General features: G+C 36.7%; 5 protein-coding genes and 1 long non-coding RNA gene across 9 annotated transcripts; 2 read left to right on the top strand and 4 right to left on the bottom strand.

Annotated features, from left to right (window-relative positions):
* Window positions 1–8156: 8156 nt before the first annotated feature.
* On the bottom strand, window positions 8157–10718 carry LOC125659523 (uncharacterized). Its single transcript, XM_048891208.2, has 2 exons — window positions 10544–10718; window positions 8157–8973 (listed from the first exon to the last, which is right to left on the bottom strand). Exons 1-2 carry the CDS (start codon window positions 10587–10589, stop codon window positions 8210–8212), a joined length of 810 nt encoding a protein of 269 aa, XP_048747165.2. The 5' UTR covers window positions 10590–10718; the 3' UTR covers window positions 8157–8209.
* Window positions 10719–30184: 19466 nt separating this feature from the next.
* LOC125660341 (uncharacterized) lies at window positions 30185–33930 on the bottom strand. Its single transcript, XM_056148983.1, has 2 exons — window positions 33717–33930; window positions 30185–32492 (listed from the first exon to the last, which is right to left on the bottom strand). The coding sequence occupies exons 1-2, from the start codon at window positions 33754–33756 to the stop codon at window positions 30304–30306; spliced, it is 2229 nt and encodes a 742-aa protein (XP_056004958.1). The 5' UTR covers window positions 33757–33930; the 3' UTR covers window positions 30185–30303.
* A 1709-nt stretch (window positions 33931–35639) lies between these two features.
* Window positions 35640–37301, top strand: LOC125659524 (uncharacterized). Its single transcript, XM_048891209.2, has 2 exons — window positions 35640–35956; window positions 36123–37301. Exon 2 carries the CDS (start codon window positions 36338–36340, stop codon window positions 36869–36871), a length of 534 nt encoding a protein of 177 aa, XP_048747166.2. The 5' UTR covers window positions 35640–35956; window positions 36123–36337; the 3' UTR covers window positions 36872–37301.
* Window positions 37302–41969: 4668 nt separating this feature from the next.
* On the bottom strand, window positions 41970–55615 carry LOC125659518 (uncharacterized). 3 transcript variants are annotated; one of them, XM_048891201.2, is made up of 3 exons: window positions 55508–55615; window positions 44753–44814; window positions 41970–44544 (listed from the first exon to the last, which is right to left on the bottom strand). In XM_048891201.2, the coding sequence occupies exons 2-3, from the start codon at window positions 44805–44807 to the stop codon at window positions 42461–42463; spliced, it is 2139 nt and encodes a 712-aa protein (XP_048747158.1). In that variant the 5' UTR covers window positions 44808–44814; window positions 55508–55615; the 3' UTR covers window positions 41970–42460. The 3 variants fall into 3 exon arrangements, with proteins under 3 accessions (XP_048747158.1, XP_056004956.1, XP_056004957.1); XM_056148981.1 differs by lacking the exon at window positions 55508–55615 and adding an exon at window positions 51695–51963; XM_056148982.1 differs by lacking the exon at window positions 55508–55615 and adding an exon at window positions 45234–45828.
* Window positions 55616–55711: 96 nt separating this feature from the next.
* LOC125659525 (myosin essential light chain, striated adductor muscle-like) lies at window positions 55712–62084 on the top strand. 2 transcript variants are annotated; one of them, XM_048891210.2, is made up of 7 exons: window positions 55783–55922; window positions 56049–56246; window positions 56616–56643; window positions 60224–60370; window positions 60776–60943; window positions 61190–61276; window positions 61496–62084. In XM_048891210.2, the coding sequence occupies exons 2-7, from the start codon at window positions 56244–56246 to the stop codon at window positions 61534–61536; spliced, it is 474 nt and encodes a 157-aa protein (XP_048747167.1). In that variant the 5' UTR covers window positions 55783–55922; window positions 56049–56243; the 3' UTR covers window positions 61537–62084. The 2 variants fall into 2 exon arrangements, with proteins under 2 accessions (XP_056004982.1, XP_048747167.1); XM_056149007.1 differs by having other exon boundaries at window positions 55712–55922; window positions 61190–62084.
* On the bottom strand, window positions 56176–60228 carry LOC130050111 (uncharacterized). The gene is made up of 2 exons (XR_008798511.1): window positions 58662–60228; window positions 56176–58626 (listed from the first exon to the last, which is right to left on the bottom strand). It is a non-coding gene; the product is annotated as an uncharacterized LOC130050111 (long non-coding RNA).
* Window positions 62085–68828: the final 6744 nt, after the last annotated feature.

Raw genomic sequence — 68828 nt, 5'->3', positions numbered from 1 at the left:
GGAGCCATACATAAGCACACTTCTGACACATGAGGAGTAGACACGCCCTCTAGTAGCTGTTGGTAGGTGTTTGTTGGTTAGGATTAGTAGCAGCTCTCTAAACTGTTTCCAGGCATTCTTGCAACGTGTAGCTGCTGCGAGTTCACAGCCTCCACCTGATGACAGCATGTCGTCCAGGTAGCAAAAGTCTGTCACTACTTCAAGCGTGTTGTCACCAATAACAACCTCTGTCATTGGTCTGCCATCTATTGGTCTTGCCGCACCAGCGCAGCGCAAACACTTATAGTGAGGATCTGCTTTGAGAGGGCCCTCTATGCCACTGCACTTTTTGTGCACCCATTCTTAACAGTGTGTGCAGAGGATTGAGTTGCTGCCTGTTCCACTCAGACATACAGAACAGGGGTGTTTGCCTGTTTTCCTCAATAAGTCGAGGTTGGGACCAGTGATCATGACCTTGGTCTTACCCATGTTCACTCTGAGACCCTTCTCCTCCATGCTACTCTTCAATCTGTCCAGACGTTCCTCGAGTGATTCAAGCGAGGTGTCAATTATTGCCAGGTCGTCAGCATATAGGAGCTCCCACGGGCAGCTGATACGAAATTCTAGTGATAGAGCCTCGAGGACAATGGTGATTAGAAGGGGACTTAAGACCGATCCTTGATGGACGCCCACTTTAACTTCAAATTCATCGCTGTAGCTGTTACCGACTCGCACCCTACTACAAAGATTGGTGTACATAGACGTCACCACTTGAACCAGCCATTCCGTAACTCCCAACTTTCGCAGGGCCCACCAGATGACCTTTCTTGGGACACGGTCGAAAGCTTTTTCCAAGTCTACAAATGCCATGTACAATGGTTTGTTTGCTGCCTGGTGTTTCTCCTTGACTTGGCGTATGATTAAAATTGCGTCTGTGGTGCTTCTACCGGGCATGAAGCCAAATTGCATGTCATCAATCTGTACTTGTTGTCTGATCAGTTGCTCAACAACTCTTTCCCAGACTTTCATGACCTGATCAATAAGTTTGAGTCCACGGTAGTTACCTCTGTTTAGCGCATCCCCTTTACCTTTGTACAGGCTGACTATAAAGCTCTCTTCCCATTCCGAAGGTATGCACCCCTCTCTGATGATGGCTACAATCAGTTCCTGCACCAGAATTGCCCCCAGTTCACCTGTTGGTTTCAGCATCTCAGCAACTATACCAGATGGTCCTGCTGCTTTGCCAACACCCATTTTACTGATTGCTTTTGTGATCATCTCCCGGGAAATAGGGTTACTAGGTCCTTGCACAGGAGGTTCATCTGACAGCTCATCAGGGTTCCATGGAAATTCAACGTTCAGTAGGCGCTCATAGTGCTGCTTTCACGACTGTTTCTTCGCTTCATCATCCAAAGAGAGTTCACCAGAGTCGTTCCTTATTGGTTTCTCACCCAAGACATTTTGATTGTCACGGCGCATCTGTTTTGCGAGCTTGTAGATGTCACTTGACTTGCGGTTTATTTTAAGAAAAACCTCTTTATCGGCCTCTGACTTAGCGTGGTGTACAGCAACTTTAGCAGCGCGCTTGGCTCCGTTGTATGTCTCTCTGCTACCACCTGTTTTCCATGCTCTGTAGCATCGCCTCTTCTCTCCAACAGCTTGGTCGACTGTCTCGTTCCACCACCAAGTCTGTTTCTTCCAGTTGTGCTTGGGTGACACTCCACATACCTCAGTCGCAGGATAAGAAATAAAGGATCTCATGATGGCGAGGTTACAGAAACGCCTATCTGGTTTGACGTCCAACTGGTCTGTGCGATTTGTAAATACAAAGTATTTATGCTGGTAATACATGCATTTCAAATATTGTTCATTATTCTGATATTTGTGTGTTTACATTGTCATGACCTACATAATGTATATTAAACTGTCATTATACACAACTACCACCGTCGTTATTGTGAACAGAAAAAAAAATGGCATATTTCTACGAACTTTTTGGACAGCCCTGATATATTGAAAACTAATTCAAAAGTGAATTTTTTAAAATCTAAAATCATAAAGGTACAAATTAGAATTTCTGTGTGATCTACAGTTCTGCAGCATTACGTGTTAACCCACCGCACCAGATAAGTCACAAAGTTTATGTCAAAGGACAAAGTGCTATGCATACACGACTGCTTAAATATCATTACGACAGGAAGTCAACCATGACGTCGATATATTACTTCACCTTAAATTCAATAAATAGAAACAGTCAACTTGTGAAGCTGAAATTCTACATCTCTTGGTTAATTCAATCAGCCACCAGCTCCTAGTTTTTCTTGTGTTCAAGAGATCACGTGTTGAATAAAAAAATTTGAAGATAACGAACAGTAATCAATCTCATAAATCCCACAAAGAATACGAGTTAATCACCCAAGATGTAATAAATGAAACAAAACCGGCATAATTTGTCTTCAGGAAATCTCAGTTTCCAGTTTCAACTCCCTGATATACCCGGTGACATGAAACATGTTGACACCCCCGAAAATCCTTGAGATTTATCAAAATAAGTAACTGTAGGTTTGACTTAAAAGAATCCTAATCTGCTTGTTTAATTCTTGGCTCTTTGAAAAATTGATCTCAATGTGCCGTTACCAATTTTAAAAAGGCGGAGTTCTTGCACGAAAAAGAAAACTGAAATATTCAATCATTTTGTTATGAGTTAGGATGCGGAACCATACGGTATTCTTTTAATAAGCTTTTAGGAAACTACGTAAATTATGCAAGGACAACGGGCTCAGCGCCTGTGTCCTCGGTATATTATAAACACATCTACCTTTTTTTTTTTTTTTTTTTTTTTTTTTAGAATTCCAGCTATAAAATCCTTGGTATATTCATGTCTTCTGGAAAATTACAGGGGATGGAATCCACTACCTTGGGATCTTTTTACCGTGTTTGTACCATTAAATGTTTTTGCGACCTCCGCAATACTATCCTAAAGCATACTGGCAGCTCTGTCAGGAAAAGAGATTTGGAGTAAGAAAGATAACTCTTCTCAATAGAAAATACGTAAAATCAACGTATTTTGCAATGCGTAATATGTAATATACATGTGTCTATCCTGTCATCCATCTTTGTTATCTATCTATCTATCTATCTATCTATCTATACATCCACCCATCTATCTACTTATCTAGATCCAGCTATATCTATCTATCTATCTATCTATCTATCTATCTATCTATCTATCTATATATATATATATATATATATATTCATACAAGGCACAAGAATAATCAACAGCAGCAGGGGTTTTTCGGGACATTATAGGTATAAAACAACACTCTACGCGGCAGTTTCGAAAAGAAAAAAATACCCGCAAACAAGACTATCCTAAAATCCACGTGTTTTTCACATACATGTGTGTAAACAGACAGAGTGCACCCCAGGAAGTAGCCTCAGCTACCAACAGCAATCAGTTCCTTTGTATATACTTGGTGATTTCTACAAATTACACAAAATTTCCTAATCAGGGGTACAAAAATTAAGAGGAAAGAAGAAGTGGAAATGAGAAAAATCGCGCAAGAAAAAAAAAAGATATTCTTTTAAATATATGAAACTACAATCTAGACAATTATCGGTGTGATAACACCGTCATTCACCACAGGGGATGATGAGAATGAAAGTATAAATAATACAATGAAGAAAGAAAAAATACAACTACCATAAAATATTACACTACTAATCAAATGGAATAACAAGATAAGCAACGTACATCTAGTGGTAATTAAATCTAATTCGTGAGGATATCGTAATTAAGGGCAGAGTTTGTACTACATGTAACCCAGTCCAGATAATGTGAACGAATCTTAAATCTGTAATTGTTAGAAAAATTAGGGAAAAACATTCAGCTGAAGCATGGTCAGAAACTTTAAACAGCGCGTTGACGTTGTTATTTCGCGGAAAGGATGCCATTTGGAACACTTCATCTTTTTTGTTTCCATTTACATAATTTGTTTATTCGCTGACGAATCTATATCTTTTATGATAAAACTTGAAAAGTAGTATTGTTTTCGTTCTTTAAAAAATGATTTACGCTAGAAATAGTATAAGCTATTAGGGCACATCCTGCAAGTAGTTTAAAAAATGTTTCATGCTCAACATAAAACGATGAAAAAGTCGCCATTCACAATTCAACGTATGCTGTACACTGCGTGGCTAAAATAAAACTTTTCATTTTTATATCATGTAGACCAAAAACCGGCAAATGGGACGTTCCGAATTCGAGTCGAGGTGGTCACTTCAAACCTACATGTACTGAAGACACTTGAAATAGGTAGTCGCCATGTTCCCAGCAAAGAAATTTATAATACCTTATTTAAATAATAATTAGTGAAAGAGAATCTGATTGGTCGAGAAAGTCAGGTGACCATTGTGTTTTACCCTGCAATAAATCGTCGTAAGCGTCAATCTCTACCCAGAATTATCGTTCCTTACACCCACATTTACGTGTATGTGAGAGCAAGGAACAACAACTCTGGGTAGAGATTGCGTAAGCGTGTTACCAGCACTTAGGACAAACACCACCAAATGTTTTCCCATAGACTTCCATACAAATTCCAATCACTGTCAATTATTTATTAAGCCAATTTTCAAAAAATCAGTCACCATTCAGCAAAGTTCATCATCTCCCCTTCAAAATTCCACCAAAAAATATATGGCTTGCCGTTGCGTTTTTCCTTCAAATTTTGGCCTGTTAACAACTAGTGTAGATCCGCACTGAATGAAATTGTCCATCCAAATATCACCTCTCCACTCAGATCTTCCCTTATAACTTCTGTATCTTTCTACATATTCTGTTATGTCACCTGTCATTTTTATCACTTATATTTCACTATTAAATTCCATCACAAAGATTTTCTGTTAATGACCAATCAGATCTCCTGTCAACTTTTCTTCTCCGCACAACTTTGGGTGTCCACAATGGCGGCGCCCTGTAGCTAGGCAATTCTGGTGTTTTTCCCTTAGGATCTCTCTTGTTTCACTTTCATTTCAATTTATAGGAACAATCTGAGTGTTCCGAATGACGCAGATAACAACAAATTGAACAAATAAAGCTTTTTAAAAAAGCTTGCCGTCTTTAGCAGCAACTCTATAGACAACTTCATTATTGAATTGAGCTAAAATAAATAATCTCACGGACATCATGCCTACAAAGCTGTGTCATGACTCCCATTGTAAAAGTTTGTATTTATGAAGGGTATATGTAGTGGAAATCAAAATCACTGTTCCCTGTATTAGCACTGATTAAAGCCTCTATATCAAATGAAACTGAGATTTTCAGTGTGTATATCAAAATATTTATTTTTTAACATAGTTATGAAACAAAACAAACTAAAAAGATTTAAAATTGCTCAAATTTGCATAAAAATTATTCTTGCATATTGTACAGTACAACTGCTTTAGAAATTAACCAGGATAAAGATCTGAGAATATTGTAATAGTTTTGCCAAAAATTATATCATAAAATACATAGAGTTTGATGGAAAAGATTAATAATTGTTATTCAAATATGAGCAATTGTAAGGGGAAAAAATATTCTGAAGGAATAGGATAGTTTTAGAACAGATGTGTTGAAAAAAACCCTTTAAGTTTACCTGATACAGACAGTCTAAACTTACAGCAGGGGTGATTTTAAGCAACATAATATGTAATGAAATGTTACTATCCTATTCCTTCTTAAGATTAGCAAAGTTCTCAAATGCCACTGATAATACAAACAAAAATGGTTGCATTGGAATCACTGATTGTCAATTAAAATTATCCCAAAACACAAGCAATCAAAACAAAAACCGGCGAGTGTTTCTGTTTGTATGCAAAAATGAAAACATTGCTGTAAATGAAGTAACCATAGAAATGCTTTGTATTAGTTGCTTTTAAAAAAAGTAATGTGTCAATTTCATGAATTGCATTTTTCTTTTGTTCGTTTTGTCGATTTTTTTAAGATTGAAAATCTTGAAAAATTGTTAAGTCGTACGAAAATTAGAACACCAGAAAATTATCTCCCTTGCCTTGAAGAGCATTTCAATCAATGAAATAATTGAAAATTTTCACTTCATGCACTTTCTACCAATGAAAAAAGAGAGGAAGTGCAAAGTTCGAAGACTGTAAAACACTTCAACTCTGTATACCGTCTTCCAAGGAAGACGGTAACAATACTTGAATACACTGCCATGAAAGTTTGGTTTCAGCAGCCATCAGAAGAAGATCACTCGTTGCTTTTAAACGAAAAGGATAAAGAAAGTGGCGTTGAAATGTTCTCAAGTACCTATGGGGAGTAAGCATCCCCTGTCGACCGGTCACACTCGCCGTGAGCCCCAATCTTGATCAGTTAAACGGTGTAATGCGTAGTAAAAATCAGTGTGCAAAGAACGGCTTCATGAAACACGTCTGATTTATTCATAGTTACATTATGACATAGTCCGCTCGGCAACACTCAACAAAGGAAGTAATATATATTGTCGAATCAGGTAAGTGGATTAACTTGAAGGTGTGTTGTTTCCAGATTTATATCATTGCATTAAGGTATGGAACTCAAACGTCATTATTTACACCAAATTATTTTCTCTGTTGAATTTTAACTTAAGGTCAAGGTACTATGCAAGGATGACTCTTATTCTTAAGTTAAAAGTCAAGTCCCGTGGGGATCCGGTTGAATAGGTCCTCAGTACCCCTTGTTTGTAGTATGACAGGCGACTAAATGGGGTGGTCCTTCGGGTGAAACCGTAAAATCCGAGGCCACATGTCACATCAGGTGTTGCACGGCCGTAAGCGCCGAGCATAGGCCTAAATTTTGCAGCCCTTCATCGGCAATAGTGCTGTCTTCATATGAGTGAAAGATTCTCGAGCGGGACGTTAAACACCAATGAATTAAAGCTACAAATATTTCATATGTAACATTATAGCTCTAGAAATGATATTTTATTCACATTTTGGCATGTTTCCACATTTAAAATCTGTTTTAAAACGTTGTCTTATTTCAACCTAAACTATTAACGGTTTCGGTTAGAAACACCTGATTATGGTTCACGTATTACAATCTTTTTATATCTCTCAAGTGATTCGATACATAAGAGCTTGTTCTGCGTATAGTCAGTTTTTAAATCGAGGCAAGCTACTGGCAAACAAGTTGATGGTACAAGGGTTTCAACACTCTCGATTGAAGTCAGCATTTCGCAAATTCTATGGTCGGTATAACGATCTAGTTCATCAATACAACCTATCATTGGGTCAAATGCTGTCTGACATGTTTCATACCGATTGTTAGGTCGTTCTTGGCACACTGATTTTGACAACGGATAACTCCGTTTACCTGATCAGGATATAGGGCTCACGGCGGGTGTGGCCGGTCGACAGGGCATGCTTACTCCTCCTAGGCACCTGATCCCACCTCTGGTGTATCCAGGGGTCCATGTTTGCCCAACTATCTATTTTGTATTGCTTATAGAAGCTATAAGATTGATCACTGTTCGTTATCTTCACCTTTCATAAAGGAGAGTAACTTGTTCTTTCTCATTTTCGAAGACCCAAAGACTCTATCTGGTTTTGGAAATTAATTTTCCCCATACATAGCGTTCTACGTTTAACCCCCATCCCCATATAATCCCCCTAAAATGTATCCCAACCCCCTTCAATCTGAAACAAAAACAAACTTGCACAACTAGATACATTAACCTATCTTATCCTTAATTAAGTATCCAATACGTTCATCAACAGGTTACGAAGAACGACTGCGGAACCGAAAAAGAAAAAACAAGCCACGGAAGAATAATAAGAACCAAGCCAATCTCCAAACGTCGTATGGGAAACTTACAAATAGATGGTCCATGTTGAAATTACTAAGATAGAGAGTTGAGTGTGCGATTAATGGGTAATAAGTTACATAATTCTAGACTTTTGGAATGTATTAGCATAGTACCCATTTTGTAACTAAACTCTTTTACATTAGTGACACTGAATCTCGTGAGACCCCAGTATTGTATTTAAGGATTGAGACTCTGACTTTGATGTTGAAATTAAATCGCAAATAGAATTAAAACACGGTGAAAGGAACATAATCAAGTATACCTATTTACAGCTTTTTTAGAAGATCATACACTGCACAGTATAGTTCCCTCTCAATATTGAATGTAGCGCAATGTAACGGTTCTTTATTTGAAATCATACAGTAAGGAACATTTAATAGTGCTTAACCCAGTCTTTCCTTCACTTTGTTTATCACCCTTCTGTTGGAGTCGATCCAACAACCAATCAAACCTTTACACCGTCTCTTGGGCTTCGAGGGTTTTTTCCTGCGAGGAGGAGCTGGTGTTGACGCACGTTGAGGTTTCTTGCGTTGAATAGGTTGTGGCTTTTGAGGTTGATGTCCTCTGTTGCGTCCCCTCCTGAGATGGGCAAAAGAAGGATAGCCATGACGTGGACGCTTAAAACCCAAGATTCTCTTTCTTGATTTTCGTGATTTCTTTTTCTTGTTCCGATTTTTTTTCTTGTTTCGAGCCTTTTCATTTGCCAGGCGGCGCTCTAGCTGTTTAATCCTCTTTTCCTGTTCTAGCTGTTCTTTTCTTAATCTTTCCAACTCTAGCCGTCTTTTCTGTTCTTCAAACGACCTCTCAACCCACGGGTCCAACGTGTCTGGTAAGATTTCCCCGGGTCTCAATCTTCCCCTCCCCGTGTCTGGTATAATTTCACCGGGTCTCCGTACGCCATCCCCCCTGGGTTTTCTTGTGTTCACGCGTACTATCCCATAAGCATCTTTATATATATTTCCAGTTATGCCCCGGGCTTCTGCATCTCGGATACGGCGTTCGACCTCGGCCCGAGTCAATTGAACCTCACGTGCCACTCCATCTGGTCCTATCTCTGTAAACCATTGCAGGTCTTGTGTTCCAGCTCCGTGATCATGGTCATGGTTGTGACTGTCACGAAAATGACTGACCTCGAAACTCTGGATTTCTATAAATAGAAATATGTACTTGAAAACATCCTGAAATTGATATCAACATAAACATGTACACTTTTTATCAGGTTTATAAGAAACACCGAGTACATACATGTACAATAAATCTACAATCACCCCATGTGCATTGAATATAAGATATGGATTTTAAAGGAATTAACATTTTATCTATGATTATCTTGTGAAATCAATAAACATAATCATGTTACATGTAGAAGAATTGGAATCTATAATTTTACAACAAATACATGTAGTTCATTTCAATTTTCCGGATTAAACCTGATGCAGATGTATAAAACTTAATGAAGCATCAGAAGAAAGGTTTATACAATTTTGATTTTCTTGATTAATTGCAACTGCAATGGGATATTTATCTTCACGTCACTGGAGACAAAACGTAACTCGCAGTTACTTTAAACAAATCTTTATTCAAAAGAATAAGTTACGTTAAGGGCACCATAAGCCCCTAATTTAGCTTAAATTCTAAAATAGCTTTAAAACAGTGAATCCTAGTTATGCCTAATTAAGATTATGTGATTACATTCATGAATGTATTTGACTTAAGCAAATAACACGAAAGATTGTTACAAATTCTTAAACAACTAGTTGCAACTATTACTTGCTTTGGAAAACACAACACACATTTGCTTATGTACAATTTTTTGAATACCTAAATATGAATGTCTCATGAAACTTTGAAAAGAAGTAAGTAAGTTGATTCCCTTACCCTACATTAATTGTCACTCCCCCCCCCCCCCCCCTAAAATCAAAATACCGCACCACCCTGGTGTTTAGATACGCAGTAGTGTACAATGTATATTTCAAAGTTGATGAATTATATTTCTATTTACTGAAGAGACATTATTTGTCGAAATGTGCATCTGGTGAATCAAAATTGGTACCGTATAAGTTTTACATTATGACCCCTGGGTCAAGGCCTCTGCTGATGGACTGTTAGTCCCCGAGGGTCTCTACAGCCCAGTAGCTAAGTACTTCGTTACTAGCTTGTAAATACGGATGTATATTTAATTGCTGTTATAAGATTTAGAAATTCATTTCAAAATTAAGGATTATCTCCCTCAGTCATAGCTCTTATCCTTAGACGAATTTGACTCCACTTTTTTGGCACAGTTTTTCCCTATAATAGCTCTAAAACTTCATTGTTATTTCGGATTTCAAACATTTCGGTTGAGCATCACTGAAGAGACATTATTTGTCAAAATGCGAATCTGGTGCATCAAAATTGATACCGTATAAGTTTTAGATCATTTAATCGACGGAAACCCTTTGAGCTCATCTCCCTAAATTCTAAGGAAAATTTATTTTCTACGATTACTTATGTAAATGTTCCATGAAGTTTTTGAAAGAGTTGATTACGTTTCTATATCTTATATTGTAAATTATTCTGACTTCCTCTGTGAAACATATTCCGTAAGTTGTATAAAAAGTTGATTTCATTTCTACCTTACAAAATAACATTAAAACAATCCTAACCTTTAAACTCACCTGCAGGAATTTTAGTTTAATATTAGATGCTATCAGACTTAAAAAATAAAACACACTCACCTGTAAGAAAGTTTAAAAGAAGGATTAAAAAAGTCGTTCTAAGCATTGTTCAGAATAGTCACAATTACCGTGCCATTTGATCGTATTTATTACTTTAAACCTCACAGGCGTGTGTCGCCAGGAAAACAATCGATTTCTTCCATCCATTCATCTTAAGTCGACATCAATCACCAGGGGGACCTGTCATCAAATAAACAACAAATGATAAGGCACAGTTGTATGTTTTGTTGTGACGTCACTTGGGCTTATTTTGACGATTAGTCGTCATTTGTCAAGGTGTATTCACGTCGGAAGAGCCCACTTGCCCGAAAACGCATTGATATTTACAAAGAGTGTATTTGATATTACAATACACGCACCAGTATTCTTCTTCAGATAAACACATACACATATGTACATGCAATTTTACAACAGCAAGGATCACAAATTTATGTGAGAATTCTATATACATGTACATTATTTCATTTTCAGTGAAGTTTTCAATCACTTCCAAAATGCATAGCTTTTAGTAGATGTTACTGCAATCTCTCATCGCAAAATATCCCAAAACTCTCTCCCGATTGATGCATCTTTATAAGAACAATCTTATTGGTTTATCTGTCCCCTAATTAATACAGTAACGTCTGCGTAACATACTTTTATATTGCCCTGAGTGATAGATACGTTCATGAATATTCATAGGGAAAGCCTTTTTCCTCATGACCATTATTCAAAACATGAAATAGTTTACAGGTTTTTTCAAAGATCGGTGAAGCATCAAAGAAACCACAAAGCGTTGAATTCTTCGCTGTACTCTATTCCTGGGTCACATCTATACATTTCTGCATGTTTGTGCACGTGTCAAACACTCTCAAAATGTTTGTTTTGCAACTCTCTTTCCAGGAAACTAAATATCCTTTATCATTATCTTTGGTGGGTTCAACAGGCGTAGAACTGGGTGCGTTAAAGCCTTCCTTAATTTGAAATTATATCAACGTCACATCTGCTGAGGACAGTCATAGATAATTGATGGAGTGTAAGACTTGATTTAATGTAATGAAATTGTTTGAGTGTATTTGATTTGACCTTGGATTGGAGAAAATTTCTCAAATGTGTCCAACTATTATTTAAATTTGAACAAGGATGTTTTCAAGAAATATCATAAATCTTTATATGACTGAACACGAAACAAGACCGACCTTGTAACTTATAACTTTTATAAGATATCTTTAAAGAGGAATACCTGTAACAACTTCGTGTCATATGCACGTGACTTGTATATTGTGTTCATGTTTCTCAACTTATTTGATACTACAGAGCATGGTCTGCGTATGAGCAATTCTTTAAACCGAGGCAGAATACTGAGAAATAAGTCTTTGTTACAGGGGTTTCAACACTCTCTTTTAAAGTCAGTATTTCGCGAATTTTACGGTCTTTACAATGGTTTTATTTGTAAATACAACCTTTCGATAGGTCAAATGGTGTCTGAAGAGTTTTAAACCAATTTTTATAGACCATTCTTTACATACTGATTTTGGCTACCTACATGCATTACTCAGTCATTTAATCAAGACGCGGTGGGTGTGACCGGTTAATAGGGAACGCGTACTCCTCCTAAGTACCTGACCCCACCCTTGGGATTTCTCTCATCTCGTGTCTAATATCCAATACCTGCATGTTGTACACAAGTACGAGATATGTGTTCTGTTGATGATATACAGAATTATATGATTAGGAAGTTGAAATTCAAAGAAAATTGAAAATTAGAATATTTCTGAAAAAGCTAGGATGTTTTTTTTTTTTTTTTTTTTTTTTTTTTTTTTAGAACGAAACGTTCTTTTAAAAATTCTGAAGAATTTTAGCGTGTAATATCTGGGTCTTAATTGAACGCCATCTTTTCATGAAATAATTGCATTTATACCGAAACATAATTATATTTGCAGAATATTGAACTTAGATTGGTGAATATTAGCACTCGTTGCCTGCGCAGATACAGGATATTTTCGGGGGTTGGGGGGTGGTGGTGGTTAGATATTGGCAAGACAATAAAACACTCCGTTTTTAAAAAAAAAGTAAAATGTTTGGTTCGACAAAAAGCTCAAAATCTTAAAAGGGGGCACAGAGATTTCATATGAATAATCTTCAGTTTCCCTGCCTTATAAATGCATGACTGCACAATTTCTTTCTGCCAATTTCTAATGATGAGAGAAGTAATGATAGCCTAAACAGTACCAAAGTCAATGACTTCATGACAGTGTTGCAGCATACACTACCATCAGTCAATGGTTCACATTGTCCAGAAGTTCGTTGTTGTTAATACCGTGCGCGGTGTAAATAACGTTACGTTGAATCCTAATCTTTAGTTCAACATCGAGTAGAAATAAATTGCTACATTCATCACTGGTATCGGTGTAAATTGTAAATGACTGAAAGATATAAAACAAATTGTTCCAGCCTACATTCCTAGGAGAACACTTTCTACATATGATCATTTCATGATTTTGTGTTTTGTAATAACTCATTTTTTTCATAACACATGCTGGTATATACATTTCAAATACCAGGGGACGGAGTGTGGTGAAATTCGTACCTCTCTTTAGATCCGCGCATACGTTGGTGTGACAATTCGCTCACCAATATAAATCCAATATCCTTGTAATATTGAGAAAGGGTACAGCTGTATATGCATTAGATATTTTATTTCTTTTCATAAGATTAATTCCATCAATGCGTTATGCAGAAGTGTCGGTATTTTGCAGTAATTCAAGTTTTGTACAAAGATAGCAATGTCTATACATCTCCTATAACCTTTATAATTAAGACATCAATTAAAAGAAAATACTAATTCTAATTAGATGGATATTGACAACCTGTCTGTTGAGTGAGCTGATGTATTATAAAGGTATAGGTCTGTTAAACCAGCTATAGATTATCGGAAATGTTGGCCTCATTGTTTGTTTTTTATCCTTGAGCGAATAAGCGATCTGTCAGCGTAATTCAAAAAATCTTCCTTCAGGAAAACTTTTATGTTAATCATTAATATTTCATATTCTTCATGTTGATTTTTTTTAGTATATTCATTTATATATATATATATATATCAAAGTTAATTCGGATTGGATTTTTATGCATTTGTTTGTAAGCGTAATTCATCCTTTATCGGGCACGTAGAATCAGGGGGCGGGGTCCTCCCTTTTTTGACAACGTTCATTTTTTACAAGCAAAATGAGTTATATTCACGCACAAAGTAAGATATATATCTGATGTAAGTTTGGGACAAATTCGTTTTATGGGGGAAGGTTGTTCTCGTCTCTCTGTTGTTTGCTTGTCAAGAATTTTAGATAATTATTGGTGTAGTAGAACCCCCCTCCCCCTTAAAAAACAACAGCAATGCTACGTGTGGTTTATATATTTCAAATATTGATTAACCGTTATTACACTATAGTACCATGCATTTTCTATTTTATTGTGTAGTAGGCAGCCCCGCCCCCCCCCCCCCCCCCCCAAAAGAAAAACCCACCCACCCCCCCAAAAAAAACCAATGCTACGTGTTGCTGTATATTTTTCAAATTTTGACCAACCGTTCTTGCACTACAGTAGCATGCATTTTCTATTTCCCCCAAACGTATCTACTGGTATATAAACAGATTCAGGACACGTCCATCTTAAGTGGTCAATAGTACATGTAAGAAACCTACATCCTGGTTCTATGTGAGTGTGAGTGTGTGTGTGTGTGTGTGGGGGGGGGGGTCTTTCGATGTTCAAAGCATTGACCGTAATTTGAACTTGACATGAAAACCGATATATCTACACGACGAAACAGGTGTAATCATACACAGATGTCTAAGTTACATTGCTAGCTTCGCTAATTATAAAGTCAAATTAGCAAATGTGTCCATTGTTTCATGTATATACATACATATACATACAATCTAAACTTCCATTCCTTGAAACTCTTGATTCCGTGATTTGAATTTTGTATTCTAAAACCTTCTCCGTTCGTCAATCTATCATGAAAGGAAAATCACATGGACCTGAACACTGACGTCAGATCGAATGACATAAATATTTCTCTTGACAAATAAAATGTGAACTCATGAATTCGCTGAATTTGCTTGATACAGTTTTGACATGGCATATATATAAGACAGCATGCATGGTCATTGGTAATCTATAATATTTGATTCATGAACCTGTTGGGGTAATTTGGTGACATATCGCAACTTTTGTAACCTAGTGCGGGTGGAACGCATTTCAGTATTTAAAAGTTCAAGAAATGAGTGAATCTTTAGCCAGACATGAAACTCAACACAAGTTAGAATTGGGTTCCTTTTAAAAATCAAATCGTCTAGCTGTGTAAGCTCAGTGGGTAAATTACGCGTTCGATTCTAGCTCGATTCGATTCTAAAACTGCATTTTGTTCACAAAATGAGTTAAATTTAGAACTTTTCAATTTCCAAATATTATTGTACATATTCTCCACTTTCCATCCATATCAGATTTCTCTGGTGTGGTACTCCTTAAATCACGTAAAAATCCCCCTTCTCTCTCCTTCTGTCTAAGCTATATTCGTTGCATTTGCACTCTCTTCGTACATTTAACCCAACTAACAGAGCCATTTAACTAACTTGGGGGGGGGGGGGGGGGAGGGGGAGGGGGGGGGGGGGCAAGGCAGGTTATTCAAAGGGAGGGGGATGGTGAAAAATAAGGAGGAGGCTGGGAAGACTGAGGAAGATATTTAAAATTTTACATGTACTACAATGTTTTCAGCTATATGTGCAAGACCTGCCAGCTTTCTATACCCAATGTTTAATTCATTAACTAATGCATATATATCGAAATTGATCAAGGTAAAGTATTTCTAAAAAGGATATAATGGTAATAACCAGTTTGGTTTTAAAACACAGGTGTATTCATTTGATAAAGAAATAAAACTGAGGATTTCTGTGTCACCTGGACACTGTTTTATTTGACTAGGAAAGTAATAATCACCCCATGACTACTGACTGGTAGTAGCGTCATTAGTAGAATAACAAAAAGAGGCGGTTAATCAATACTTCTCTGCACAGATAGTAAAGTTTTATGTACCATGAACCATGTGCTTATGCTACATACGTCAAATGTTTCATACCGATTGTTAGACCGTTCTTGACACACTGATTTGACTACGGATAACTCCGTTTACCTGATTAAAGTATAGGGCTTACGGCGGGTATGACCGGTCGACAGGGGATGTGTACTCCTCCTAGGCACTGGTATATTCAGGGGTTCGTATTTGTTCAACTCTCTATTTTGTATTCCTTATAAGAGTTATGAGATTGATTACTGTTTGTTTTCTCCACCTTTCATACGTATAATTTGATCTGTAATTTAGCTGTTTTTACCAAGGTTTTTTTTTTAAATTCACATCAATCTAAATAGTAATAATTTTCAAACAATTAAACAACAAGAAGTAATTTATATGTAACAGACCCCGCTTGTCATAAAGCACTTGAATTCCTGATGTCAAAATTTGTACATTGGGCTTATCAGTGAAACGAGCACTTCATACAACGTCTACTAATAAAATATGTGTCACTACATGTAAAGACGTGTAGAGATGATTGATTTGACGAATCAATAATGTCAAAAACAAAAAATAATGAAATCTATAAAAATATTAATAGCATTGAATCTGAACTATTTCTTTTATATTTAGTTTTATAGACGGAAATAATTCAAAGAACTACGAACGTTAACTCTGGATTCCCGCCTACATTTTCAATTCGTTTGAAAAGCTTTGCAATTTTGTTAATGAAATTGTTTTTTTTTAATGCAAAGTAGAATTCATTGGTAATTGATTACTAACTTTAATACCAGTGTTGATGAATTAATTGCTCATAATTACAACTCCTTTTGATTAGGGGGTAGAAAAATATGTTCCTTGAAATCAATAACAATTTAATATAACATATTGTACTTTATATCATTGAGTAAAAATATGGTTAATCTTTATTATTATTATTATTTTGGAAAGAGGGTGTTGCACCGAAGCGGGAACTTTCCCTAATCGGAGCTCCGTCCATCACTCTTGACGTAGAATGACCTTCGTCCATATCTATGCTCTTATTGTGTATTTGCCATGCATTTGAATACCCGTAGGATTCCCCAGTACTAAGGGCAAGCCTAATACATTTCATGTGTCAATACATTATCTTCTGAGTATCAGATACAATGTATACGGTTACATGTTACGAGTGTATCAAATATTTAATATTCTATACTACTACAGTCTAAAAGCTCTTATATTCGTATGTATTATTTTATCTACAACCATCTGTACATGCCTCTGACCACAAAACAAATATGGGAAGTTTGATTCGCATTAATAAAGTTTGGCATAACTGCGTGTCTATGATCAAATATCAGGACAACGCTTTGTTTCATCGTCACTTTTATGTGACCAATCTGTACAAGTTTATGCATATACTGTCAGTGAAGCCAATCATATTCAAAGATACTGACAAAAAATTAATGCTGTGCATGGGGTGTGTGCTACATGTTGTGCACGGGGTGTATTCTACCAGATTTCATTTACACTTGAGTGCGGAATGTCATTCAATATTCAAGGCTATACTGATTGTAGTAGAACTTATATTTGTTGTTTTAAATGCCGGTAAGTAAAGTAGTTTATTGCCGTCTTCTTTGGAAGACGGTATCATATACATGTAGTTGAAGTATTTTACAGTCTTCGGACAATGCACTTCCTCTCCTTTGTGATTGGTAGAAAATGTATGATGTGAAAATTCTAAATTACATGTATTTCATTGGTGAAAAATTTAACACAGTGAACATCTGCTTTTCACTGGGTTTTTATTATTATTATTTTTATTATTATTTTGAGAATGAAAAGAAACAATGGTTTCTATTTCTAATACAAATATTATGTCTACTTCAAGCTCATACTAAACAAATTATTGTACAGTAGTTTCTAGTAGTTGTTTTTTTTTAAACTTGATTTTATATAAGATTTACCATTTTAGAAAAGTTTTATTATGTGGTCATTTAACAAAAATATCACCCTGTAGGGATCCGGGCTAGAATAGGTCCTCAGTACCCCTTACTTGTCGTGAGAGACGATTAGATGGGCAGTCCTTTGGATGAGACGGAAAAAAGCGAGGTCCCGTGTCACAGCAGGTGTAGTACGATAAAGATCCCTCCCTGCTCAAAGGCCGTAGGTACCGAGCATAGGTCTGAATTTTGCAGCCCTTCACCGGCAATGATGACGTCTCCATATGAGTGAAATATTTTCGAGAGGGACGTAAACAATATTTAATCAATCAATGAAAATATCATACATTTATATCAGTTTACTATATAAGGTTGTTCCTAAAGACAGCAAGCTTTGTTATAAAGCTATACTTGTATAGTTGAAGTATCTTATAGTCCTCGGACAATGCACTTCCTCTCCTTAGTGATTGGTAGAAAATGTATGATGTGAAAATTCTAATTTATTTCATTGATTTATTCTGTTCAACGTAAGGGAGATAATTTCGTGATGATTTAAGTTACGCACAACTTAACAGTTTTACAGGATTTTCAATCTTAAAAGAGAGAGATAAAATGAAGAGAAAAAAGAAGAAAAATTGCAACATAATGAAACTGACATTTTAATCATTTAATTTTACATGTTTACACGACTTTACATTGGTTGAATTATCATATGAATATCGTATACCCCCAAAAATAAAATAATAAATGACCGGAACTACTTTCTATTGGAATGGTGATGATTCCCCTGAATGGTCTATTTATAGATCTATTTATAGATTGGGAATCCTGAAAAGAACTTAACAACTCTATCGATCCAAATAAATTCATTCAATAAAAACATTAACACGTTAAAAATATATGATAAATAAACAATTCATTATACAAAATAAAATAAATATGACTCCCATGAAACCAAGTAAAAGAATTGGCTGGGTGGTCTCGACACATCTGATGCTCCACAGGATAATCGAATGTACTCAACCGGGGATGACAGTTGTCCAGTTCGCACCCTACGACAACTTCTTCATGTCACAGACCCGAATGCCACATCATTATTCAATCACTGTTCCAAAGCTGCAATGGCGTCTCCACAATCAGAGAAAGTGTGGTTCACAGCAAAGCTTGTCAAAGCGTACCAGTTTTCGAAATTCATGTCTGACATATCTAGAAATTCTGGATGCTCTCAAAATTACACCGCACACTGTCCCAGAGCGACTGTAATTCAAACCTTTAACGACGACGGTTTTGAACTCCGACATAGTATGTTCATGAGTGGGCACCGAAACGAGGCGTCCGTACGCAGTTATAACAAGGATTGCAGTGACCATCAAAAGCAATGCCTTAGTAATTCACTAGCAAAACTTGCAAGACCCTCTGCAACACTCACTCGTCCCCCTGGAAACCGTAGAAACCCTCAAGAGAACCCTACTTCCCTGGTCTCTGATCGCATGACACATCATGCACATGTCCCACGCTTACCGTTCGTACCGACATCGAACATTGAGGTGAATGCCAGTTCCACTCACCAAAGTTCCAGCAATTTTCTATCCACAGGATTCATCTCTAACTCATCCTTTCAAAGCTGCACCTTTCAGTTCACAGGGAACCTGTTTGTGAGTCAAAAGTAAACAGTTCGTGGAAGCCGCCATTACCGATTTTCAGTTGATGTTTTCATAAATTACTACGCCAATTTCGAAGCGTCATATAATGTAGTTCAAGAATAAATCTTTAATTGAACTAAAATCATATTAATTAAAGAATCCGCCTGATAGATAAAACCAAATAACTGGCTGTAATAACAGTCCATGACTCATTGCAGTGAATAACAGACACAAGCAACATTTACCAATTTATTCATATAACAGCAATGACACATCCGGGATATACTGAAATGGACAATATCGGCCGCATGTGAAACTTTTGTGGGGTAACTGGGGAGTCGCCCAGTGAGCCAGTTTAACTTAACTTGTAAGGGGTACGCTGGGTGGCCCGAGTAAAACATTCAGTGCCCAGACCTGAACGGACGCCAGCGTTCTAAGGAGGTAAGCGAGACCCGCCCTTCTCACCCTGTCTCCTGCAGTGCTACCTGGTATGTACATTATCATGTTGGACATAAGCCCCAAACATGCATCAGACTGTAGCATCCCCTCACTGAAGTGAGGTGGATGTGGGCCCAACCGTCCCCGGTGGTGGCCCCACTATTAGTTTACTTGTTTTAACTTGTACGACTTTTAGTACTGTAAATTGCCCCCTGCTTTAGAAGCAGGTGGGGGAAACAACCAGGTTTTGGAGCAGAAACAGTCATCACATACCATTACCGACTCCCCAGTTCGGCCACAGACATTGGAACAATGTCCCCCACAAAAAACTTGTAGGATTAAAAACTGAGTGAAACTCAAAATACAACAAGAGATGTTTGTAAAACACATATGCCCCCCCATGGTGCAAAATTGAAAAGGGTTATACACACACACATCATTTAATTGATAGTACATGTAGTATCATCAATTCAAAATATTGAGCAGACAATATCTTCCTATGTCAAGAGTGAATTGACCATGTGACCCAAATAACAATATGGGTTCATCTACTCCTTATGTTGTACCAGTGTACCAAGTTTGGTGTCAATCAAGCAAACAATTCTTAAAATATAGGAAACAAGATATTACTATGTCCAGTTCAACAATTGACTTCTGACCTCAAAATCAATATGGGTCGTCTTCTCCTGAAAATATACCAGTGTACTAAGTTTGATGTCCGTCAAGCAAAAAGGTTATCAAGATATTGAGTGGACAGTATATTACTATGTTCAGTTTGACCTTTGACCACGTGACCTCAAAATCAATAGGAGTCATCTCCTCCTGAATATACACCACTGTACTTAGTTTGATGTCTGTCAAGCAAAGGGTTCTCAAGATATTGAGCGGACAGTATATTCCTATGTCCAGTTTGACCCTTGACCTTTGACCATGTGACCTCAAAATCAATAGGGGTTCTCTATTCCTTAGGATGTACCAGTGTGCCAAGTTTGATGTCTTTCAAGCAAAGGGTTCTCAAGATATTGAGCGGACATTATATTCCTATGTCCAGAGTAGATTGACCCTTGACCTTTGACCTGAAAAACAATAGGGATCCTCTTCTACTCATAACTAACCCACATATGAAATATCATTATCATCAAGTGAATGGTTCTCAAGATATTGAGCGGACAACACGTGGTCTACAGACCGACCGACAGACAGACCGACCGACCGACTGACAGGTGCAAAACAATATGCCCCCTCTTTTTCAAAGGGGGGCAGAATAAAGAATTACATGGATAAGAATAAGTCATTTGATCAAACCACAGTACTTGAAACTGGAGTTGCACAAAAATTACAGTAAACGCACAATTGGCAAACAGCAACAAGCACGAAATGATAAATTACTTGTGCGGCGGGTAAGAAAAACCTTGACATTTGAAGAAAAAGAAAGAAAAAAAAAAAAAAACAGAAAAAATTCCAAGGCCGCTTGATATTGTTAAGAAATAATTGATTTCCCAGGACCGACATACAGACGAGTGCCATCTGTTCGGAACAACTCAATCTCAGTAGCCTTGATGACATGGTTGTGTCCAATGTACAAACCTCTAACTTGGTTAGCCATGAATTTTTATCATGCAACTATGGGCATCATGCCAATATGTTCTAGGTACTGAAAACGTGTCGTAGGAGTGCCATCCGCATGAAAAGAGCAATATATAAGTAATGGGAGGGGGGGGGGGGCTATAAATATGCCTTAATTAGTAGTGTTGGGCAGATAATTTGACAAACTAGGGGTTTGCCGGTTTGGTTGGTCTTGGACCTATGTGAAAATACCACGCTTGACCTAGCTGGTTTTGAGAAACTTGTGGAATCGACGATGACAAAACTTACTGACTGCGCAAACCGTAAAAATGCCAATGAAAAGGCTGCTGAAAATAATAAGATATAGGAAGTCTTGATATATTGAGACACCTATAAACCGCTTGACACCTTCTAGGGGTGAGAGAAATTTGATTGGTTGTTTATGTACATCAACCAGAATTCGCTGTGAATTTTGCCCCAAGACATAGCAGGGTTGGAGGCCTTACGGAGTCGGAATTGGTCGTCATACTTTTGCCAATTTTGTGAACGATTAGCTGCAAGCCTTATATCTCGCATGTACTTAAGCATTTCTTGGGCCGTTTGACTATGTTGAAGTACAATGCTCATGTAAATCATGAAGGCTGATGTCCATTTTTCAATGCTCAAAAAGGAGTTAAGTTGGCGCTTGACTACGCATAGCTTGTCATTGACAAGTTGTAAATCCCCGTGGGACTCAAACTGCTCCAATTCCGTAGCAGATTTGAGTAGGACAGACAGATCAATAAATCCCCCCTCCCATATTTTTTGCTTGAGTTTAAGCGAGACATGACTGCCGATATCATCGCATGCAGATGTAATTTGACAAGGTAAAGCCAAGAGTAAATATGCCGCTTGGTTCAACAAAAAATTGCAAGACTCACCCGGGTTATCCGGTGTACATGTATTATCGATTGGGAATCGAGGGACCTCCTCAGGGGGCTGTGGCTGCCCCTTTACAGGGGCTAGTCGATCCGTCCAAGGTGTGGCCGTGTGATTTGGACTTCGTTCCCGGAGTTGAGCTGTTGTCCGACGATTACGTTTCATCCCGACCCCCCTGGCCGGGGATCTCTGGGTCGCTGCTCGTTTTATAAGTGGCATTCCTAATGCAGGAAAAAATTGTCAAAAAGCTATGTGTAGGGAATAAATCCAAAAAGGGGAGAGAAAAACTTCGGCCACGTGCTTGGTTTCCGCCTCTAATACAAGAACCACGTTGCTGCTTCGGTTGGAAAAAGTGTAATGAATGGGTTCGATCACAGGGAGTACCGAGTGTGACGTAGTGCATACAAATTAACTTGTACCATCTAACCGCTAAAGTCACGTAGCCCGACCTACAGGGTGTATCAAAATTAATACGGACTATTTGATATAAACTCAAATAATCTCGATTATGTTTTCTCATTCAAACTCAATGCTTTACATATTTAAATGATAAGGAATGAATATATTATCTTTTCGGTGGATGGAGGGATTCCACGAAAAAAAAAAAGACGGAAAACTTTGCATCATGCGCTACGCGCAATAATGCAGTTTTCCGTCTTTTTGGTTCGTGGATCCCTCCATCCACCGAAAAGATAATATATTCATTCCTTAAATCTTATTCATGACAACTATCAAAAACGTTTCTATAATTCAACAAATAACAGAAATGGTCTTTTCTGCACGCAAACCTTCTAAAAAAAAATTGATAAAATTTTGACAATTTTCAGCTTTTTAGTATGTAGTCTTTGTTTCTTGTGTGAAAAATTAAACACGCTAAACATCTGCTTTACACTGTTTTTTTTGTTTGTTTGTTTGTTTTTTTTTTTGAGATTGAAAAGAAACAATGCTTTCTATATTTTAGTACAAACTTGATTTCATATAAGATTTAGCATTTTAGAAAAGTTTGATTATGTGGTCATTTAATAAGAATATAAATATTTAAAACATATCATACACTTATATCAGTTTACTGTATAAGGTTGTTCCTAAAGACGGCAAATTTTGTTAAAAAGCTATACTTGTTGAATGAAACTTTGAAAGAAAGACTTTGGTTACATATACAATCCATTAACACCTGGTAAATGTTTGCCTACTATTATGTACAGAACCCATCAGTGCCCAATTGCTTTTGTTTCACGTTACTAACCCAATCAGCACACAACACACACGAAATGGCCATACACCCTTAGAGGTCAGCTTTGTCGTCATCATGGCTATGCATATCACACCTTAAGCTTAATTGTGTTCTTTGTCTAACCATATTAGGGTAAGGGCACTGAATGTAGCCTAAGTGGAAGTGGTCCGGACAAAACGACACAAGTCGCAACACAATGCTATAAGTCTCACGTCGGACGTGTCCCAAACATAACAAAAACTAAAAAAAAAATGTTCACAAACATTTAACATTTGCAGTATCAATCAAAATTTATCCAATGGATAGATCTAGATCTATTCTACTTCAAAAAGAGACCCATTTTCACTCTATTCTTCCTTTCGCATATCGAAAAAAAAATAGTGGTTTGAAAGATGCATGGGGGAAGGGGGAGGGGAGGTAATGTGTACCATTGATATTATCAAAAAGTTCTGGAGCATCGTAGTTGAATTAAAAAGACCATTATCTAAAAAAAAAAAAAAAAAAATGATGAGTAATGACATGGGATAAGTTTACATGTTTAAGCGTTACATTGTGTCCGTACTTCCGATGAAGTGAGACATTTGATATGATTTTATTTTTCACTTTCAAATATAGTTCTGGTTATTTCCATGGAGGAATGGAAAATTTACGATTTTGAAACTAACTGATAAATTATAATCTTTTTAAGAATGTTACTAAATCAATGCGAGCCACAAAAGATATTAAATTAATCTGAGAAAATATTCAACGATGCATCCACATACCTCTTTGATATATGAATACTGCAGTTGGTTTCAATATATACAATATACTACATGTAGCTAGTCGTACATGTATGATGCAAGGTGAAGATAACGAACAGTGATCAATCTCATAACTCCTATAAGCAATACAAAATAGATAGTTGGGCAAACACGGACCCCTGGACATACCAGAGGTGGGATCAGGTGCCTAGGAGGAGTAAGCATCCCCTGTTGACTGGTCACACCCGATGTGAGCCCTATATCTTGATCAGGTAAACGGAGTTATCCGCAGTCAAAATCAGTGAGCCAAGAACGGCTGAACAATCGGTATGAAACACGTCAGACAGCATTTGACCCAATGCGAGGTTGTATTGACGAACTATCTAACGACCATAGAATTTGCGAAATGCTGAAATACTAAAAGTTCTTTGGAATTTTTTAGAATCCACATTTGATTAACACCACTTCTGGCATATGTAGTCGCACAGTAAGTTTGAAGTTTCTCCTTCACACCTGTTGATATTTTCGTGAGGAGCAAAGATGGGTGCTTGGTAGAGCACTTACTGGATCCAGCAATGTATCTTAGTTTGTAAGGGGTTTTATACAGTTTAGGAATCCAGTATTGGTAAGGTAACTCATATTCATTCGACTCATTGACTGGGATATTAAATGTGTCTAAAACTGAAGCATGGTTTTGAAGAATTTCATCTTTTGAAAGGGCAGTTGGAGTATAAGTATGATTACCAAAAGTGGAATTAATGCCAAGTTCATTTAAAATACAGTTGTAATAATGAGCCTTACAAACAAAGACAATGTTGTTACTAGCTTTGTCAGCTGGAACCAAAACATATTCCTCATGTAACCTATTTAATTCTTTTATCACTTCTGGTTTACTAAACACAGAAGGATAGATGGTACGTACTTTTGTTTTCATGTGTCTAATGCGGGATTTTAATATCCCTCTTATGCTTTTAACCCATTCTGACAATGTATCAAGTTCTTCTTTTTCATAGTTAGTCCATCGTCTGGCATAATCTTCGACAGAATTCATAATAGAGATGAAGTTCTGCCGCCAATTAAAAGACCGAGCTCGAGGTTTCCTGTATTTAGGACCTTTTAGAATTAGTGATTTGAGGTCCTCATTTTTAACTATATCAACATCACCAGTAATGACATGTCCAGCTGGACTATAGTTGAAAGAAGATGAAGAACAAGAACATGTTGGTGGATTACGTATAAGATGGTCTCTATAAGTATATTTAGGTATAATGGAATCAAACGTATCCCCATATACTAGCTTACAATGTTCGCTTTCCGTCTTTCGTCACTCATTTGTAGAAAACATCTCTCTCTCTCTCTCTCTCTCTCTCTCTCTCTCTCTCTCTCTCTCTCTCTATATATATATATATATATATATATATATATATTCATTTAGTATATTTTCATTATAGCGAGCGAAGCTCACGTCGCGAAGCTCGCGTCACGACGAGCTCGCTCCAATGATTACGCAATTGAGTCACGTGGTTTGCTCTTCATCAGCTGAAAAATGATGGGGACTACCCATAATGCCTCCGGAAAAATGTCGCCGTCACTGCGGTATACTTCATTGACAATCCCGTAATTAAAATGATTAGATTGTTTAGAAAGTACAATTAACGTTTTTAAATTCCAGACAAGCTTTCTCATAGCTTCAAACGTTTTGTTTTTGCTTGGTTTGAGAGAAGAAAAAACATTGCAGCTAATTTAAGGTCACAATTTGTAACTGTTTACACCAAGCGCGTTATATTTCCCGCGTTAAATGAAGAGGCGGATAAAAGTCGTGTTGCAAGATGTTAATGGGCTTCGCTCGTCTCAACGGTCACACTGTACAACATATTAGTTAGAATGAAGAGGTGTAAGACAACATGATTATATAGTTGTTGCTTATACATGTAATTTGCGTTTTTCTGCCAAATTTACTACGGAACCATATTAGTGCCACGTTTTAAATATTTGGTTTTTTAAAAAATATTTTACACTTTAATCTGTTTACTTTTTAATCAGTAAAATTTACAATTTAATCTGTAAAAATAAAAATCTGGTACTAATACGCTTCCATAGTTTAGACAATTCATTTAGAAGAACATTTGCAAAGCAACGGTGGATAAAAATTTAATACGTATTTATAAATAACACTCAGGACATATACCACGTGTAAATGGATTGTATACATGTACATGTATGTAATGTTGTTTCATTCAATAAACTAGGCTAGTACAAATGCATGTACTTTTCTATAAAACAACAAATATATAAGTACTATACTACAATCAGTATGCTTAAAAATTGAGTATTCCGTACTAATTATCTGTAAAAGAAATCTGGTAGCATACACCCCATGCATAACATTAGGTTTTCGTTGATATCTTTGAATACTATTAGTTTCATTCACTGGCAGCATATGCATAAACATTTACAGATAATACGTAATTATTGCTGACAAAACAAAGCGTTGTCCTGGTATTTGATCATAGACACCCGGTTGTGCCAAACTTGCCCCGATCGTCGGAATTGTGTTGAGGTGTTTGATAAAAATATAAAGTGTACAGTGGATATATTTGTTTCCATATATTCCTGAATTAATGTTTCCTTCCGTAACCATATGCGTTTCTGCGATATATATCCATAAATTGAGATACATGTATTAGGCAAAAACGAATCGGCAGCCTACACCCCGATCACAACATAGCCTACACCCCGCATTTTGGAGTATACTCGGTGATTCATGAAACGACGTAATATTTTAAAACAAACGACACGTGTAGTTACTCACGTCAGTTTCCGGTGGAAATCCTCATTCTCACCATGTATACGACGCAATGGCAGTTCATACGAAATGATCATTGTAGGTATGCTCTCAAACTATATTCCCATGTTAATTTTTCTTCAGATCTTGGGGATAATATCAGTTATACCGATAATGTTATTTGTTACATACTTGGATATTATTCTCTTTAGAGAAGTCGAGAGACATAACCTACATCGACTTCTCTTCGCAAGCATTCATGATTAGATTCTGGAAAACGTGTAAATGCCGGAGTCGGTGACGATTTATGCTTCAACCGACGTTTGGCTCGGATGTGCCTGGATTTAAGCAATAGACAAGTTGTTTCAAACATTTAACAGCAATGCACAAAACCGTCACAAGGAAATCAAAACTTACTGCTTTTAATCCATTTTCAACATGCCCCTGTCCCGGGTTTAAATCACAACTCTGATTACGTCAGCCTTCTTTTCTCTTAACTGGCCCCCTATTGTGACAGCTCCCAAGACCAGTTAACGTAAATCCGGGACAAGGGACATGTTGAAAATGGATTAAAAGCAAGTAAGTGTTGATTTCCTTGTGACAGTTTTGTGCATTACTGTTAAATGTTTGAAAACAATTTTCGATGAAGGCTATGCCTCTCGACTTCTCTAACGAGAATGAATTGGATAGTTGAATAAATACTGTTATACAACTGGTACTGCTTTAAACTGTATACAGTCAATGAATTTGTTGATGAAAATCACGACTCGAGAGTTTGAGGAAACTGGACAGCGCAGGTTCACTTCTTTAAATGCGGTTTTAGGAGGGCAAAGGTCATAATGTTGGACGCTGGTTTGAAGCAGGAATAAAAACATACGACTAGAGAGTATGTTGCAGAATTCAAAAGTAAATTAGGATGGAAAACTATATAGCTCATTATATCTGCTGTAAGAAATCCACAGCAACACGTGTTCCCTGTTCGAATTTCCTCTACGCTCAACTTAGATTTAATTTGAAATATTAACCTCACTCGGATCAATTTCAGATGTAGGTGTACAAAGCCAAACATTTAGTTTCACTCATTTTAAAAATGTGACAATGACATAGAAATTATCACAATGCATGGGGGGGGGGGGGGGGGGGGGAGAAAACAGTTAGATAACGCTGTCTTACATTTATATATCTCGAGATAAATACTTGATATGTTGAAGCCAAAAAACTGCCTAGTGTTCAAATTGATCAATCACTTCATTATAACATGTAGATTAAGTATGTAAATCTATTTATGAATTATTTACCTTATGTAAATTAAGGTATTTCGATTTTACCATTGAATACAAGAAAGGTCTTTTATACCATGCATACATTTCACCAACTATGAATTGCTTTCTCACCGGGAATACACACCAAGAGAGAAACGAGCTACCAAAAACTGGATTTGCAAAGTTCCAGATGAATCCTCAAAACCTCTGTTTGACAAATTAGGTGGTTAACCGTATTTATCTTATCGTGCAATTACATATTATGGCATCAGATCTTATTTTTTAACAGTTATAATATTCATGTACCGTTATTAGCAACTATCCTGGTTTTTTGTCTCCTCTTAGAGGCTTTCCTTTTTGTCATTGTTAAGTATGTGTGGTTGTGTTTATCAATTTTGGGGTATGAAGGACACCAGTTTTGTCGGATAGTTGCTGGCGATCACCATCCTCCTCCTGCAATATGGTCATTAAAAACAACAAAAACATGTTTCATTGTTTATATTTACATTAACATCGACTGATCCGATTATAGAAGGCTATTTTAGATATATAATCCATGCATTTACAGCCAAATCAAAACCAAGATATCCACGTGATGAAAGAAAATCTTTTCAAAAATATCTTCTCAAGAAGAAATGGACCAGAAAAAAATAAATTGAATTAAATCCACATACTTATTGAGTGGAGGTTCCAAGTTGTTCAAATCATGATCCCTGGGAGTGGGGCGGGGCCACATCAGGTGGGTCAAACTTTTATATTAGGATATATAGGGAAAATATCAAATAACCTCTTCTCAAGCAACGTAGCCGTGATTATTTGTTCACGGCGGGTGTGACCGGTCAACAGGGGATGTTTACTCCTCCTAGGCACCTGATTCCACCTCTGGTATATCCAGGGTTCCGTGTTTGCCCAACTCCCTACATACACGATACGATAGGATACATGCACGTTACGGTAGGATACACGCATGGTAGAAATTCAAGAATAACGTTGCGGGTTCTGTACAGTATTTTTACCAAGCATCACAACGCATGAAAACAATATAGCAACATCAAAGTGCATGTTTGTAAAATAAGAATTTGTCAGTTTAATAATTATTTTTATCCCAATTTTGATATATTTTCTTGCTACTAATTAATAATCTGCTTTCATTGTGAAGGCATTGAAAGGCTTTGGAATTATTTCAAACAATTATGGATTTAAATCTCCAGAGACACGGGTCCGCTTTTGGGTCATAGACACAGGAAATGTTATGATTTTCTTCTTCCTGGTTTCTGGCACAGCATATTCCTAGTTTGCAATCCTCGTTAAATAAATGAAGCATTGGAAATTAAAAAATATATTCTATTATAATATGTAATTGAAATACCAGGATTGGGCTGCAGGCTGAGTGGGATTATATAAACCTTTACCGGAAGGTAGAAGGCAATGTATTAAATACAAAGTAATCAAAACAAACATAAGCTAATAATGTCACACTGTACCCAATGTAAACAACTAAAGGAAATACACATGAGCATTTCATGATTGAATATTTAGTATTATTTGAACCTAGATTAGAATGTACTGTAGTGGAGATGCTAGAAAAACGATGTCAACCAATGATTTGACACAAAAACTTCTTTTTTATCAAAATGTTTTACGTTCAGTTCTAACTTGTGGTTGATTTGAACTTTACCTCTCAGAGCATGGGACTCATCAGCGCGAGAAAAATGTGTGTCATTTGACAAGACAATCAATATTCTATCAATCAATTGTGTTATCGATCAATAGATCGATTTGTGTCGGATTTGTGTAATTTAGTTATGGTTATGCCATTTTGACACATTGGTTTAACCTGAAAACGTGATTGTTTTTTTTTTTTAAAATTAATTCTTTTGATTATAGAACGACCTGTTTCGTGTATTGCGAAACGATTATTAAACCATGTGATAATAAACCGCATCTACAAATGGATTTATAATTTCCAGAGACGTGCATCCGCTTTTGGGTAAAGACACAATAAATGTCTTAAGTTTGTTTTCTGTTTCAAAATCTGTCTCAGACCTTTTTGCAAATTTTATGTTTAAAGAATAATCATAGATATATTTCAAATATATTTAATATAAAAAAGTAACACATACAATAACAAAAAATATTAGAATATGAGAACCCATCCACACACATACACCAATCACACCAATTGTCTTCTGCTATACAGAACTATGACCACCATAACCGGAAGTTCTGTCTCCGAGCGGAAGGAGAACTGCGTCCTCTCTGTCTTCTCCGATGTCTGTCTCGATCTGATGGACGATGTTGTCTGATCGTCACGCCATTCAATCGTAATCTCCTTCTCCCACGTGAATCAGTCGATCGTCTTCTTGAACTATCAGAAGAATGTCTCGTGAGACGGAAGTCGAATGGATTTCTATCACGTGATCTCTGTTCTCTTACCGAGTTAAGTATACTATTGACATCTCTGTTAAGAGACCTGTTCCCGCCTTGCCTTTCACGAGGTGGATTTCGTGGGCGTTGCTGTCTGTTGCCTGGAACTCTTCCTCGCAGAATACGGTTATCTGGCGATAAATCGCGTCCTCTAGTTTGACCAAACTGGAATTCTCGTTCGTTAAATCCTCGATTGCTTCTTTCTACAGAACCAGTATTTGGCACATTGAATATCCGGCCAGGTAAGCCTGACCTTAAGGGCCCCCTTGGTAATCTTCCTCCCGGGATATCTAACCGATTTGGATTGATAAAGTTAGGTGGGAGATTCGTTTGAACACCACCTGGAAGTCCTCGGTTCTGTATAAAGCTAGGGGTCAGCGGATTCTGGAACCCCCCACCTCGTCCGGGGATTGGAACACCCTGACCGATAAATTGATTGCCGAAATTTCCCGGAAATCTTTGTATCGCGGGGGGTACTCCAAGCGGTATTCCTTCTCCCACACTCTGAATAGCATTCAAGGGGTCAATCTGAGGAGAAACCCCTGAAACGAACTGTTGTCCTTCTGGTCCACGAGGGTCCTGCGCCGCTGATTCTGCAGATGGTGTCGAACCTGCCAAACCAACAGGGGAGGGGGATCTTGACTGTGGTAATTCAAAAGCATTCGTAAATGATGTATCTGCTCCTGTTCTTCCGGTAAACCGCTGGGCGATTGAACCTAATTCGAGTCCACCCTGCGACCTAGAACTCCTCATCCGTGCTGGTTCATTCGGTGTTCCGGGATTTTGTCTGTTCTGCAGAGGAGCGGAAAGTTTGTCTATTTCTTTATTTACTTCCGCAAGCGCACGACGAAGCTCAGAAGGTGACAAATTTTGCAATTTCTTGGTTTGAGAAGGTGGCGTCTGTTGTTCAGAATTATCAGGTAAAACAAAACTGTTTCTGCTGTCAAAATCTGGAATTTGAGAGGGTACGGGCGGTCTGCTTTGAGCAAAAATGTCTCGTCCAGCTCCGCGATTATCCGGCTGTATGAGATTGTTATTGGCGTCCGGACTGAAGTTAAGATCAGGAAGCTGTGCCGTGAAGGGTGACCTGCTCTGTTCGAAGGTGGCGGCAGGAAAGGGAGTGTTTTTGGTTTGGCTGTCTGATCTAGCAGAGCCGGTGTTAGCTGTCTGTGGAGATGCCGGCTGGGAGTTCACTGTTTGGGTAAAAAGGTCATGCGGAAAGGAATTGGTGAGTTCATTTGTATCCGCCGCCGATCCGGAGGAACGTGAGGACAGTTCACTGATGCTCGGAAATGACATTTCTTGAATACTTCCTTTGTTTTGCTCAACTATGCTATTTTCACTTCTTCCAACAGAGTTTTGAGAAGGGGCAGATTGAGATCCTCCAATGTTGGTCAGTGCGTCTGTTAAGGATTTGGGAATATCACCACCGAAATTACTAGTATCTTGACCCAGAATATTCGCCATTGTCATGCCTTCCGTTCCACTGTTTGGAGTCGAGAACGATTGGCCACCAGGTAGGGCATTATTTCCCGAACTAAACCCCAGTAGGTCAGAAGAAATACCAGATGGTGTTGCACCTCCCCCCGTCTTTCCAAGAGCATTGGCGTTGGCGGTTCCCGTGGCTTCGCTTCCGAACGTTTTGAAAAGAGCATCAAAATTACTGAAATCTCCAGAATTGCCAGTCATGAGTCCCTGTAAACTAGGATCCGCTGCGAAGTTTTGTTCGAGCTCTTTGGTAATGTCATTAATAGCGGCCTCCAAGTTTAAGTCGGATCCTGGTCCTGTTTGCTTTGAAATATCTGATATTGCGGATCCTAAATTTCCAGGGGAGGATGTTTTTAAAGTTCCTTGTCTCCCAGGAGAGGATCCGCCAGGTAAAGGGCCGAGTTCTGCCAACAAGGCATCAAAGTTAAAGTCCCCCAGGGGATCTGTTCCCTGCCCGGGACCCTGTCCATACACATCTGTAATTAAAAGGGAAAATCATGATGCATTTTTCATCCTCTTTATCAATGTACACCAGAGCAAAAGAGCGTCTATACACATGTACATAAACAGTGTCGCATATTTCGGCATCATGCATTCTCTCTTGTAAAGTCTAGATCTATAAATTTAATAAAACAGAATACAGTTATTCTATCTAAACGGGTTTGGACCCACACCCACCCCAGTACCGCCACCCTTCTGGATCCGCCTCATTTCAAGATACTGCTAGATATTTCTAGGGTTTACGAGTTCATATTTGTTTGTTTACTTTGGTATATGTCTTTCATTGAATTTCCTCGAAGAGGAATCGTTTAAAAACACGTCATCTATTGACGTTCTTTGTTGCCTTACCTCGCGTGCGAACGATGTTAAATATTCATGCATTTTTAATTTAGAAATGTTCCGGGTTGCGTTGCTTTTAATTAGTCATCGGTTTTGAAACATATATTTCCCCACCTATACATGATCACTGTCTTTATCGCTAAATTATTCTATAAATGTACTATTAATTAGCCATTTTGTGGCCATGTCTTTGATCAATATCTGTAATTAATAAAGATATTAAATGAGCAAAGTGCTTTGGAGGTTACTCTGTCATATTTAACCTATAAATGGTAAGCATCTACGTATGTCTAGGATTCTAAAACGAATTCTTTATTTCGTCAAATTGTTCATTTGATTACGCCAGCGTGATCGTTAACACAGATAATTTGTCTAACTAGAGTTTATGTGGGGAGACTACGGGTCTACCTCCAAATGACATTTTGGCACCTAAACCGGTTACGACGGAAAAGACAATACCATCATCTAACCATAAAAACAAATATTAGTTTTTTGTAGTATTATTATTATTATTATCATATATTTTTTCTAATATTTTTTTGGTCACTACAATGCTTTATCAAGAATATTCTAAATGCTAGTAAATGAAGAAAAAACTTTTGTAGATCGTCTCGGGATGCTCCTTTCCACCTCCAGATATTTTCCATTCAACCTAGTACTGCCTGCTTTTTAAATTATACTTTTTTTTTGCATATTAAATCAAAAGATAGTTACATAGTTACATTTCATCTCTCTCTCTCTCTCTCTCTCTCTCTCTCTCTCTCTCTCTCTCTCTCTAACTTCATCTGTCTCTCCCTCCCTCTGTCTTTCTACCTATCCTTCTGTCTATTTCTCTCTCTTACTTGAAATTTAATACTCACATTGCAGAACCAGACAGATAACAATCCACCGCGACTCCATTCTCCAAGCTTGACAAATCCCAATCGTGTGGTCGCAGTTCAATCAAATCTCAATATTTATGGCAAAGACCCCATCCTCGATACGTCTCGTTATGTCATAAATTACATCGTAATTAGATACAATACACATCTACTTTTTCATGATGATTTACAATCGATTAATTTAAATAATTTCTTATTATCGGCAACAGATAATGGATTGTCGGATTTTGAAGGGCGTGTTTGTGCACTGTAACACACAAATGGTAGTTTATCTTTGGTTTCGGAGAGAGAATTATTTGAATGGTTTTGGAAGTGAGGCAACAGAAATGGAATTGTTGTATCTTCAATGATGAATGTTCCCGAAAACAGATCCATTACATCTTATACACTGGTATACTTAGAACTGCCGGACAATAATACTGCAGAATGAATGGGGTGTCACTGAGTTAACAAGTATTTTCAAATTGTCATTTAGTGCATCTGTGGGAATTTTTACTCCAAAATAGACGATTTGATGTATATTGACATCAATGGACAAATTCAAATTGAGATTTCATTTTTCGGTGAATTAAACAAATCACAAAGAAACAAAATTTTGGTAATTACCGTGTATGTTACAAAGGTTTTCATTCCCGATTCGACTACATTATATATATTTTATTCATTATAAATAAATAAAGGTTTTGCTTTCTTAAATTCAAAGCGTTTTCAAACAACCGCAAAATGTCACAAACATATCTGTTCTTGACAATCACTAGAATGAAAGCGCTTCGATATTGACAATGCACAAAGAAATTATCCCAGCCCTGAAAACACAAATACGACCCGGTAAAATACGCTAGAATGTTTAAGGGAATTTTCCCCGCTGTTCCCGCTGCAGATAGTGCTGGCACTTGTTAACTGGTCACATAATTGTTTTGGGCAATGCATTAGTTAATACAATTGCGGTATTGCCTCATGAATGTCGACATGGTTTTCTGTACATGCATGTATTTTCTTTGTTAACCTGTGTTTACAGTCCCATAATTCACCAATCCATCTTACGATTAAGGTCTGTTGAAGACAAATTTCTGTCATAAGTTCTCACTTTAACATTTTCGTGAACCTTGTCTTTTGCTTACGATAATAGTAAATCTTACAATAATCGAAAAATTGTCGGACGGTATAACTTGTCTCTGTCTTACGATAATCGTAAAATTGTCTGTATCTTATGATAATCGTAAAATTGTCATTACTTGTCGTTATCTTAAGATAATCGTGAAATTGTCTTTATCTAATGATAATCACAGAATTGTCGTAACTTGTTTTTATGTTATGATAATAGTAAATTTTTCGTAAGTTGTCTTTATCTTGTGAATATCGTAAGATTGTCGTAACTTGTCTTACCTTACGACAATCATCAGATTGTCGTAACTTTATAATACAAAATTGCACGTCTTATTCCGAACTTATTATCAAGACGATGGCGTATGTTTTAATTAGAAATTAATATCTTGCAATTCCGAGATAGAAGCAGTCCTTCTGGTTTCATGTCTATGAGAGACGGTGACATATACATTAAAGGTGAAAATAACGAACAGTGATCAATCTCATAACTTCTATAAAGATGAAGATAACGAACAATGGTCAATCTCATAACTTCTATAATCAATACTAAATAGAGAGTTGGGCAACCACGGACCCCTGGACACACCAGAGGTGGGATCAGGCTCCCAGTAGCACGCATCTCCCGTCGACCGGCCACACCCGCCGTAAGCCCTATATCTTGATCAGGTAAAGGGAGTTATATGTAGTCAAAATCAGTTTGCCAAAAACGGTCTAACAATCATGTATAATTTTGTGTGGATATTCGATATTTACATATAAAACCCTTTACCTTTCTTTTATGTTTTTTTTAAATGTTATGTACTATTAATATATTTGCACTAAATTGACTTAGATTATTCTAGAGAGTTTTGTTTACTTATTGACACCTGTGACCTAGATTGTTCCAGACCTCATGTTATTTTTAGTAGAAATATTACGTAATGGTTGCATCATTGTCTTTCAAGATGGTACTAGAAAATTCATTCCTATTATATATACACTGCGATTCTTATGATAAAAAAAACTCTGGTTAGACACTTTTTATGCCTTCTGGATTATTATACTGGGAACTATGATTTTGGAATTACTATTTTTGTGTGCGTGATTCTCTTCGGATTTATTGTTCAACTACCGTAAGTATTTTTCTATTGTTGTGATTTTCTTTCAATTATTAATAGTAAATAAATATTATTAATTGTTTAATTGCCTTTTGTTAGTAAATTCTGCTGAGCTATATTAAGGGTTTGTTCTGACCCATAACATAAAACAAGAATCAATTGTATTACCTTCTCTACTTAGGTATGTTCATTGATTCTCCAGCATTACTTCTTACCACATTATTGGATACACAAAACGTCAGTGGAGAAATATATCAATCAGTCAAAAGCTTAAAGGATCAGTGGAGAAACAGCTCAAATAGTCAGTCGATAGGGTTCGTGGATACATAGCTTAAAAGGGCTTCAAATGATCAGTGGATACATAGGAAAGGAGTCTATAACCACAATAATGGATACATGACTTCATTACTGGGTTTACGACCACAACACATCAACAGATATACCACCATATCAACGGATATACCACCACATCAACTGATATACCACCACATCAACAGATATACCACCACATCAACGGATATACCACCACATCAACAGATCTACCACTACATCAACGGATATACCACCACATCAACGGATCTACCACCAAATCAACATATCTACCACTACATCAACGGATATACCACCACATCAACGGATCTACCACCATATCAACGGATATACCACCACATCAACGGATATACCACCACATCAACAGATCTACCACTACATCAACGGATATACCACCACATCAAGAGATATACCACCATATCAACGGATATACCACCATATCAACGGATATACCACATCAACGGATATACCACATCAACGGATATACCACCATATCAACGGATATACCACCATATCAACGGATATACCACCACATCAACGGATCTACCACCACTTCAACAAATCTACACTATATCAACGGACCTACTGCCACATCTATGAATCTACCAATACATCAACAGATCTACGAAAACATCACGGACCTACCACCGCATCAACTAAAGTACATATGTACCACCACATCAACGGATGTATCACCACATCAACGGATTTACGACCATATCAACGACTCTACACCACATCAACGGATCTACCACCAAGTCAATTAATCTACACCACATCAACGGATCTTCTATCATATCAACCAATTTACGATCACAATGGATCAACCACCACATAAACCAATCTGATTAAAATAAGAATTTTGATCCGCTCTGTTATTGTTATGTCGCTACACGATAACGAAGCGGATCAAAGATGTTATTAAATTAGATTGCCACATCAACATATATATAACCATCGAATGGATCTATGAAATCTATCAAGGATCACACTTTGTAAAATATATTGAAATGAATTGAAATTCACTAAAGCATTTGTTGTAAGTAATTGATGTTGTAGAAATAAGCATATCTAAGATTTCTCAAAGGGTAAACAACCTCGACAGTTCATACATTTACTGAATATCTAGGCTGTCGAATACAAAACTGCGTAAAGAAATCAACACAGATTAAAGTTAGATTTTATATTTATAGATCATATATGAAATTTTCTATTTTAAGAAAACACGTTTCATCCTCTCTAAATCGGTTTTACAGATTGATGTAAACACTAGAACCACATACTGAATACCAAACAGAGAAAATAAGGCGGCCCTAATCAAATAAGGAGCGGCAGCCCTAATCTGCGTAATGATTTGCGGTCAGATGGAGCGCATTTATTAATGTCAATCAAGATTCCAGTTTTTATCAATCTCTTGGATAACAATTGATATGACAAATGATTCGTCTTAAATACCTGGGCATGCCTGATAATCATGTCGTAATTAGGCCAAGTGCATTAAACATGCTGGTACAGAGAGCATATTGTTGGAACTAGGGGCGGGGTTCGTTCTGTAGATGGTGTTGGGTACGAACGTATCTCCTTTCTTCACATACGACAATAAATACAATGTAAGGCACATTTTGTAATCAAAATTTTGCAATTAACGATTTCTACTTACCATAATGAAATGTATGCTTGACAATTGACAGACAAAATTTAAAAATTCAATAAAAGCGATCTAGACACGCGTTCCCGCTGCTAAATGTTCATGAATCCAGGAACACCTCCCACACCGTGGCTTCGATTAAGAAATAATGAGAAACTAAAGCGGTCCCATGACTCCTGTCAGTCTCCATATTAGTGAACAATTTTCGAGCGGCACATTAAACAATAAACAACCAACCAACCTGACACCTGCCTTTGTAGCACCTTTGTAGTTGGTCTCTGTAAAGCCAATTGGATTCAGAGACTGTAGTGTTATACATGAATAATTCTAGGAACGACTTGCTTTTTGTGTAAGAGTTATGCCCCATTTTTCTATTCTTTGTTGTTTACAAAGTTTTGCACTGATTCCTTGCACACATATCAGTTCAACCTTGTACAAGCGTACACCTTACCAGTGATGTAGTCCCACAGTCATTTTACTATTGCATACACAATAAAGAATTCTGAACCACAATGGCTAGTGATCAGTACAGAGACCATATTAATTTGTGGAGGAAATCGAACGTGTAATTACTAAAATATGGACTGTCAATACCAGGGTTTACGAAACGTACAGTTAGGTAGTTCAAGGTTATAGATATACGATATTACGGAACATATGGTTAGACTGTTTAAGACTGTAGGTAACAGATGTTACGGGACATAGCGTTACTAGTGGGTTGTTTGAAACTGTAGATATAAGATATTACGGAACATCTAGTTAGGTTGTTTAATACATGTATATCTCGTCACAATATACAGACGAGTGATTGGCTGTAATACATCTCGTCACTATATTCATGTAGAGAGGAATGATTTGCTGTAATACATCTCGTCACTATATACAGACGAGTGATTGGTTGCAATACATCTCGTCACATATACAAATAAGTGATTGGCTGTCATACATCTCGTCACTATATTCAGACGGGTTTGTTATATACAGACGAATGATTGGCTGTAATACATCTCGTGACTATATACAGAGGAGTTATTGGCTGTAATACATCTCGTCACTATATACAGACGAGTGATTGGCTGTCATACATCTCGTCACTATATACAGACGAGTGATTGGTTGTAATACATCTCGTCACTATATACAGACGAGTGATTGGCTGTCATACAACTCGTCACTATAATACAGGGGAATGATTGGTCGGAATACATCTCGTCACTATATACAGACGAATGATTGGCTGTAATATATCTCGTCACATATACAGACGAGTGATTGGTTGTAATACAACTCGTCACTATATACAGAGGAGTTATTGACTGTAATACATCTCGTCACTATATACAGACGAGTGATTGGCTGTCATACAACTCGTCACTATATACAGGGGAATGATTGGTCGGAATACATCTCGTCACTATATACAGACGAATGATTGGCTGTAATATATCTCGTCACATATACAGACGAGTGATTGGTTGTAATACAACTCGTCACTATATACAGACGAGTGATTGTCTGTAATACATCTCATAACTATATACAAACGATACAAACGAATGATTGATTGTAATACAGCTCGTTATTATATTCAGACGCGTGATTGGTCGTAATACAATACGTCACTATATATAGACGAGTGACTGGCTGTCATAGAGCTCGTCACTATATACAGACGAGTGAATGGTTGTAATACACCTCGTCACTATATATTGATTGATTGAATATTGTTTAACGTCCCTCTCGAAAATATTTCACTCATATGGAGACGTCACCGCTGCCGGTGAAGGGATGCAAAATTTAGGCCTATGCTCGGCGCTTATGGCCATTGAGCAGGGAGGGATACCTGCTGTGACACAGGATCTCAGTTTTTGCGGTGTCATCCGAAGGACCACCCCATTTAGTCGCCGCTTACGACAAGCAAGGGGGTAGTGAGGACCTATTCTAACCCGGATCCCCACGGGATCGTCACTATATACAGACGAGTGATTGGTTGTAATACATCTCGTCACTATATACAGACAAGTGATTGGCTTTTATACAACTCGTCACTATATACAGACAAGTGATTGGCTGTAATACAACTCGTCACTATACGCTTACGGCCTTTGAGCTAGGAGGGCTCGGTTTTTGCGGTCTCATCCGAAGGACCGTTGTGTGGTGCTGAATTATGAACATACCATTGTATGATGCTGAATTATGAACAGATCGCTGTATGATGTTGAATTATGAACACATCATTCTATGATGCTGAATTACGAACAGATCGGTGCATTGTGCTGGTGCTGAATTATGAACAGATCATTGTATGGTGCTGAATTATGAACAGATCGTTGTATGATGCTGAATTATGAACAAATCGGTGCATGATGTTGAATTATGAACAGATCGTTGCATGATGTTAAATTATGAACAGATATATAGTTGTTTGATGTCGAATTCTGAACGGATCGCTGGATGATGCTGAATTACGAACAGATCGCTGTATAATGTATGGTGCTGAATTATTAAAAGATCGGTGCATGGTGCTGAATTATGAACAGATCGGTGCATGATGTTGAATTATGAATAGATCGTTGCATGATGTTAAATTATTAACAGATATAGTTGTATGATGCTGAATTACGAACAGATCGTTGTATGATGTCGAATTATGAACATATCGTTGTATGGTGCTGTATAATATATCGTGCTGAATTATGAACAGATCGTTGCATAATGTATGGTTTCTGTATTATGAACAGAGCGGTGTGTGATGCTGAATTATGAACATATCGTTGTATAATGTATGGTGCTGAATTATGAACAGATCGCTGTATCGTTCTGAATTATGAACAGATTGTTGTATGGTGCTGAATTATGAACAGAGGGATGTATGATGCTGAATTATGAACATATCGATGTATGATGCTGAATTATAAACATATCGTTGTATGATGCTGAATTATGAACAGATCGTTGTATGGTGCTGAATTATGAACAGATTGTTGTATGGTGCTAAATTATGAACAGATCGTTGTATAATGTATGGTGCTGAATTATGAACAGATCGTTGTGTGGTGCTGAATTATGAACAGACCGTCGTATGATGTTGAATCATGAACAGATCGTTGCATGGTGCTGTATAATACATGTATATCGTGCTGAATTATGAACTGATCGTTGTATAATGCATGGTGTTGAATTATGAACAGATCGGTGCATGGTGCTGAATTATGAACAGATCGCTGTATGGTTCTGAATTATGAACAGATTGTTGTATGGTGGTGAATTATGAACAGACCGTCGTATGAAGTTGAATTATGAACAGATCGTTGTATGGTGCTGTATGATGTAAAACTTATACGGTATCAATTTTGATGCACCAGATGCGCATTTCGACAAATAATGTCTCTTCAGTGATGCTCAACCGAAATGTTTGAAATCCGAAATAACAATGAAGTTTTAGAGCTATTATAGCCAAAAAACAGCGTGCCAAAAAAAAGTGGAGTCAAATTCGTCTAAGGATAAAAGCTGTGCATGAGGGAGATATATCGTGCTGAATTATGAACAGATCGTTGTATAATGTATAGTGCTGTATTATGAACAGATCGTTGTATGATTTTGATTGTCGGTTGTTTCATTGTATGTAGATTAACAATTCTGCAAAAATCGGAATGCAACTGTGCCCAGTCAGAATTTTTTCTTAAGGTACAGGGATTCCATCAACTGTATTTCCCCTCAAAAGATGTGTCTAACCAATGTAATGTCTAGTTTTTAATATTTTATTGTAGAACTTTAACTCCATAGAGATAGACAAACATTATATTTTTGAATAATTCATATGCTCCCAACCATCTATATCTGCAAATTAGTAGGTATGGAAACTGTAATACGATGTGGTTCAAGTTTTCTTTCGAGGAGGAAGGGAGAGGGCGTCTTTCTGTATAACTATTTTTAACCTCGCCATTGATGATTGACGTAACTTGCAGGGTTTTGCATCAATGCTATTAATGACAAAATAAACATGTGTGTCAGCAAACCACGGAGACCGTCCCACAACAAAAGTTACATAAAGTGTCAGATTATTTAATGCTTGACTGAACACGGCAGACATGCGTAACAATAAAACTACAAATACACAAAGAATAATATCACATAGTATAAGAATTGGATTTCGTTAAAATATATTTCTACAAATATATGCATGTAGAATTATAAACAGGTGTTCGTATAAAAATATAAACAATTCATAGTTCTAGTCTACTAAATCATCAACAAAGAGAAAATGATGAAATGTTTTAAACCTTAGACAACAAAGCGAATAATGAATTCGCTGATAGGTAATGAATTTGATGCATAAATCACGCGACAAAGGTAATTCCACATAAAAATCTTTATAACATACAAAAAGTCTCATTTCAGTCTTTGGGAGACGATGTATGCTTTTGAAATGATATTCTGCAAAATGTTTTTGCGTGATTGACTTTCAAATGTTTTGCGTTCACATATATGTATGAAAACTAAGTGTCACCTACGTACATGTACATATAATATACCACATGTTATTTTCCGAAGAGCAAACTCCCTATAGCAAACCCAATGCCAAGATTTTTCAGTAGATTGTTCTTCTTTGGCGGGGGTGGAGCGGGTCGGCGGGGCGCGGGCGGTGGCGGAGGCTGGGGTCGTCTGGTTGTCGGGGGGACTTTGATCACTGGCGCGGGAGTAGCTGGCAAAATGATCATGCCGGAATTGCCGTTTCCGGTTTTTGGTTTTGAAGGATTCAATGTGCCCGTAGATTTGATACCGACGTCTTTCGGAAAAACAAAATCAGGGGCCGCAGTGGCAGAGGGAACGTAACCAGGAACTGTAGGTATTATGTCATCAACTGGAATGACGTCACCAGGCTGTAGAGGTCTTTTTCCACCAATAACAGATTTTTCACCTGGTACCTTTATATTTGGAAATGGTGTAGCAGATGGAATGTATCCAGGATCCTCCGGTTCCGGTATGACGTCGACTGCAATGACGTCACCAGGCTCTGGTGACAGGGGACCTAGAACATTACCTGGCAAAACTGGTTCTGGTTCCGGCTTAGGGTTTCCAGAATCACTTCCGGTATCACTGGGAAACACAAAGCTTGGAGAGGGTGTAGCTGATGGGACATAAACAGGGATAGACGGTATGACGTCATCGACAGGAATAATATCCCCGGGTTTTGGTCCGTTAATAGTGTCGATTGGTACCATTTCACTCGGATGGACTTCGTTCATGTGGTGTCTAAGAAGTTCTCGCAGTCGACGATTCTGCATTTTCAGCCTTCGCGCCCTCTTTCGCTCCATTAACCAGGCGGCTCGCATTTCCGCAGTATCTAGAGACTTCGAGTTTACGCCAGAGTTTAAATCAATGTTAGGAATAAGAACTGTCTCTCCAGTTAAAGGGTCAAGAACAGGCAGGATAGCCTGAGTATCGTTACCGTGCAGCTCTACCGGGAAATCGTGAAACGTTCCGTCAACGTGCACATGTCCTCTGTCCATCACATCGTTAGGGGACACCACTCCGATGGGTCTGGCGTGTGGGACCTCGGGTAGCCCTGTAATTGGGTTTATGGTATGGAGCCTGTCCTGTGGGCTGATTACATCCCCTGGTTGAACCCCTACATTGATTCTGCGCCCGGGTACGACGCCGACAAGATCTGCTTCGTCTATAGGTCGAACGTTGATAGTATTGATAGGCTGTAGGTCGATAGCGTTGACAGGTTGATTTCCATTCACGGGTTTAACGTCTATCGGTTTAACAGGGTTTGTATCATCTACTGGTCGAATGTCTGTTGGTATAACGGGTTCATTCACTTGCTTTACATCGCTAGGATTAACTGGTCCACTGATCTCTTTTGGATAAACATCTTTGTCGGGTGCGCCATGAATTCCACTATCCACGTGGTTATGCTTTTCAATTTGCTTTGCACTTTCAGACTTCTTGACATTTTCAATGACTTTGGGCTTGACTTCTCCTTTTGGATGTTCATTTTTTATTGTTTCAGCAGCAGGGGGAGACTTTTTCTCAACAGAAGGCTTTCTGTTCAATGCACTTTCTAACAGACTCTTACCAAAGTTCAAAAATTGTGACATTCCATCGGAAGATCCTGTCGGGGAATTCCCAGTTTGTGACGTAATGACTTCACTTAGCAATTGCTGAGGTGAAAGTCCACTTCCGGCCTCATTGTTAAGAAGTTGGGTACTATTCAAAATAAGTGATGTGAGGCTATTCAATCCGGACGCTTGAGTCTGTACAGGATTAATTTCTGTTTGCAATATACTCATTTCTTCGCGTTGTGCCATCTCACGGGCGGCCTGGTCAAACGGAGGCGGTCCCGGAAATGGTTGTCCCCATGGTAACATGTTCCTGCGGTTTGGCTGTCCTGAAGGTGGGTTACTTCCCGACTGTCTAGAAGGTGGGTTCCTTCCCGACTGTCTAGAAGGTGGGTTCCTTCCTGACTGTCTAGAAGGTGGATTCCTTCCCGACATCCCTCGTGCAGTGAAGGACTGCATTCTGTCCGGTGGTTGAAATGGAAATTGACCACGGAATGTTTGAGGACCCCACGGGTTTCGAAATCTTCGAGGAAAGGGTCCAAACTGCGCTGACACACCTGTTACAATAAGAAATTTGAATATTTGAAGAACTCAGCTACCGGGTAATACACGCACAAGTACCCGAATTTGTGCAAAAAATCTATATCAAATCCATTTTAATCGTTACGTAAAATACATTCAGTATTCATGATATTCAGTATAGATATGTCATAAATATTTTTGTTGTATGGTCGAGTGACGTGAAGCGACTCTAGTAATACTGACCAATTAGCGCCAATTCCAGAAATATCAGGTACGGCATAACCGCACGGAGCACCATCTGCCTGCTGAAATACAAAAGAAGACTTTTACCGAAGAACAAAAGTCATGCACAGAGGAGAGGATCACAATATTCACTGTATTTCTGTTAAAGATGTATTCTCACTTTTATGAAGAAAAAAATAATTGTAAATTTTCACAGGAATCCCCTAAAATCCGTACACTCCAATGTCCAATTGAATCAAATTTCAAGAGTAATTTTTTTTTATCGGTGTTCAATTATTTGTCTTGCATGTCCAATTCCAGATGTAGGTAGATTTCTTTAAACTCATTGATGGGGTTAATAGATTAGTGAGTAAGAGTTCCCGAATAACGAACGCATTCAATATTTAATAGAATTATTTTTTCATATCAATGTTGTTTTTTTAATTTTACAATATAAGAAATCCTGTAACGTCACAGGTGCATAGTAGAAATCAGACCTTACCTTATAAAAACCATGTTCGTTTCCTCGGCGAGCTGAATAAAACTGACCTGTTGACAATTTCTACGATTTTTACATCAAAGTGGCCATAGATCCTCAAATATATGGCCGACGGGCCACGCATGACATGACAGACGACATTTACGACTTATTGATGATGACGTCACAATTAACGCATGGTACTGAACCACTTTTTTGATTGGTGAATATTAGTCGTTGATCGTGGTAAAACATTGGTATTGTGAATTTCTCTTGGATGAGCATCTTCATGTTCTAAATAATTCAAATAAAGGTGAATTTTTCCATCCATGAAGAGAGTTGTCTTTGTTTTTCTAGCTTTGGTAATACAGTGTGCTATCGGTTGAGATTGTTATATGGATTGTTTGTTTCGCATATCACTTGTTTACATTTTTCCTTATATCTGCAATGAGGTTAATCTTTCCGTAATTTTCATCAGTTTGTCTCTCCGCGTAAAAAAACATAATAACTCACCTCCCGTGGTGTGCAAAGTGTAGTGAACATATTCTATCCCCTAACTTGTTGTGTACAGGGTGTAATGGAAATATATTACCCCGGGGTGTGCAAGATATAATGGAAACATTATATTCCCTCGGGGTGTGTAGGGTGAAATTGAAACATATTCCCTCGGGGTGTACAGGGTGTAATGGAAATATTATATTCCCTCGGAGTGTGCAGTGTGTATTGGAAATGTTATATTTCCTCGGGGTGTGCAGGGTGAAATGGAAACATATTCCCTCAGAGTGTGCAGGGTATAATGAAAATATTATATTCCCTTGAGGTGTGCAGGGTGTAATGGAAATATATTCCCACTTGGTGTGTAGTGTGTATTGGAAATATATTCCCTCGGGGTGTGCAGGGTGTAATGGGAATATGTTCCTTCGGGGTGTGCAGGGTGTAATGAAAATATTTTATTCCCTTGAGGTGTGCAGGGTGTAATGGAAATATATTCCCACTTGGTGTGTAGTGTGTATTGGAAATATATTCCCTCGGGGTGTGCAGGGTGTAATGGAAATATTATATTCCCTCGGGGTGTGCAAGATATAAGGGAAACATTTTATTTCCTCGGGGTGTGTAGGGTGTAATGGAAATATTATATTCCCCCGGGGTGTGCAAGATATAATGGAAATATTATATTCCCTCGGGATGTGCAGGGTGTAATGGGAATATGTTCCTTCGGGGTGTGCAGTGTGTATTGGAAATATTATATTCCCTCGGGGTGTGCAGGATGTAATGGAAATATTATATTTGAATGATGTGATACAGTTTTCACCACCACCCCCCCCCCCCCCCCCCCCCTCGTTTATGTGCAGTGTGTGATACATTTTTCACTCCCACGTTTGTGTGCAGGGTGTAATATATTTTCCACTCCTTCGTTTGAGTGCAGGGTGCAATGGGAATTTTCTCTATCTGTCATGTGTTTACTGTGTAATTACTTTATTCCATCACCTCGAATGTGCAGGGGATGTGGGATATATCGCCTGACTTCATGTAGTGTAATGGAAAACATGAAAATAATATAAAATAATCATTGATGGTTTTTTTTAGGTCAATATGGTGCTTTAGTTACGTGGGAAGTATAATATTCATTGATCGCAAAGCGCCAGGTGAACACTGTACTACAATGGTAGCTAAAGCGTCGTGATAACAGAGACCAAGTCAATGTTTTACTAATATTATAGAATTATTCAATACATCTAAACCGGCTACTACAGCTTATCCAATGATTATCCTGTTTAGCCATCTTTGTTTACAGTTAGAGTGCGGGACCTAGTAGATGGTGATTGGAGACTCGAGTTTTCATTGGATGGCCAAAAGATAATAATTACTTGTATCAAATTTTGCTTTCTAGCTGTAAACAATATTGCACTTTTTATGTAGCTAAAGCGTCGTATTTTTCTCAAGAATAATTGAAGAATTGTATAATATTCACCCACAAATCACACGGAAGTGAATATAGTGGTTTGGTCTTTTTTCTAGTTTGTTGAATTTCACCCGATCAATTAACTCGGAACTATCCAATTATACAATAAAAGAAATATCTTTAGTACATGTATTTTCTTGAATAAAAATCATGATGAATGCAATACAAAATGTTGCAAAAACAGCTCTTTGGTGATATGTGAAAACGGGAAAATGGGAGAGGGGAGGGACATTTATGTGAAGGGATGGAAATAATGGTTTCCTTTAAAACATGATTGACTGAAAAAATGAATTCTTAGATAAATACATAGATATGTATCAAAGATTGCTTTATTTATATATATATGTGTTTTATATGTTTTACCATTTAAGCAAATGGCAAATGTACCGTGGTTACGTGATCATTGTCTGCAGTAGGTATATGGCACGTGCTATATGATAAACAACGAAATTAGTCGGCACGCGTACATAGTATCAGGAATCGATGGTTTCATGCTCGCGCCACATGTGCGTTCTTCTTCACCCATCTGGTATCAATTATCTTGTAGTTATTGTCTGCGGGGTTTGATTTTTGACACAGAGATAATCCCTCCCCCGCCTCGTTGAGGTTGTTAGGTGGTGGTACATGTATGTTGAGAAAATGAAACCTTTAATCAATGCGCTCGCTAGGTGGCAAAATATGTATATTGAAAATTAAAGCGATGGATAGGTGGCGGTGCCTATTGTAAATTGAAAATGAAACCCTTTTTCGTGTTGCATTTTTCTACACATGCTTTGATATTTTCCATGTTTTGACATTTATTTTTAAAAATGTATATGTAACATACATATAGCGTACACATGTACATATCACAGCTTCCGAAACGCGCGTAATTTTACAATCAATAAATTATTTTGATTGATTTAATATTGTTTAATGTCCCTTTCGAGAATTTTTCACTCCTATGGAGACGTCACCATTGCCGGTGAAGTGCTGCAAAATTTAGGGCTATGCTCACCATTGCTCAGCGCGTACGGTCTTTGAGCAGGGAGGTATCTTTAGCGTGCCACACCTGCTGTGACACGGGATCTCGATTTTTGCCGTCTCATCTAAAGGACCGCCCCCATTTAGTCGCCTCTTACAACCAGTAAGGGGTACTGAGGACCTACATGTATTCCATAACCCGGATCCAATAAAAGAAACAGAAAGATAGAAAAACAACTCAAAATAATCCCTACAATACGTGAGCACTTCCTGTGCCAACAGTCAGCTAAAGACATTTCCCAACCATACTTCGGGATACAGCGCACCCATCACAAGGTGTTGTGGAATTACATGAATATCAGACACCTTTTCATTGACACTGGGTCATTCGAAAGTCATTCAGAATAATTAAAATTTTATTTTAAATGTTTTTGACGAGAATCAAAAACATATTCTAGAAAAAACAATTCAAGAATTACATGGAAACTGAATTTCATTTTGTCGTCTTACACAGCTTATTGAAAAAAAAAAACACCTGTTGTTAAGGTACAAGTACAGATTTAACTTAATTGCCAAATTTGCCCAAAGCTTAAAAGTAATAATTTACAAACCCCCTCCCCCCAAACAAAAAGTAACGAGAGCTGGTGAGCAGGAAATTTAACGTGACGTGGGTGCGGGCATGGGGGGGGGGTCACAAAATTTGATAATTCTATTGCTGAAAACCTGAAGTACGCAATCACGTGTAATGACACTCCATGTACAAATGTATAAAGAATATAAAAGACAAGGATATTGTACAGTCTACATCCACATTAACTGATGAATACATCATGTGAACACAGCTTCGTGAACCCTCTCCCAGAGTAAACGACCAATCTTAATACGTGATACATTGCTTAATGTGTGAGGACATTGACTGGGGATCCCAAGGACGGTATCTATAATAACTGCAACCTTCATAACACGGTGGTTATAATGACAATGTCTATCAAAGGAAAGTAAACAGATTTGTATACTAATGAATTCCAATCACAAGAATAGGATAAACTTTTCCATTGCTGTCAACAAGCCACCAAGTCAGCTGACTGTAACGATGTAAATGTTTATAATCACTGTATGTAATTATATAAACTGTTCAAATGTATACAATCTTGTAATCTGTTCAACTGTATGCAATTACAATGTATATTAACTGTTCAAATGTTTGTAATTATATAAACTGTTCAAATGTATACAATCTTGTAATCTGTTCAATTTGTTGTAACCATGTAAACTGCTCAATTTGAATATCCACTTCATTGGCAGTACCGAGAGAAGTGAATCAGTATATAAAGAATTATATAGTGTCATTAAAACCGAAGTACCGACAAGTACTGAAATCTATAGAATCAATAAAACCAAAATTAACAGGGGATGGAATTTTTACCAGAATACCAAGCTTTTAAAAAGATGATCCTGGGACAATAAAAACAGTGACATTACGTGTAAAGTATCAGACATGTTACTGGTTTTGAATAAATATTGACTGTAAATATGTCCATAAGTATATAAACATCTAGTACACTCAATACCTACTTCAGACCATTTCTTACCTAAGATTTTAAATTGATTCATTCCCATTCGTTAATACTCATGCTTGAAATTATGAATATAGCAAGCGTAAAAAACAAAACAAATGTTTTTGGTAATTCTCTTTATACCATTTTTTGAATTAAGAAAAAACAAACCAACAAATCAAACAATCATATCTTTCAATCGAATGTAATGGTCATACTATATATTCTACAGACAAGGTTAGCTATTTTGGAATGAGCATTGATATTTTTTGAGAGGAGAATTTGTCATGGTTATCATTGTACAAAAGATGAACAACAGACTGCATCTTTATACAGGCAAGGATGGGGTTCAGATCTGCAGCGAAAGAGGTCATTGATATGCTCGGCTCTTTTCAATCTCATCTTCATGATGTCTGTGTGTATGATATGTTGGATTGTCAGATACTGGATTGTCAAAATGGTTGGTTTTTTGTTTGTTTGTTTGTGTTTTTTTTTGGTTTTTTTTTTTTAGATTACAGGTATATGTATGTATGTCAAAAGAAAATCGTTAGATTTATATTGAATTTACCTCCAATACATTCTGTCAATTGTCATATTGTAATTTCAAAATTTAATGAGTGAGTTTAAATACAAAAATTGCAGATGTCGTTTTGTATTTTTTTTAAAAATGTATCTTTACACTCAACTGATACATTCACATCTTACAATATATGACAGACCTACAAAGTGTTTAGTACACTTCTAATATATTAGATGTAGAGGAACGGGTGTGATATATTTCTTAACACTAAAAGCGATTATCTAATATTGTTTTATTAAGTTTCTCTTGTTTTTGTACAAAATGAATCATTATGTTTCTATTAGGCTTTGATATATATCCCTATGCCATTGACATTTTCACAGCTAATGTCCCTTTATACATGTACATATATTTTTGTGCCAAACTTTTGTAAGTTCTCAAATAAAAATTGACGATAACGAACAGTGATCAATCTCATAAATCCTATAAAGAATGCAAAATTAAGAGTACAGAAAACATCCCCTGTCGACCGGTCACACCCGCCGTGAGCCCTAAATTTGATCATTTAAACGGAGTAATCCATAGTCAAAATTAATATGTAAAGAAAGGCTTAACAATTGGTATGAAACACCTCACACAACATTCAACATAATGACAGGTTGTTTTTGTCAAGCGAGACTATTGAAAACCCTGCAGCATCACCTTATTTGTCAGTGGTTTGCCTTGATTTAAAAATGATCATACGCTGAAATGTTCTCACATATCAAATCAACACATCATCAGGTAATGATGGAATATTGATATGTAAATATGAGAAGTTGACAATGGAGAATCTGAAGTCACCTCGTTTATCATAAATTTGAGTTGTCAGTTTTCCGTTAACATCTATGTTCAATAAACTATTCAAATATGAAGCAGATATGGAAGACTCTGTGGTGTCTTTTGTTTTGAGTTCACTGGAATATACTGAGTCAACATATGAGTGAAAATGAGTATTGCTAATAAATAAAACGTCGATATATCTAATTGTTGAGTTGAAAGTCACAGCAAAAGATATTTTCTTCTTATTTAGAAGCTTTTAAATAAAATATACCTCATAAGATAACGAATCGTAGTCGGCTAATAAAGGGGCACAATTATGTAATTCAACTCGACTAAATCCAAATTCACAACCTGCTTGGACTTAACTATGAGATAGTAATTTTGAGAATATAATTTAGAGACATGGCAAGAAGATATCGTTATTCATTAGAATGTGTGCTTTGCTTTTTAGGGTTATTACCCGTTGAATTTCTTTTTATGAATTGTTTTTCAGTTCGATATTGAATTACCCAATTTTGTTCATTTCATGTTGCCATCTAGTTCATCTAAATGAAAAACTAATAGAGTAAATCGATTTAAATGCCAACATATTTTATATGGGAAAAAGAAAATTGCATAATTATTAATTGACGAATCTTTATGTTTGAAGCAGAATATCTACCTTATCGGTCCTTTCTCTTTGATGGTACCGTCTGTACGTCGCTGGTAGTAGAAAAGGTTGTTGCAAAGTGAACCAATGCAGGCATTTAAATCTAATTCTCGATGGATTTGAATCATGAGATTGATTTTAAAATGCATGCATCAGTCCATCAATCCTTAAGTCTAACCAGCAGCAAGTATTCTTCAGAATGACCTTTCCTTATACACTAATTCAAACAGTCTGAAGACCCTTGGCGAAGACTTTGATTTGCATGGGTCAGTGGCTCTACTGCACCTAAAATAAAATATGAAAATATAAATCATTTCTACATGAAATGTTCATTGCTTGTCAAGTCTAGAAACACGGAGATAGCCAATGTCCTTGCTTCTTCCTTCCGTTAGGTAAATACAGATTCGAACACTTCCTGTTTGTCCAAAAAATGTCATACTAACAAACGACACATTGATCAAAACGTTTACCTGATATGAATGAGAGAAAAAGAAAGATACATGCATTGTATATCAGAGAGTGTAGAGTACGCTGCGGAGGGCAGACTAATTTATATGCATAAAGCATAAATTTACATAAATTCTTCAGTGCTGAAGCACATTCGAATTTAAAGTAATACTGATCTTATTTACGGTATACAACTTTCACAATATCTACTATCCGGATCTTTTTATATCTACTATCCGGATCTTTTTATTTCTACTATCCGGATCGTTTTATATCTACTATCCGGATCTTTTTTATTTCTACTATCCGGATCTTTTTATATCTACTATCCGGATCTTTTTCCTAATTTTTGTCCCTGCTTTACTTTCCAGAAAATGAATATTTTTTATCTGTTGTTACATCTATATGAAATAAAAATTTGTTTATATTGCTTCACTGAATAACGACACACAGAGTGAAAATTCCATTGATATTGCTGTCGTGATCGTTCATCAACGCTTTGGTCGTTTCTCTGATTAATTTTCTAGTTATATATTATTCATTAATTACATTGACTTTGCATTTGATTGCGTCCGTACACACCTTCACACTGTAAGCAATTCCTGTAATGTACTGAAGCCGTCTGAAAATCGTCAAAATTAACGCATCAAATGTAAAATATATAAACACTTTAACAACGATCTCCATAAGTTGGAACTTATAGGAAAGACTAGCGTAGCCCAGACACAATTTAGGATGTGTGTAATCCTATAATTTAGTGTAATATAGACACAACATAAGGTTTGTGTAATATAGACACAATATAGGATGTGTGTAATATAGACAAATTATAGGATGTGTGTAATATAGACAAATTATAGGATGTGTGTAATATAGATACAGCATAGGATGTGTGTAATATAGACACGGTATAGGATGTGTGTATTATAGACACGGTATAGGATGTGTGTATTATAGACACGGTATAGGATGTGTGTAATATGGACTCATTATAGGATGTGTGTAATATATACACGGTATAGGATGTGTGTAATATTGACACAGTATAGGATGTGTGTAATATAAACACAATATAGGATGTGTGTAATATAGACACAGTGTAGGATATGTGTAATATAGACACAATATAGAATGTGTGAAATACACACACAGTATAGGATGTATGTAATATAAACACAGTATAGGATGTTTGTAACATAGACACAATATAGGATGTGTGTAATATAGACACAATTTAAGGTGTGTGTAATATAGACACAGTATAGGATGTGTGTAATATAGACATAATATAGGATGTGTGCAATATAGACATGGTATAAGGTATACAAATCCATCCATTTATATCTTTACACATGCAAATTGCAATACCTGTATAAATGGTAGCAATTTCACCATCAACGCACTGCAGTTGTAAACAATGCCCATATCAATCTTGTTAAAGGGAAAGGCAACCATAACCACATAGTTGCTTTTATGAATAAAGTATCACTTACTGATATCGTAATTGACAGTCTTTAACAATAAAAATCCTTGCTTAACAATTAAATCAATATTAATCTATCATGTATTTTAAATTACCCGCCGCTAAGAGAGTGGCCATTGGAGTTTAATTTATGACGTCACGCCGTCTATTCCGGTTTATTTCATCAGCAGCAATGTAAACATGAGACGTCACGAACAGTTAAGTTTGGAGCCGTATAGATTTGAAACCGTTCTTTCGCAAGAAGAAATTGAGAAAAGAAGACGTTCAGTCGAGTCGCAGACCAGGCATATTATATATAATCATAATAACCAGTGAGGGTATTATTTTTTTAAAGGACTTATTTTGGACTTTATGGGTATGCAAGACGTTGTTGACATGCATTAGAAATACTTTCAAGAAAAAAATAATTAAATCAACTCATGTAGTTTATTCGGAGGGGGCGGCTGAACCCAAGCACCTGTGGATGATCTTAGAATCTCATCAAAACCGGAACAGACAGTGTGACGTCAAAATTATTGATTTTTGTGGTCTTGAATACAAAAGAGTTACACGTCATGGCAGCCTCTATAGATCGCGGGAATTTCAATTTTTGACGTTTTCAAATTAGTACAAAAGCATATCTAGGCCATATATCAACAGAATTGTATGACAATTCTTTATCATATGATTAATCCTATCATTATCATGAAAAATCTTTTGGGTTGCCTTTCCCTTTAAATATAGTACGACTATTTCAACGGCTCAGAATTCTGACGGACATAAAACATAATGTAAATATACATGTAAGACATCAATTCATTTTTGAAAATGAACTGCAACGTTTCACGCTGGCATATTTCATGTGAGATTTGCTATGCTCTGAGTTTAAGACAGTGAACGATGAAATACCTTTCCGGTATTCAAATTTGAATTAAATCAAAACAAAATCAAATAAAACCGAATTCACCCCGAATTAAACTCTAAACATCATCTTGTATTCTCAGTCATTTTGACTGTCATGACTATTACAGGTTTTCTTGCAGAGCGACGTCCTGATGTCTGTCTGATATGATAAATGCCCCCGCAGAGCTAGGAGACTGATAACAATGGATTCCAAAACATTAGAAATGTAAATAGTTAAGAAATGAATGTCATTTTTGAAATGCATGAGGTTATGAACGCGACGCCTTACGCCGGCATACTTCATGACGTGTCATACCTTAATTCTACTTTCATTTCTTTCAGATTTTTCAGTCATTAAAATAGACATACTATATTTATCAAAATCCATATGTGCATTGTTCACAAACTTCAGCATCACATTCATGAGGAAATGACTATCATTACAATTGGTAAAGATATCGAAGGCAAAAATATTGTTAATGTAAATATACATACACTTGTATTTGGCACCCAAGAACTATTGCACAGTGAAGAAAATATGCCTTCGATTCGGAGGGGTTAAAAGCATCTTATAAAAAATTGTTACCTTAGGTAATTATCAATATATATTCTGTATTATTAATCTCTTCGAAAATACTAGTAAGAAATATGGAATACATGTACAATGTGATTCGATGATTTTTTTTAAAAATATTTATAGACATGCTGGGGCACTCAATTTTGTTTATATCTATGAAAATAATTTTATAAGATAAAAAGGCCATTATTCACAAATGGTGTCTGTTACCTGATATACGATTCACTTGCATTATTCGATATTGTTTGAACTGAGTAAGCTTTAGACACTATATCAGTACCGTACCATTGGCAAACACAGAGAACATTTATTGTTCACAGGTCGGAAAGAATGCACAGTGATACACAGACAGAATAGCAGGCGGATGTGCACACTCACACACACACACACACACACACACAAAGAGAAAGAGAGAGATTAATACATATATACATACCTGTAAATTACTTTATCCGTTGCAGATAGAATTGTAGAACCTCCCTGAGAAAATTAGAAATTTCGTTAATTTTGCTGCGCATTATAAATTAACTGGGTTAGGGGATAACAAATATTCATGAATGAAACGCAAATGTTTGATGATCTATTTTTAGTTTCCTCTGCTGCTGAAGATGTGCACGGCGCAGTGCGCCATCTCATATAGTGTTTCCGCAGCGCCTTATATGTCGGTCCATGTTTCGGGTCACCTTGATCAGAATCATATTAAACATTATTAAATCATCTGCATTTGTCACAGGAAAATAAGTATTTTTTTTTAGTTGATTATTAAACTCATCAGTCCTTCATTCTCTTTAAATTTCCAGATTTTTCGGTCCAACCATCCAAATATTATACTGACTGACGTCATAATCTGGGTAAGTTTATTTTATGCAGGTGTAGTACAATTATTAATTTTCCATGTTATGAAAGTAATTTTTCTAGAGAGTAGATTCCTTTCAGGAAGAATTATTTGTTTTCTTCTTATGAATCCCGAAACGCAGATAAGTGAAAATTGAACATAGACACATAAGCACAAACCAGATGTTCGATCGAGATCTGGGATGCTACCTACCCCTCCTGACAAAATGAGATCCTCTGGTATAAGTAAAGCTGTATTTTGTGGGAATTATCTACAGATATTCAGCATTCCGATCCTGTAGCATTCACTTCGGGCGGCAGTGTCATACAGCAATATAATGGTAAGTTAGAATTACTTACACTTTCAATGTTCGTATTCATTTAATATTATTATATATATCAGTGCATGCAAAGTTAAATGCACACAAAACGCGCTGAGAAATTACCATCATTTTACCGTTCAAAATTATAGTTGCTTTGTATCAGGAAAACAATTATCAAGAAACTTAATGAAAATTATTTTGTTTTACATTTGGAGGTCTTCAGTAATATATCGTTTTAGAAGAGCTTCAGAACTCAATGACAGAAAATGACAGTTTTTTTAGTCATTTATATGACTTACAGTTTCTGCATGGAATAGTCTATATTAATGTAAACTGCACCCATAATTTCCACAAGTCCGATTATATCTAAGCATTATTGCTTTGCAGTCGAAGCTTTCCAAGGAAGAAATCGAAGGTATGGGGAGTTGTGTGTCATCCTTTAATACTTTCACCCGTTAACAGCATGGAATTAGTTTTTTTAAGGATCCCAAAACTCTCAGACAAATGTGCAGTGTGGAGTTCGTGTGCTGGATTTACGTACAGCTCAGACAAAAAAAAAATATGGAGCTATCTTACGCATGTGTCGAAATTCAGTAGAGAGTATAGTAATTTATTTTTAGTTAGTGTTCGTTGCCGACAGATAATGGAACAATATGAGAGTATGGGTGTAGATTGGTGAAATTGTACCGGTATAGATATGTTTTCTCTCTGCGGGGGACTAGATACGATTGTGACGTCATTTCTTAAAAGCTGTCACCCCTCAGTAAAATAAACATAAATCTAGATATTTAATGAACAGTGTGATGTAAGTACATGCATAAATAATTCGTCTTTATAGATTAAAAAAAATATTAATAATAATTTTGATGCGCAGAAATCTGTGCAATATAAACAGACAAGATATGAGATTACATTCCTTGGCAAGAGTTCAAACACCGCGATATCCAGCAACCTTACAAGGAGACTGCGCCTACACACCGCACACGCACGCACGCGCATCGTGCTTTATCTCGTGTACATCAGTTTGTACACATGGTGTGAATTAATATAACAGTGCCCACGTGTTTGTGTTAGTTGTAAAGTGATTTTATCTCTACATATTTGTTATGTAAAGTGATACTTTTCTAGTAATTATGGCCATATTCAACGATTATTTCAAAATGAAACAAATGAATTTAATAATGACTTAAAAAAACCAAAAACAGTTATAGCAAAATTAACAATGCTTAGATTTGTTTAGACTTTTGTGCAAAACAAAGGAATATACATGTATGTACTTGTACGTGTTTGCTTAAATATTCTTCTGCCATGGTTACCAATATTTCTGGTTTTTCTGCCAACTATGAATCAATCAGTGTACACATGGATCGTATCACGATTGTTGTGACCAGCTACACCTAATTACATGAACATGTTTGAGTACCAATCGTTATTGACATCCGCGTCAATTTAATTTTTTTTTGTCTTATAATAATTTATTTTCCTCTTTGAAATGTTGATTTATATTTCAATCAACTAAATTTATAAATAAATAAGACTGCATAAAGATTGTGTGAATGGTAGTCAGGGTTTACCTGCTCGATTTTAATCAAATATATATATTGTTGATTGTTACGGGATAACTTAATTCTTAATGATAGTGCGTACAGATCTAGGGTTTCTATCCACGGGTCTGGGACTACTATAGGGGTCCATAGTATATTCACGGAGAATAATACAAACCTTATTCTGCATATCACCCTAGGGTTAATATGATGTGCGATATAAGAAGAAAAAAACATATGCATGATTTATTGCATTAAATACATACTTGATAATAACATCATAATAATTATAATGATAACTAATTATTTTATTTAGACTGGATAGCACAAATAGTATTAATTGACTTATTCAAATTGCGGCCTCTATAAAACATTCAAAGACAGATTACAATAAATAGTATAAATTATAAATATATACATCAAATATGATATCATTGAAATATATCAATAAGTTCTCTGCAATAAAAGATAAGGTAGCTCAAAAATATCATATCACTTGTTCAAATCATAATGCTGCAAATGTGCTGATTTAAAAGATGCAAGAGAACTTTAGGTTCTGATAGACTCGGGCAACAGATTCCATAGAATAGTGGTTCGTTCCGTTTATAAAATGTTCAGTTCGAACTTTTGTTAAAGATAACATGCAACGATCACTATTACTTGTTTCCCTAGTACTGAATTGGTTGATAAAACTAAAAACTTTCATATATTCTGGTGTCCTATTTTTCAGAACCTTAAAAGCAAACACAAGCTTTCTATTTATCGACTAATCACGAACAAGCATCCATTTAAGAACACTAAAATTATCAATAGGAGTCTAAGTTACATTCATATTCTAAATAATTCTGGCGGCCCTGTTCTGTATTTTAAAAGGTCTATCAACAAAAACCTTGTTTTTTGGTTCAACACAAAAAAGTACATTAAAGATAACAGTGTTGTATATCATAAAACCAATAAAAGCAAAGATTTCTTTTTACCAATATCTACACTAGAATATTGTAGACCAGTGAACAAATGATTTGAAAACAACCGAGGTTCCCACAAGGGTTGTATCATTTTGTATGAAACTCGCCACATGCCCGTGACCTTTATGTATTATGGATCTGTATTACATGCCTGTGATATGCAGTAATATATCTTTATTATAGATTTGTTATATAATACAGGATTTCTGCATCCCTGATATGAACACCGGCACGCGCCCTTTATTACACACCCTGTATCAGTACCCTTTATTTCACCCCTCATCGTACGTTTCTGGAACACCTCTGTAATTTTCATTGGGAGTACCTCGGACTTTTTCCGCTTGGAAGCAGACGATGTAATTTTGTAAACAAATAGAGAAAGATAGAAATAGATGGGCGAGAGAACGTTGGAATCGTTAGCGAGGAGAATTGAAGAACTTGAGGAATTGATAGAGTTGTTCAAAATGTAACAATAATTCTTAACAAATTGTAATACAGTCCACTCCACTTATATTGAAGTCGGTTATATTGAACTATCTGTTATATTGAAGGTAAAATAAATCCCCCAGTAGCAATATTTGTGTAGTTCAGCATTGGTTATATTGAACTTTGGATATAATGAACAATTCAGGTCGGTCCCCTGGATTTCATTATATCCAGAGTAGACTGTATTTAAAAAACTAAAAGAATTGAAATAGTTTATTCACAATGCTATCTTATGTCATATACCGGTACATGTATTCAATAAATATCTTAAATCATTCAAAAATAGTAATCGTTGTTTTTAACTTTTATCCGTTAATGAGCCCTTAAATCAATTATTTTCAAATATATATTAAAAACGACAAATGAATACATAGCAAAATCTGTATTACACTCCATATCAACCCTCAACCAATATCAGCCCTCGGGCCTACGACCCTCGGGCTGATATTGGAGTCTCGGGCTGATATTGGAGTCTCGGGTTGATATGGAGTGTGATACAGATTTTGCCATGTATTATTCTCTATGTATTACATGCCTATGGTATGCAGTAATGGAGCAGTATTACATGCCTATGGTATGCAGTAATGGAACAGTATTACATGCCTATGATATGCAATAATGGATCTATGCCGCCTGATTGTATCCATGACGTGTTATGGATCAGTAGTTGCAGTAAGCAGATACTATCGGGCTATAATTGTTGCTAAGTAATCAATAATAGTCCTCCTAGAGAGGGTTCTATACCTCCTCCATCCCTAGATCCGCCTGAGAGTTTCATGGATCTTGAATTGTTAGAGGGGTTTTCATTGATAAGAAACATGGCTCCAGCTTTTAACTTTTTATTTCATTTACCTGCATTATCTTTAAAATGATTTCCGCAGATAGAATATTGTATCAGCACATCCATATTTGCCATTTCAACGGAACTTGTCAATGTTATATATGTTTTCAATACGACTGTTCCATTCCAACTCACGGTTTTCTGTTTGGTGCATTTCAGAGGCCAAGGAAGTCTTTGAGCTTTTTGACTTCTGGGATGGTCGCGACGGAGAGGTCGACGCCTTCAAAATTGGTGACGTCATCCGATGCGTAGGACTTAACCCCACCATCGAAATCGTCAAAAAGAATGGCGCCACTGATAAAATGGGTAAGTAGCTATGTAACGTAGTTTGCCGAGTCTTAAAAGATAGAGAAAGATAAACCCCCATGGAGCGTCGTGTCATAAGTTTGAAATAGTCAAACCTTGGAAGGAGTTGTAACTTCAAAGGGGCATGGTTAGTCTAATCTTACTTCAAATAGGCTAGGGAGACGGAATCCTAAGAGAACAAGCTTCAAGGGGCCGTGGTTAGTCAAATATCAAAATGATGGGTCCTCATCAATTCAACGTGATTTGTTGAGTCATAAATTGATTAGGACCCTGGGAGGGGGACTAGGGCGATGTTTGCTAAGTCTTAGAAGATGGAGTTAGAATCAATGAGGCTTGTTTTGACAAATATTAGAAATATGGTAAGCGTAGATGGGATGTGATAGTTCATATTTGATGATGTTTTAGGTGAGAAGTCCTACAAATTCGAGGAGTTCCTGCCCATCCATGAGACGATCATGAACACCCTGGAACAGGGAACATTCGCCGACTACATGGAGGCCTTCAAGACTTTCGACAGGGAGGGTCAGGGTTACATCTCCGGTGCTGAGCTCAGACATCTCCTTTCCTCCCTCGGTAATCATCTCTCTCTCTCTCTCTCTCTCTCTCTCTCTCTCTCTCTCTCTCTCTCTCTCTCTCTCTCTCTCTGACTTGATTTAAACGTGTAGGACTTAGTCCATATTGTCGGTTCATCTGTTTAACTTTGAATTATAAGTGATATATTCAGTGCTGTAACGTGTTTTGTTTTCATAATCAATTAATCATTTGACTATTTACCAATCATACTGATTATAAACTCGTAGTCTATATTATTTTCTTCAGGTGAGCGTTTGACTGATGACCAGGTTGACGAAATCATCAGAAACACCGATCTCCAGGAGGACCTTGAGGGAAATGTTAAATACGAAGGTACGTTTTCATGCCCTCTCTGGGATCAGGTTCAAACAATTGCCAAAATGTTTATATCAAACTGACTTCTGGAAACGAAGGAGCAAATCCCCGTCCATTGCTGCAACTTTTATTAACAACAGTAACATAGAAAAGTTTTGATTATTTACATGTTAGTTGACTTGTTTTCCCAAGATATAGGAATTCTTGATCTATAACTTTTTCTTTATCTTCTTGCAGAGTTCATCAAGAAAGTGATGGCCGGACCATACCCTGACTAGATATTTTAATAAAGAATAACATATAAACACAAGAACACATCACACTCCAAAAATAACAAAACAAAATCTCCGTCTACAATGAACATTTACAACAGTGAACATTTACATGTGAAAAGTTACACGTCTCGTCGGAACAACAGCTGAAGAGGCCTTACGTCGTGCTGCTGCGACACCTAGCGACAAAAATAAGAAATTTCGAACATGCGCACTGGATAGATATTACCACCCGGAATGCTATGAATCAACTAAAAAAGCCCGAACAGAGTTTTTGCGTAAGACCTCTTCAGTTACATATACTTTGCCGTGTTTATCTGTTATCAAATGTTTTCTACGCATCAAGATCAGTTTTATTAACCGGTACCGGTTGGTTACATCATCAAAACTTGGTAATGACATCATTGGGTCACGTGACCCGTTGTACAGTTATGTGCTCGGAAGTTGGTATAAATGAGATGAGGTCGGAATGGATATCCCTTTTGCATCCTCGGCTGTGTGAATAGTGCAGTATTTATTATTTTATTCCCAAAATAAATTCTGTTTTCTTTAAATCGTTTTACTTTTATCATTTTATGTTGTGTATTTAAAACACTATACAGCATTGAGCTGTAAACGAGTATCAGGCCTAAATTGGGTTTAGTTTATCATCGTTCCAATAACAGTGTGTTACTTCGCTTGATCGATCGTGTAAAATTTTTGGCCAGACTTCTTGTTGATTTCAATGAAACAAGATTTACCTCGGTATTTTTACTACTATTCTCAGTGACCAATCACATTGAAAGAATGGCATAGCGTGCTCATCCAAACTCACTTTTACTGAAACTGATCAGTGAGCGATATGTCGATTTACGAGTGCTATTTTTACACAGTTATCCTCGAAAAGACACACTGTTTCTGAAATGATAGTAAATGCGTTTCTACCACGGTTATTGCAAAGATCAAAGGAATGTCGTGGTCATTATTCTACGATATACCTTCATAGGTATTAACTGATTATGAGAAAATTGATACACATGTCGCTTGCACTTCGAGTTTAGCTAATGCAACAATAAAGTCGATGACTGATAATTCAATTTTATCATCATCAAAATTAATCAATATATGTTGTAAAACAAATACATAAAACTCTACCACCTCACCTCTACCGTCAGCAAAAAACAATCGTAGACCGTTTCGGAAACTGCCATGACGTCACAGTGACTTAATTCGTAGCTACTTGTATACAAGAAAACGACCAGTTGTATATTTCTGAGCCGTAATAGAATAGAAATAAAGTTCTAGCTTGTTTTCGTGTATGTTACAGGATAACATCCCTCGTCTCGAAATATTGTTTGAAATATAAAAGCCTCGAGCTCGGGCTCGGCTAACGCCTCGGCTTTTGTTTTTCTCGACCTCGGAGGTTATCGTGCAACATACACGAAAACGCGATCAGTATTTCTTAGATATATCTCTCCACAAAATTTCGTCTCAATTCCTATCCCGCTGAATTATTCCTTATAAATGTTGGTAAAACTATGCTTTCGTGCAGAGAAACAAGTGTCCAAATCATTGTACCAGTATGTTGTCCATTAAGTATAAACGGACAATAACTAGTGACAGGGAGCGTAAAATTATGCAGGAAATTCCAATGAAACATTTGATATAGATTATATATTTATTTTGAAGTTTGAAATAATATACACTGTATCTTAATTTTGACTCAAATGTACGGTCAATTTCAAAATTTAAAATGATGTTCAATGTTCAGTTAGTACCTATTTATTGTGCATCGATCAAACTGATTGTGGTCAACTGTTGATGTGTCACCGTATTCTCTTTAGAGAAGTCGAGAGGCATAGCCTTCATCGACTTCTCTTCGCAAGCATTCATATTTTGATTCTGGAAAACGTGTAAATGCCGGAGTCGGTGACGGTTTATGCTTCGACTGACGTTTCGACTCAGATGTGCCTGGATTTATGCAATAGACAAGTTGTTTTCAAACATTTAGTAGTAATGCGCAAAACTGTTACAAGGAAATTAACACTTACTTGCTTTTAATCCATTTTCAACATGTCCCCTGTCCCGGGTTTACGTTAACTGGTCTTGGGAGCTGTCACAATAGGGGACCAGTTAAGAGAAAAGCAGGCTGACATAATCAAAGTTGTGATTTAAACCCGGGACAGGGGCATGTTGAAAATGGATTAAAAGCAAGTAAGTTTTGATCTCCTTGTGACGGTTTTGTGCATTGCTGTTAAATGTTTGAAAACAACTTGTCTGTTTCGTAAATCCAGGCACATCTGAGTCGAAACGTCGGTCGAAGCATAAACCGTCACCGACTCCGGAATTTACACGTTTTCCAGAATCGAAATATGAATGCTTGCGAAGAGAAGTCGATGAAGGCTATGCCTCTCGACTTCTCTAAAGAGAATAGTGTCACCGTTACATGCATGCTATGATTTCCGTCAATCAACTCATGCTTTGCGTCTAAAGGGAGATAAATCCGATGTTATGCCTAGAAATTATTAGACGGCGCGCTGGAAGACGAAAACATTTCACAATCGCTAAATTACATGCTGATTAAACTGTCCCCCCAAGAGTTCAAATGTTCATGCCTCAATCACATGTATTGGATCCACCCTAGAACCAAACCCTTACCCACTAGGATAATGGCTTTTACAATTTTGGAAAAGGAAGATGATAATGGGGCCAAATTTGCAACAAAACATCCCTACACAGATACCTATCTGCAAGGTGACCCCTGTTAGCTCCATTGTAACTTTTGGAGACCGAGTCGTTGATCTTACAATTTCATAGGTTATCTAATATTTCTTATATACATGTACATCTTAAACCATCCAGTCTCCTGAAACTGCCGAGCTCCGACAAAATAAAACGATCATGCTTTTTGGACATTGCTATAAAAAGAATAGATCATATTGGTAGGGGTGCGCCCGACGATGGATCCGCCATTGCAAACTAGTCCTGCATATAACCGGTCGCGGTAGCTCAGTGATATCTTGTTTGGTTCGTGACCGGGAGATCGTGAGTTCGAGCCCCGCTCCTGTCATTGCTGCATAAAACCTAAGACATAAACATAGGTAGTAATTACTCTTTTGCCAAACACTCGGCATTTAAAAGTGAGAATCAAGAGTCTTTCGGATATCATTGATTGATTTATTTGAACAATAAGATACTTTCTTTGTTGTTCGATCGGGTGATAAATGTAGCAATCATTGCAGAAATGTTTTACATAACCCGCGTATTTTTATGCAGTGATAGCTATATCTTCCTCACCCGATATGAAACAACAAAGAAATACATTTTGTTGTGTATATTTATATTTTCATGTATTTTCTAAAATGTAGGCCAGATTTAAGTACTAAAATATATGGTTGACCCATTCGTTACGTTAAACTGAACAGCCAATGCACCCTTTGACCTTGATGATGCTCCTAATATATTTGGCCATGATTACACAGACAGGTGGTACTAAAAAACCCGGATCGAACTAGTTTGCAACAAACATGCATTCATTGTCTATGATGAAAGCAATGTCAATTTCAAAAGAAATATAAGCAATATCATTCAGTGAAGGTAAATATTGTATATTGTTTTACGTCCCTCTCGAGAATGTATCACTTATATGGAGAAGTCCCCATTGCCGGCGAAGGGCTGCAAAATTTAGGCCCATGCTCGGAGATTGTATGTAGCCTTTGAGCAAAAGCAGAGATCCCGTGTTGCGGCAGGTGTTGGCCCAATCTCTACCCAGAGTTGTCGTTCCTTGCTCTCACTTACACCTCTGTTAACGTCTCAAAATAAGCAATGTTATTCCATATGTAAATCCACTTTTTTTTTTTACGGCTAATAAAACTAAGAACTATTTTATAAAATATTGAGAAAATGTAGGACAAGTAACTATTTGTAGATTTTCCCCCATTACTATATGTTCTCCATGTACCTATGTATAGGTCTAGTGCAATAGAACTACCAAATATCTACGTTTCAACCCAAATCAATACTTCTTGTATCACAAAAAGACTTGACATCAGCTCAATATTTATTTATTTACGTATATGTTTGTAACTGAAGTCAAAACCATACTTTATTTGAGCATACGTGCCATTTTACAAAAGTCTTGTAAAACTCTTGAGACGTTGACAGAGGTGCAAGTGAGTGTAAGGAACGATAACTCTGGGTAGAGATTGGTGTTGGCCTCCACTGCTACGGCCTTCTGCGCTAAGCACATGTCTGTTGGTAACGTCTCAATATGGGTGAAAAATTCTCAAAGGGACGTTAAATAATGAAACCCTTCGTAACCAATTAATGCAAGATGAAGACAACGAACAGTGATCAATCTCATAGCTCCTATAAGCAATACAAAATAGATAGTTGGGCAAACATGGACCCCTGGACACACTAGAGGTGGGATCAGGTGCCTAGGAGGAGTAAGCATCCCCTGTTGACCGGTCACACCCGCCGTGAGCCCTCTATAATATAAACAATCCTTCGAATACGATACAAATGAAAATTTTTACGACGCATATGGAATATTATACAATACAAATGAAAAAATATACAATACGAATGGAAAATTATACAACGTAATTGCTCAAGAACCGCTGGGCCAGAGAAGTTCATATTTAGATGTCAGAAAGCTTTCTGACATAGTGCAGATTCAAGTTTGCTATAATCATTTCCACCGGGGTAGGATGGGACCACAAGAGAGGATCAAAGTTATGCATGCGAATATATAGGGGAAATCTGGAATTATGGGCCAAGATGACTCAGGTGAGAGATGTCGCCATGAACATTTTTTGTGTATATATACATTCTTTCTTATTGCACAACCATTCATTTCACACCTAGTGACCTTGAACTCGGAGTTTGACTTATTTTTTAAGAAAATATAATGTATCAAACATATTCGAATATATTCAAATATATATAAAGAAAACTTAACTGAACACCCCGGTATCTTCATTGTGAACTGCAAACAAACAAACAAACAAAACCCAAAACAACACGGTGAACAATAATGAGCAAAGTATCAATGACATTTTAGGATGTTAATCTTAATTTATAATTGAATTAAATCAATTTGATATGAAATCACCCTTCATGATGTATTGCATCCTCGGAAACCCACGATTGATTACGCTTCGTTCCTCACTTCATCACATGGAGGGAGGAACGAAGCGTAAACAACCGTGGGTTCCCGACGCATGGAGAGAGGAACGAAGCGTAATCAACCGTGGGTTCCCGACGAATGGAGAGAGGAACGAAGCGTAATCAACCGTGGGTTTCCGACGATGCATGTATTGTAACAGAACCAATATCAACATAAAGTAAATTTGATAGATTTGATTACAAAAATATCTCAATACGTCAAACAACAGTACTATAATTAGTTTTAAATGTTTCTGATATTGGTTCATTTACTAGTATACCGACAAGGAGGCATTCAATTTAATCGGGTTCGTGATACTAAAAATATTTTCTTTAAATGTACACAAACTTGAAGTCCTTGGCGGTAAACCACCACAGTGTTTATGATTGAAACACTTTTCTCGTTTATGTTTTGGACACCTTTTTCTGTGTTTTTGTGTGTGTCTTTCGTACCCTGGCTGAATTTTCAATTCTTTGTTAACATGTATTTGTATGGGATAGTTTACATATATGTACAATGAATGAGGTAAAAAAAAATATCAGTAAATTGCCAAGGTTTGGGTTGTCAAGAAAAGAGAAAAGATGTTTTGAAATATTTGAAGTCAAAAAAGTGTGATGTCTATTGTTTACAAGACACGCATTTTACAGAGGACATACACAACATTGTTACTAATGAATGGGGGCATGATAAATGGTTTTGTGGGTTTTTTTTTTAGTTCATTTGTATCAAATGCAAGAGGGACCGCAATACTTTTTAACAACACTTTTGACTTTGTTTTGCATAATGAAAAAAGAGAAGAATGGCAATTTTAGATGTTACTATAGAAGAACAAATAATCGCAATTATTAATATATATAGTCCAAATAAAAATTCACTAGACTTTTTCTAAACAACAGTACATGGTTTCTGTTTACAGTAAGGAAAATATTGGCTCTATTCCGAACAATGATTATGAAATCAATTTTCAAATTAATGATCAGTTGTTTTAGGGGTTTTGCTTATAGAAATTCCAGGACAGTCTATATCATATTCAACATACATTAAAAACAAAACAACCAATAGAGAAGAAGAATTCAAAACACTGATTAAGACTCTTGAAGATAAGAAAGATTCAGGTACATGTAATATAAGAGAATCTAACTGTAGTTTGGATGAATTAAAGAAAGAGCTGGAAAACATAAGAATCAAGAAGTTAAAAATGGATAGATGAAGGATATTTCTGTAATCTAGAAAAAAGAAATTACACAAATAATATAATTCAAAGAGTTGAGAAGGAAGATGAAAAGTTATTACAGATCAAGATGGTATATTGGGAGAAACATGTAAATATTATGAGAACTTGTACAACATAAAAAAAACAACACACAGTGAATTGAGGGAATGGGAAAGAGATGAAGTATTCAAAAATATAAGAAAACTATCATATGAGGAAGCCAATAATTTAGAAGGGGGATAACCTATAAAGAAACAATAGACACATTAAAAAGAATGAATAGTAATACTAGTCCAGGAAGTCATGGTTTTACAACAGAGTTTTTCAAATATTTTTGGACAGATTTAGGCCATTTTGTAACTAGATCATTGAATTATATGCATATGAAAAGGGAGAACTACTAGTACTCAAAAACAGGGGGTTATCACTTGTTTACCAACACAAGACAAACCAAAACAATTTTTAAAAAACTGGAGACTAATAACTTTATTAAATACTGTCCACAAAATAAAATCAAGATGGATAGCAAATCGAATAAAACATATTCTACCAAAATTAATAAATGGGGATCAAATAGGATTTATACCAGACAGAAATATTGCAGAAAATACTAGACTGATTATGATATAATGACCGATACCCAAGTAAAAAACATTCCAAGTCTAATTTTACTCATAGACTTTGAAAAAGCTTTTGATACAGTGTCTTGGGAATATTTATTTCGTGTTATGAAACTATTCAATTTTGGTGATCTATCATCAACTGGATTAAAACAAATTCTTACTGATATCACAACAACAATAAATCAGGGTGAAAATCTATCTAAATGGTTTAAAAATGGACGCGGCTGTAGACAAGGGGATCCTATCTCTCCCCATTTGTTTCTATTGTATGCAGAAAAATTAGCAATAAAGTTAAGAGGTAGTAATAAAGTCA

This window comes from Ostrea edulis, chromosome 9, assembly GCF_947568905.1.
Source record: "Ostrea edulis chromosome 9, xbOstEdul1.1, whole genome shotgun sequence".
Lineage (NCBI taxonomy): Eukaryota > Metazoa > Mollusca > Bivalvia > Ostreida > Ostreidae > Ostrea > Ostrea edulis.
Note: the sequence above shows the minus strand (reverse complement) of the source record. Positions and strands in the feature narration are given on the sequence as shown.

Bases quoted from the DNA above. Each gene is read 5' to 3' on its own strand.
- LOC125659523 (XM_048891208.2), bottom strand. From the start codon at position 10,589: ATGCTTAGAACGACTTTTTTAATCCTTCTTTTAAACTTTCTTACAG. The intron at 8,974-10,543 runs GTGAGTGTGTTT...TTCTATTTATAG, and splicing joins TCTTTTAAACTTTCTTACAG to AAATCCAGAGTTTCGAGGTC.
- LOC125660341 (XM_056148983.1), bottom strand. From the start codon at position 33,756: ATGGAGTCGCGGTGGATTGTTATCTGTCTGGTTCTGCAAT. The intron at 32,493-33,716 runs GTGAGTATTAAA...TTTTAATTACAG, and splicing joins TATCTGTCTGGTTCTGCAAT to ATGTGTATGGACAGGGTCCC.
- LOC125659524 (XM_048891209.2), top strand. From the start codon at position 36,338: ATGACTTCATTACTGGGTTTACGACCACAACACATCAACAGATATACC.
- LOC125659518 (XM_056148981.1), bottom strand. From the start codon at position 51,831: ATGCATTTTAAAATCAATCTCATGATTCAAATCCATCGAGAATTAGAT. The intron at 44,815-51,694 runs GTAGATATTCTG...TTTGTATTTCAG, and splicing joins AAAGAGAAAGGACCGATAAG to CAGGCAGATGGTGCTCCGTG. The intron at 44,545-44,752 runs GTCAGTATTACT...TTATTGTAACAG, and splicing joins TCTGGAATTGGCGCTAATTG to GTGTGTCAGCGCAGTTTGGA.
- LOC125659525 (XM_056149007.1), top strand. The intron at 60,371-60,775 runs GTAAGTAGCTAT...ATGATGTTTTAG, and splicing joins TGGCGCCACTGATAAAATGG to GTGAGAAGTCCTACAAATTC. The intron at 60,944-61,189 runs GTAATCATCTCT...TATTTTCTTCAG, and splicing joins ACATCTCCTTTCCTCCCTCG to GTGAGCGTTTGACTGATGAC.